Source organism: Sorex fumeus, unplaced genomic scaffold (assembly GCF_029834395.1).
Source record: "Sorex fumeus unplaced genomic scaffold, SorFum_2.1 ptg000086l, whole genome shotgun sequence".
Taxonomy (NCBI): domain Eukaryota; kingdom Metazoa; phylum Chordata; class Mammalia; order Eulipotyphla; family Soricidae; genus Sorex; species Sorex fumeus.
The window spans coordinates 981,069-1,053,157 of NW_026606143.1; positions in this window are offsets into that span (position 1 = coordinate 981,069).

Genomic DNA, 72,089 nt, shown 5'->3' on the forward strand with positions numbered 1-72,089 from the left:
CTCCAATAATTCTTATGTTAACCCTCTTGGCTTCATCACGATCTTCTCTTGCCATCTGTTCCCGAATTGTGAGTCTCTTTTCCATTTTCTGCTCTTTTCGGGAGAGTCTCTGAACTTCATCTTCGAGCTCACTGATTCTGTTCTCTGCCACTCTTACTCTGCTGCTGAGGCCTTCCACTGAGCTTTTCAATTCGCCTACGAGATTTTTCAGGTCTGACATTTCTGATTGCATTTTCCTCATTTCTGCCTTCAGATCCTCTTGTCTTCTATTGGCATTGTTTTCCATTGTTTCTTTTAATTCCCTAAGCATCCTAAGTAGCTCCCTTCTGAATTCCTTGTCAGAGAGGTTGTCTAACACTACAGTACTGTTGGTGTCATCTGGGCTAGACTCGTCAATATGAAAGTTTGATGGGCTTTTGCGTTGCTTTACCATTGTGAGAGGTGTGGTTTAGTCCTTCACGTTCACTGTTACTATTCTGCTTGATATGCAGTGTGAGTTAGGATAGGCTTATGAGTTATTGGCTACTGTGTTTCTAGTGGCTGAGCTAAAATAGAGAAGTTTCCATCTAAGAAGTTAGCTTATGGTTCCTATGGCATATGTAGTGGGAAAATATTTCGCGGCGGCGTTAGCCGCCGCGGCTCCGGAAACAGTCCCTGGCACTGGGCGAGGAATTGGGAAGGTCTCCTGTTTGGAATTGGAGCCGTTCAGCTTTGTTGCCTAGAGCTGAGCCTCTGTGCCCGTCCCACGCAGATCAGGGGTTGAAAACCGGCTGTCTAGGGGCTGTTTCTAGCTGCGCGTGCCCAGAAAGGAACCCAGGCCCTTGGGGGCGGGCTGTACCTGTTGGAATTGGAGCCGTTCAGCTTTGTTGCCCAGAGCTGGGCCTCTGTGCCCGTCCCACGCAGATCAGGGGCTGAAAACCGGCTGTCTAGGGGCTGTTTCTAGCTGCGCGTGCCCAGAAAGGGACCCAGGCCCTTGGGGGCGGGCTGTACCTGTTGGAATTGGAGCCGTTCAGCTTTGTTGCCCAGAGCTGGGCCTCTGTGCCCGTCCCACGCAGATCAGGGGTTGAAAACCGGCTGTCTAGGGGCTGTTTCTAGCTGCGCGTGCCCAGAAAGGGACCCAGGCCCTTGGGGGCGGGCTGTACCTGTTGGAATTGGAGCCGTTCAGCTTTGTTGCCCAGAGCTGGGCCTCTGTGCCCGTCCCACGCAGATCGGGGTTGAAAACCGGCTGTCTAGGGGCTGTTTCTAGCTGCGCGTGCCCAGAAAGGGACCCAGGCCCTTGGGGGCGGGCTGTACCTGTTCGCTCCGTGCCTTCTTGAATCAGGATAGGCACCTACCCCTACTTCCCTGTACTTAAGGAAGCCCCGGCAGTCAAGCGTACATCTGCCACCATGTAAACTCAGGAGTAAAAAACTTAGCTCCAGCTAGACTGACCAGTTAAAAACTGGATTTTCTGAAGCAATGTCTCCAAACTCTACAATGTTGATGATCCAATAGTAGCATACTGGATTGGATGAGAAGCCAACCATTCTCAATTAACAAAAAAATTAACACAGAAGCTTAACTTATAAAAACATTTTAGTAATTCCTCAGATAAGAACTTTATGTGCCCATGGTCAGATACAATTTCCACTAATTTTTTTCTAATTAAATATTTTTGAACATTCTTTTAGCCATTTCTGGGTAACAAGCAATATATATTTAAATATATAATATATAAACATATCATGCATAAATTATTGTGGGCCTAAACAGTATCTTGAATGCAAAAAAAGGCATTCTTTAATTGGCCTAAAGGGGATTACTGGGGGCTGGAGCAATAGCAGGTAGGGCATTTGCCTTGCACGCGGTCGACCCGAGTTCAATTCCCAGCATCCCACATGGTCTCCTGAGCACCGCCAGGAGTAATTCCTGAGTGCAGAGCCAGGAGTGACTCGTGTGCATCGCCGGGTGTGACCCAAAAAGCAAATAAATAAATGGGATTACTGAGAGAAAAACTCAACAAGTCCAACAGAATGAGACTTAAAAATGGGTTCTGTGAGGCTGGAGAGATGACACAGTGGAGAGATGGTATAATACAAGCACTCTTGTTGGTACTGTCAGTGCAATCCTTAGCACCCTGCATGGATTCCCCCGTGCCCTGCTAGGAATGATCCCTCAGTGCAGAGTCAGGAAAGAAGCACTGAGCACAGCCAAGAGTGGCCGACAAAGCAAATAAAAAAAAGCATTTGCTTTGCACATTGCTAACCTAAGTTCAATAACTAGCACTGCATAATGGTCCCCTGAGCATCACCAGGGGTGACCCTTAAGCACAGAACTAGAGGTCTGAGCACTGCCAGGTGTGACACAAAAACAAAAGAAATCCCCGAGGAAAGGGTAATGTAAGGACCTCTGATTATCAGAAAATATTAAAGAGGATCAGATAGATAGTATAATGTGTAGGACACTTGTCTTGCACATGGCTTTGGGGAAACAGCTCATTTTAACATATATCTGTTCAAGACAGTCCCTCTACTTAATTAAAATCTTTTTGGTTAGTTTTGTTTTCTGGGCCACACCTGGCGATGTGCAGGTGTTACTTCTATCTCTGCACTCTGGAAACACTTCTAGTGGTGCTTGGGGGACCACATAGGATGCTGCGGATAGAACCCAGGCCTTCTTTGTGCAAGGCGAGCCCCCTACCCACTATACTCTCTTGCTCCCAGTTACTCTGTTTTTTTTAGGAATGCAATTGTCCAGGGATTCAAGCCATTGAAAGCAATCTTTCACAGGGTATGAGAATGGACTTTGTGTACACAGATACAATAATTCACTTCAGATTGTTTTCTTACTTTTTTGGTGGTGGGGTGGGAGCTGCACCCAGCTTAATAGCTGGGCGTCTGGAAACTGGGCCTCCTGCGTGCAAAGCATATGCTCAAGCCTGTTGAGCTCTCTCCTTCTTTGACCCCAGAATGTTTTCTTATGAAAGGGAGTGGACAAGAATGTGAAATTTTTCTATTTCTTGGCTCTTGATGCTTTGTTTTTAGAGAATTTAATCTCTTCAAACCTTATGTTTTTCCTATTTTCTCTAAAACTGAGTAGTGCGAATAATGTTTTTTTTCTACATAAGCTTAGTCTTTTGGGGGCGGGGAGGTAACCACACCTAGAATGATGCTCAGGACTTAACTCCTGGTTTTGCACTCAGGAATTACTCCTGGTGGTGATTGGGGGACCCAGGGATCAGACCTGGGTCTGCCACATACAAGGCTAGGTGCTTTACCTGCTGCATTATTGCTCCAGCCCAATAGTTTTGATATATAAAGTTAGGGCTCCCTCACCACCACCAAGGTATTCTGACTCTCCACTGCAATTCTTATGTCACTTCCTACCTACCTCTTCCTCTTACCACATCTCCCTCTTGGTAACATTATTTTGTAGTCAGAGACCAAGTGTTTTTCATCATTTGATACTGCCTATTAATTTTACTGATACATTCAAAATATGAATTAAGCATATTACAAAAATATTATTTTTTAACATTTATATTTAGAGGATTAACTTCTAGAGCCCTGCAAGCTACCGAGAGTATCTTGCCCACACGGCAAAGGCTGGCAAGCTACCCATGACGTACTCGGTATGCCGAAAACAGTAGCAACAAGTCTCACAGTTTGTTGTGAGATGTTACTGGTACCCGCTTGAGCAAATCAATGAACAACGGGAGGAAAGTGCTACAGTGCTATTGTGGGCCTAACAAAGAGGAAGGCTTGAGGGATGATTGATAAAATGCAAACAGTGGTGGAGGGAAGATGACAGAGGTAGTGGGATTTCTGTTGGAATACTGAATTCCTGTAACTAATCATAATGAATAGCTTTGTAAAACACAGTTTAAATAAAATGTGGAAAAAATGTTTTTCATTACCAAGGCTGTCAGGGTTGGAGTGACAGTACAGCAGGTAGTGTAACATGTTTGCCTTGCACATGAATGACCCAGATTTGATCCCTGGGATACCATATGACCCCTTTAGCACAGTCTGGATTAATTCCTCAGTACAGGGCCATATGTAGTCTCGAAGCATCATCAGATGTGACCCAAAGCCAAAAAAAAATTCAAACATAAGAAGCTATTTGAACCACCGAAACCAGGCAATGATGGAAAAAGATGTGTCTTGTTGGTATTCAGCTTAGCATTTATTCTTCCTGAAAGATTTATTATATTTTAGAAAATTACAAAGATTAATAACACACTGACCTTACTTTCCTTTTCAATCATTTTCTTCATATGTAATCTTCCTAAGAAGCTCTAACATCAATGAATACTTGACAGGTATGTTTTGGCAATTAATTACAGGTAAATTATTTTCCTCCTAATTTTTGCTGGGGGCAAACATCAAAAATTTGCAGACTTCTGGAAGTTCCCTAAGAAAAGTAGCTTCTATGGCCTGAGATTTTCAGTTCTGGTAATGTTTCCACATTTGTTCTATTTATAGGGCTCTTATTTTCTGTCTTGGTGTTTATTAGAAAAGTTTTGTCTAACTAGCAAGGAAAAATTTACCCCCATGACGCCAAGCAATACTTTTGCATTTTTCTCCTTGCATAGATTTCATTTTGAAGTGCAAACTATATCCTTTCAAACACTATAAATATTTGAATCAATCCAAGGAACTCATAGCTCAAGACAGAGGAAATTATATCATATCTATAAGGGAATTTCATGCCAAACAATGCATCTCAAAGACTTCTATAGAATTAAATAAGCCTCATTTCCAATTTTTCATCAGGGTGAAGGAGAATCAGGATATGATGAGGTAGTAACAACTATGCTGGAGAAAAGAAGCAGAAAGAATGGTGTGTGTGTGTTCATGTGCATGCATACACATGCACATGTGCACTATTGATGCTTGTGCTGTTGGGTGATCGGTGCTCAACTGGTATAAATTATTTATTTCATTATTCTCTTAATTATTGCTTAGTTATCGATATGCTGTATGAAACACACGTTTCTTCTGAAAAAAAAAATAGAACAAAACTGAAAGCCTTAAATTACATCCAGGGTAATACTGGCCCTATTCACTGCTAGGTTAAGTCTTTAATCCACCTCTATGTTCTAATAGCTATCTGCCAAAATAAGGGGAACATATGTGGGCAAATATGTAAGTATTCTCTATGGCAGCTGAGGACATCTGGGTGCAAATCAATTTCATCTCAAAGTCATGGAGTTTGACCTGGAAACAGAAAAATGGAAAGTTTGTATTAGATGAATAATTGTATACTTGCTTTTTAAAAGTTTCAGATTTAACGGTAAATTGTTGCAAACCTAATCTAATACTTGGACTCTATTTGTTCCTTGTGCAAGACAAATATGTTTTAAGTAATATGTTTTTAATGTTCTATCATCACAAAAGGAAACTCACAAACTACTTATGTATTGCCCTTCAAGCTACAGTGAATTCACATTTGAGGATGTTGGGTGTATGAGGCTAATTTTCTCTTCCATTAACAAAAAGCTAAGTGGAGCTCAGGAGAGAGTGCCCTGGAGTTGTGCTTCCAGCCTGGGCAGCACAGGCACTTGCAATTGGCAGATGATCTCATCTGTGCATCTGGATAGGAGAAAAATATTTTAAGGCTAAATTCGACTATAAAACTGATTTTACAGTCAGTTTTACATGCATTTTTAAATCTTTCTTTTCCATATTTATAATGGATTATGCTATTTTGTTCCTACTTTAACACTACTTAAATTATACAGCAGTTGAGCTATGAATAAAGCAATAAGATAAGCAATTCACTTTACCATAGTCAACTATTATCAAATTCTTACTTGAAAAGTAAGAATTGTAAAAATAAGAAGAAAGAGAAATGAAATTTTGTCTATATTGTTAATCATAATGAAGGCTTAATTAGATTTCACTTGTTCCAGTCCTCCATATTGCACACATTGACTATAGTGGTTCTCTTCAAAAATGTGATAATGACATTCCATTCTCAATTTAGCAGAGCTTGCCCCCATATTCCATGGATGCTCTTATATGAAAAGAATAGAGTCAATTAGACATAAAAATCTAGTCTGAAAATTTAAATATTCTTAGAGTCCCATGTATTTAGAGAGTCTGGGTTGTACTGAACTGAGCTATAACACATTACTATGTTTATCTTTATTCCTTTATTTTTATTAAAAAGTCATTAAACCATGTATTTGTAGATTAAATAACATACTTCCAAATAATGCATAGATCAAAGAAAAAATTAAAAAGAAATGCAAACATATTTTGAACTAAATGAAATTGAAATCAAAACTTGTCTGTATTTCTGGGCTGTAAAAAAAGGAAATGCCTTTTTTCCTAATATATGTACTGAAATTAAATCTAAAAGACCTAAACCCAGTTCTGTAGCCTTTTACCATTTGCTGCTCCCTTACTATGTTTCTTTATATACCACATTGTTTATCTGTCCCTATCCTAGTTTACTTCACTCAGTATGATATACTCTTAGTTAAATGAAGGGGCAAATTGCACGATTTTCTACTTTCTTATAGTTGAGTAGTATTTCACTGTTGGTGGAAATGCCAGTTGTTTTAACCTCTTTGGAATACAATAGGAACATTTGTCTAAAAACTTAGAATATGACTCAATAATTCCACTTCTTTCTGTTTGGTTTTTGTTTTGTTTGAGGGACACACCCAGCAATATTTTGGGTCACTCCTGGCTCTGAACTCAGTAATTACTCCTAGTAGTGCTTGGAGGACCATATGAAATGCCAGGGATCGAACCTGGGTCAGTTGCATGTAAGGCAAACACACTGCCCACTGTAAAATCTCTCCTGCCCAGTTTTAAAAATCTATACCAAGAGCCCAAAATCACTATTTTGAAAATAAATCTGTGCCCTTATTTTCATTGTGCACTATTCACAATAGCCAAGATCTGGAAACAACCCAAGAACTTAAGACTGTATAAAGAAACTGTGGTATGTGCATGCAATAGATTCTTTTTTTATTCAACACCAAAGGCATGATTCATGAAAAATAGTTGATGAGTTAGACTTCTTTAAAATTAAAAACAGTTGCTCTCATAAAAGGCAATGATAAGGACTCTAGTGATAACACAGAGATTAGAACCTTTGCCTTACATGTGGCCAATGCCAGTTAGATCCCTGACATTCCATGGTCTCCTGATAACATCCAGTAGTAATTCCTGAGTGAGGAGACAGGAGTAACCCCCTGAATTCCCAGGTGTGGCCCAAAATTCAAAAAAAGAGAGGAAGCTTGTTTTTTAAAAAAAGCCATAAACTGGGAGAACAGTATTTGAAAAAGACATAGCTAATTAAATCATCAAGCCACCAAGCTGCCAAATCATCCCAGGTAGATTGATCTCTGGGCTGAGAACTCCTGGGTTTTCTTTTTTCTTTTTTTGTTTTTACTTTTATTTTTATTTTTTTTTAATTTTTTATTAGTGAAACACCATGAGGTACAGTTATAGACTTATAAATTTTTGTGCTTGGGTTTCAGTTATACAATGATCAAGTACCCATCCCTCCACCAGTGCCCATCCTCCACCACCACGGGTCCCAGCATCCCTCCCACCCCCCATCCCCCCGTCCCACCCTGCTTCTGTGGCAGGGCATTCCCTCTTGTTCTCTCTCTCTTCTTTTGGGTACTGAGTTTTGCAAGAGAGGCATTGAGTGGCAATCATGTTTGGTCTATAGACTACTTTTAGCATGCTTTTCCCACCCTGGGACGGTCATCACAACATCCTTTATTTGGTGCTCTCTTCTCTATCTGAGCTTCCTTTTCACCTAGCACATGTGGCTGGCCTTCAAGTCATGGAGCAAAATTCCTGGTACTAATTTCAGCCATTCCTGGATGTTAGTCTCCCTTTTTGTTGCTTTACGTTCTCCTGGGTTTTCTTAAAATGGAAGTGGGCAGATTTGCCTCCCTCACAAATTTTCTTTTATTGACCTATTTTCTGACAATTGCATTTGCCATTTTGTTTATAAGCAGTATGATGTATAATTGTTTGTGCCTGCTAAGGAGGTTGACTTAAAGTGTAGGTGGGAAATTGGAGGAGGGAAAGTCACACTGGTGGTGTTATTAGTGTCAAAATATTGAATGCCTGAAACAACCTTATTATGAATTACTTTTTAAATCATCGTATTTCCATTTAAAAAAGATGTAGCTGATACAGAATTCTTTTCCAAATTATACAAATAATTCTTAAAACTAAACAACAACTTGATTCAAAAAGTTGACAAAAGATCCCAATAGACACCTCAACAAAGAAGATATTCAGATAGCAAATATGCCTATATTCAGATAGAAGGACCTAGAAAAGATCCTTTTGTAGACTGGAGAGATAATACAGTGGGTAGGGAATTTACCTTCAAGAGCATCAACAAGGATTCAATCCCCAGCCGGACACACATTCCTTCAAGCCATGCCATGAGTGATCCTTTAGCACAGAGTCAGGAGTAAGCCCACAGCACACTCAGGTGTGACCCAAGAAAAATGTAAAGATGTCCACATCCTATGTCATCATAGAAATGTAAATTAAAACAGCAATGTGATTACTAGATGTCTAAATTTTGAACATTGATAACATCCAATGCTTGTAACAATGTAGAACAGCAATCCTAATTCATTGCTGACGAGGACACAAAAACGGCATAACCACTTTCAAAACAGTTTAGTGTTTCTCTAAAAATTAAATATACTCTTACCATATCATAAAACAATTATACTGCTTAAAATTCACCCTCAGTGACATCATACGTTATTCATAACCGGCAATAGAAAATAAATTCTCTACTGTTGCCTTTTCAGCAGATATGAGTGTTGGGGTAAAATCCCACATAATATAGTGGGTCTGGTGTCAAAATATTGAATGTAATCAAAGTAGAGAGAGAGTAATGTGGAAATCATCTGCCCCACAGGTAGGGGGAGGGTGTGGGATGGGATATATTGGGGGTTTTGGGGGTGGAGAATGGGCACTGGTGAAGGTACAGGTGTATGACCGAGACTTAAACCCGAATGCTTTGTAACTGCTCTCATGATGATCCAATAAATATAATTATAAAAAATGGGAAAAAAGTAAGGTGGAATTCATGTCAAATTCAATCAGCTAATCAGTGGCTGAATAAATAGCAGTACTCCTACATAAAAAAAAAAATTCACCCCCGCCTCCCCCAGATGGAACCCCGGTGACCAGAAGCCTCTACAAGCACAGCTCGAGTATGCGGGAACTAGGACTTTTCCTCAAATATGCCGGGACTACAACTCCCAGGTAACCTCAGATTCCAGAAGTCACGCCCACAGCCCACCCCCCAGCGCCATCTTTAAAGCATTCAGCCAAAGAGAAGGACTACATGGAAGGCGGGATCCACAGATCCCGAAGGAAAAAAAAAAACAGGTTCCAAAAAGAGCCGAGATCATCGGGAAGTCCCAGATGGGGTAGGTACCGCATCCCGCCTCCCCCAGATGGAACCACGGTGACCAGAAGCCTCTACAAGCACAGCTCGAGTATGCGGGAACTAGGACTTTTCCTCAAAGATGCTGGGACTACAACTCCCAGGTAACCTCAGATTCCGGAAGTCACGCCCACAGCCCGCCCCCCAGCGCCATCTTTAAAGCATTCAGCCGAAGAGAAGGACTACATGGAGGGCGGGATCCACAGATCCCGAAGGGAAAAAAAAAAACAGGTTCCAAAAAGAGCCGAGATCATCGGGAAGTCCCAGATGGGGTAGGTACCGCATCCCGCCTCCCCCAGATGGAACCCTGGTGACCAGAAGCCTCTACAAGCACAGCTCGAGTATGCGGGAACTAGGACTTTTCCTCAAATATGCTGGGACTACAACTCCCAGGTAACCTCAGATTCCGGAAGTCACGCCCACAGCCCGCCCCCCAGCGCCATCTTTAAAGCATTCAGCTGAAGAGAAGGACTACATGGAGGGCGGGATCCACAGATCCCGAAGGGAAAAAAAAAAACAGGTTCCAAAAAGAGCCGAGATCATCGGGAAGTCCCAGATGGGGTAGGTACCGCATCCCGCCTCCCCCAGATGGAACCCTGGTGACCAGAAGCCTCTACAAGCACAGCTCGAGTATGCGGGAACTAGGACTTTTCCTCAAAACTTACGCGGCCGCGTGACATCTCTGTATATACAAAGTGAACCATGGGAAGTAAATCACCCAACGTTTCTCTCTGAAAATCATAGTTAAGTTTGGAGCACGGCCACAGCCCAGAAACACAAGGACTTAATGCATAACCCAGCAGCTTGGAGCAGAAAAGTGAACGGGCTATGTGTTAATCCAGGCCATCATGTCTGTCCGGAGGGGAAAGGGTGTTGCCCCATTCGCCCTCTCTTCTCTGGAAAGAAGGATGGCGGCCGCATGGGGGCCTTGTGGACAGCAGGTATGAGCCGGGGGTGTGGGGGCGACTAAAACCTCATGGGAAGGGGGGCGTTCCGGTCCGTCCTTCACGCCCTACCGAGGCCACCAGTTGCCCCCCACGAGTGGCTCTCCAGCACGGCCACAGCCCCAGAAGCACAAGGACTTAATGCAGAACCCAGCATCTTGGAGCAGAAAAGTGAAAGGACTATGCGTTAATCCAGGCCATCAAGTCTGCCAGAGGGGAAAGGGTGTTGCCCCATTCGCCCTCTCTTCTCTGGAAAGAAGGATGGCGGCCGCATGGGGGCCTTGTGGACAGCAGGTATGAGCCGGGGGAGTGGGGGCCACTAAAACCTCATGGGAAGGGGGGCGTTTCGGTCCGCCCTTCACACCCTACCGAGGCCACCAGTTGCCCCCCACGAGCGGCTCTCCAGCACGGCCACGACTCCAGAGCACAGAAACCAATTTCTTAACTATCTGACTTTCAGTAGAAGTACTTCCAGGGTCAATAAGTAAAATAGCAGAAATCCAAAACCAACATTTAATTCTTGAACGCAGCTGTAGAAAGCAAATCACTTCACAATGCTTTTTCAGCATGTCTGATTTGGGGGGGGGGGGGGTAAACTCTAAATAATAGTGGTGAATCTTTTATTGAAACAATGAATCTAATCAAAGCAGATAGAGTGTTAACTAGAATTCATCTGCCTCACAGGGACTGGGAGGGGTGGGGGGCGGGGTTTTATTGTGGTTCTTCATGGTAAAAAATAAATATTGGTAAAGGGAAATGTGTTTGATATTTGCATGACTGAGACCTAAACCTGAAAGCTTTGTAACCTTTCCCACGGTGATTCAATAAAAAAAAAAAATTCACCCCAAAAGGTGAAAACATAGCCACACGAAAACCTACATATGTACCTTTGTACTTGATTAACTCATACTTGCCAAAAATTTGACACAAATAACAAGTCTTTTAATATGTTAGTTCATATAGGAGGCCAAAGCAATAGTACGGTTGATAGCGTGTTTATCTTGCATGTGACCCACCTCTATTCAATCCCAGGCATCCCATATGGTTCCCAGTGCATCTCCAAAAGTAATTTCTGAGTGCAGAGCCAGAAGTTATCCCTAAGCACCACTAGGTGTAGCCCGAAAAACAAAAAAAAATGTGAGTTCATGTGTAATCTACACTATATCTAGACAATGGAATCTTATTCACTTGTGAAAAAATGAGTTGTCATGCCATGAAAAACATAGAGGAACACAAATTCATATAACTTTACGAAAGAAACAAATCTGGAAAAGTTATCTCAAAGTATTATTAGAGCACTAACGCGATGATGCTTTAGAAAATGATAATGGATTAATTTGCTGAATTTTTAAGAGCTTAGTCCAGTGTCATTTTCTAAAGTATCCTTGAGTTAGTGCTCTAAGAATATTTTGAGATGACGATTTTTAAATCTTCATGTGTGTTAAAATATACTTGGTCCTTTCTTTAATTTAATATAATTGAATCATATAGTATTCAGCTTTTCCAGACTAGAACAACTTAATTGTAAATGTATCTAACTTTAAAAATTTCAAACAATACAGAAGTGTTGCTTTTTCTGTGTACTAAATAGTGTTAGCCCCAAATTTATATGTTGAAGCCATCACTCCTAATGTATTGGTATTTGGAAGTGTGATAGACTGCTGCAAGCATAGACCTCTGAGAGCTTGTGTAGAATAATTACCAGTTCCCAAGGAAGCTCTCAGAGGTCAGCATTTAGTGTTAAATATTTATTGTTGTTTACTTAAGGAAGCAAGCATGACAGGAAGTAGGTTGCTGGCCTGAGGTTTTCCACAAATTAGCTTTGTCAGGTGGGTTTACACTTCACACACTACAAAGGCCAAAGAAATGGAAGCTGTGTGCAAACAGAGTATTCAGAAAGATCAGGGAGATGAATATTCGTGGAAATTTGCATCAACTCCTCCAATTATGTTTCTGATCTAACCCCCAGTAATAGTCTTTCCTTAAAAGGGGTCAGCTTTGGAATCCCACATTATTTTTCCACACAAAGACTTTGTTAGATAGTTAATTTCATGAAGGTAGGGACCTAATAATGGTATTAGGGCTTTTATAAGAAATTTTTAGTTCTCCCATACTACTATGTGATTTTATAAACGGCAATCATTACGAAAGTATTAATTTTTCTGCACCACATTTTAATTAATCTTTATAAATTTATATAATAGTATTCTTAAACTCAGCAGTATATAATAAAAACATTCATCAAATAAAATTCAGTCAACATTATTAGTCTAATTTTCAAAATAATTTAGCAAGACCCAATATCTAATGCTGGGGATGGCAATGTTTGTTCCCATCTTATCCTTGAAATCAAGGAATTTATTTAGCTATAAGGCAATTATCTCTTTGCCATTACTCCCCGTAAAGGAATTTTTAGTCTTCTCTGTTTCTTTAGTCTTCAGACTGTTGATGAAGGGATTTTGCATAGGGGTAACCACTGTGTACAATGTGTAGGCTATTGTAATAAAGTCTGAACTGAGGGAAGTAGCAGAGCTCACATATTATTATAGCTCAACAAGTCAGCTCTTCTTCTTGCTGAAGAGTAAATAAGGAGACAACTGAGAGGTGAGATGTACATGTAGAAAATGCTTTATACTTGCCCTGAGTTGATAAGATTCTTTTCTAAAAAAATTTAATTTCTTTTTTTGTTTACAATACTATTAATAATGCTTTATCATGGACATAGTTCCAACATATACCTATCACCAGTGTACTCATCTCCCTCCCAGGGAACCCAGCCCAGCCTAGTCTCAACCAAGCCACAACTCAATTGTGTGGGTCACTTCTCCTTTTATGTTGCCTTTGGATCTTTGATACTATGTTAATGTGTATCTTTAAGTCCCATATATGAGAGAGATCATTCTGTATCTGTCCCTTTCACTCTGACCGATTCACTCAGCTTATGTTCTAGTTCCATCTATATTGCATGATTGTTCTTTCTTTAAGCTGCATAGTATTCCATTGTGTATCACAACTTCATGAGTCATTCATTTGTAGTTGAAACATTTGGGATTTTTCCATATTGTGGCTATTTTAATAAGTGCAGTAATGAACATAGGTGTGTACATAGCACTGTCCTCCAGTTGTTCATCGATTTGGCCAAGCAGGCACCAGTAACGTCTCCTTTGTGAGAATTGTTGTTACTGTTTTTGGCATATCGAATATGCCACCGAGAGCTTGCCAGTCTCTGCTGTGTGGGCAGGATACTCTCGGTAGCTTGCTGGGCTCTCCAAGAGGGATGGGGGAATCGAGCCCAGGTCTGCCGCGTGCAAGGCAAACATCCTACTCGCTGTGCTATTGCTCTAGCCACATATCATTTCAAATTACTATTTTTCACTTTGGGGAATAGATGGGGAATAGATGGTATTGCTGGATCATATGAGAGTTCTATTCCTACTTTGGTGGAAATCTCTTAACTGCTTTCCATAGAGGCTGTACCAGACAACACATTTCCAATAGCAGTGGATGAAGGTTTATTTCTAACCACAACCCCACCAACACTGGCTATTCCAGCTCTTCTGATATGTGCAGTTCTCAACAGATGAGATAGTACTTCCTTGTTTTTTTATTTGCATTTCTCTATGAGTGATTATGAACACTTTTTCATGTGCTTGTTGGCCATGCATATGTCTTCTTGAGGAAATATCTGTTGATCTCCTCACTTTATTTATGAATGGCGTTATTGGAATTTTTGTTTTGCTTTGTCTTGTTTGAGGGTTATACGTGAAGATGCTCAGGGGTTACTCCTGGCTCTGCAGTCAGGAACTGCTTCTGGAGATGCTGGGGGTGGGGGGTGGCATATGCAATGCCAGGGATTGAATCTAGGTTAGACGCATGCAAAGCAAGTGCACTACCTGATGAAATCTATCTAGTCCCTGGGACACTGGAGTTTTTGAAAAGTTGATAAGATTCTACATATGGATGAAATTATCTGAGAATAAAAATTACCAGCTGGGAGACCACCACCCAAAACAACTACCACCTACATCACCAAGTTATTAAGAAGGAAAGCAAGCAAGTTAACTGTCAGATAGAGTTCACAGAAAAAAAGAAACAAAAAGCATGTGGGATTTCTAAGTTTTCCCTATAGGACAATGATAATACCATGAAAATTTCTAACAAGGAATGTAAGGCACTGATGATTCAGCAAACTACCATAAGCGGTTCACACAATTCATGATAACTGCATTATGCAGGTAGTAGCAGATCGCCACAAAGCATTCGTAGGCTACTACTGTAAAGAAAAAAGTGTCCAGTCCTGCAAAATATGTGAAAAAATAAAACTGGATAGTACATCTCTCATTAATAAATGGATTGAGATCATGAGGGTGTAGATCTCATGATTATGTTAATGCATTTATAAGAAGGCAGTCACTAGCCCACTCACCCTGCTAGCTTTTTGAGCGCCCCCCACACACTACTGTGTGCACAGAAAGATAGTGACATCTGCAAGCCAAGTGAAGGGCCCTCATCTGAATCCGACTCTTCTCACACCTTGATTTTCAGTTTATAACCTCCATAAATGAGAAGGAAAAAATTAAGAAAATTTAAAAGTCATACAATAGGGCTGGAGAAATAGCTCAAAGCACTAGTGTACCTGCTTTACACACAGGAGCCTGGGTTCAGTTTTCAGTTCCACCACATGGTCTCCTGAGTATACTCAGGAACGAGTAATCCCCAAGCTGGGAGTATCCTTCAGCAACACCATATGTTGTCCTAAAATAAAAGACAAGAAGAAAATGAACAAGGAACCTTTTCGGGTTAGAGAGAGAGCTCATTAGGCTGCTTCATAGGTCTAGGTTCAACACAAAGCACTGCATGATTTCCCAAAGTGTTGCCTGGAGCACAGAGTCAGGAGAAGCCTTTGAGCACTGTCAATGTAACCCTAAAACTTCAAATACCCAAAACATGAAAGTTACCCAATCCATGGTGTTTGATTGTGATAAATCACATCTTCAATAACAGGTTTGACTTTCCTTGATGCCTGAGTCTCTTACCACATTTTCTACTCTCTGAGCCTGTCATCTTCTACCGTTAGATCATTTCCTGATTGCTTGTGACTATTTACTGTACTCTCAAGTTCTTTAAAACACATGAAGATTTATTATGTTTTGACTCATCTCATTCAATCATTTTTAGACAATTTATTGAGATCTTTTTTTATAGTCTGGACCTTATACTAGTGTTGACAGAGATAAATGAAATTTATGTGCTTCCTAATTTATGTCTCAGCCTCATTGGGAGACATTAAATTAATAAAGAAATAGTCATTAATCATGAAAGCAAGAAAAAAGAAACCAGGAATCCCTAATTGTTGTAGCAATTATTTTATATGATTTCTGGAGGAGGAGAATGAAGCATCTGTACAAATAATCAGAGGCAAACATAGAAACATAGCAACAAGTAAAATAAGTACATAAAAATCTAAAGGAGAAAGACCTTGATATACAGTGCAATTGGATTTTATCAAATGGCACCTAGATCCTGCCTCACTGAAAAATTTATTCTCTCATCTACTGGGAATGCAGACAATTTTCAGGGTCAGGGTCAGGTACCATACTGCCAAAGTCACATCTTTCCTAAGGTTGGCTAATGCAGTGATCAATTATTGTAGGGGAGAATGGGGCTTTGTCCTATTATTTCAAATTTCAACAATACTGAGGGCAATTTTCACCCTAGAACCCCATGTAGGATTATTCTCTTCTATCACAGCACCCGGCCCATACAAGGTCAGACCCGAACACCTGAAGAATCTGCCATCAGTACTCATCAATACGCTGGCTCGGCTCTTCACATGCTACTTGTCTGAATGCAAGGTTCCACCCCAGTGGAAAACCAACAGTACTGTTCTACTGTACAAGAAGGGAAACATCCACGACATTGGCAACTATCGTCTACAAGCTGTACACTCCATCATCCTGAATAGGATTAGCAGAACACTAGATGAAGGACAACCATGCGAGCAAGCCAGGTTCCGAAAAGGATTCAGCACGATTGACCATATCCACATGGTAAGTAAGCTCACTGAGGTTTCTTGGGAGTTCAAGATGCCGCTTTGTATAACATTCATCGATTTAAAGAAGGCCTTTGATACTGTTTAGATTGAAGTGGTCATCAAAGCCCTAGCCAAACATGGAGTTCAAACTCAATACATCACGATCCTCTGTGAGCTGTATTATGGATTCACTACCAGGAACTCACCATTCTACAAGGGAGTGATCATCGACGTCAAGAGATGGGTTCTGCAGAGTGATACCATTTCAACAAAGCTCTTCAGTGCCACCCTCGAGAACTTCATGCAATGACTGGAATGGGAAGAAATGGGGGTGAAGATAGACGGTCGGCAACTACACCACCTCTGCTTTGCTGATGACATCATTCTAATAACATCAAACATTGGCAAAGAGGCAAGAATGCTGGCCAACTTCGAACGTGAGTGTGGAAAGGGCGGACTGCAGCTGAATCTCACGAAGACAATGTTTATGAAAAACGAACTAGTTTGTGATGTTCAATTCACTCTCAACAGAAAGAACGTCTCTGAATGCATCAGTTATATGTACCTAGGTTGAGAACTCGACATAACGAATGACCTGGCACCTGAGTTGCGCAGGAGGAAGAGAGCGACATGGAACGCCTTCAAGAGTGTTGAAGAAATAGCTAAGAGGATGAAGAACCTCCAGCTCCAGGCACATCTCTTTGACTCTACCATTCTTCCTGCATTTAACATACACCTGAGAGGCCTGGGCCCTATGAAAACCGGATGAGAACGCTATTCAGGTCTCACAAAGAGGAATCGAAAGAGCTAACCTTGGAGTATCATGCTTCACTCAAGTGAGAGAAAGAATCCGGAGCTCCAACTGGATTCCACGGAACATCAAAAGATCTCCTGGCTGCCCACCTACAAGATAGTCAGACTTCTTCGCCAAAACCCTTAACAAATGGTTTAAGGCTCTTCATGTTCCTAGAGTGAGCAGACGCCATTGGGCTACACTAGCACGTGACAGGGATGAATTGAATGAAGATGTTATTGGTGCCCACTTGAGCAAATTGGTGAGTAACGGGATGTCAAGTGATCAAGTAATCACAGTACAAGCACTGCAGCTCAATTTCTCCACATTTCCAATTATCCTTTCCTCATCCCCTTTATAAAAGTTGTGCGGGGTATACCCTGGTAAAAAAACATCTTGAACTTTAAACTCCATCCCTGAACCTACTGCCTGATGAACTCAAACTGTACTATCTACTGTGGTCAGACTATAGTGACTCAGGGTGAATCAAGAACAATAAATTAAATGCCAAGTGATGGTACATTGGATGTATTCTGCAGAAAATTGAAGATCTTAGACAGCTTTTAAATAAAGGCTTATGTTTTGTTGATTCATTTATTTAAATTTTTATTTAATTTTTATAAAGTTGTTCACCTGCTATGAATAATCCACTAAAGATGATCCAAAAAAGTTTCCTTAGAGGAAAGTTGTGTGAATATTGTTTTATCACCATGGAGCCATTGACTCCTTGTATAGAGTATGAAATGTCACTCCAGAAATTCTAAGATTTTAAATAGGACGATATAGCAAGAATTAAATTTTTAACTGAGAGCCCAGCTCCCAGCAACAAAGCAGAAGGTCTCCGCGAACTCTCTCCCCTTCCATTCAGGTACAGCCCGCCCCCAAGGCCTGGGACTTTCTCTGGGCATGCACAGCTAGCTCGATCTCATAGGACAGCCGTTTTTTCCCCTTAATCTGCAAGGGACCAGCAAAGGGACCCTTTCCAGAGCCGTGGCCACATTATATTCTCCCACTACATATGCCCTAGGAACCATAAGCTAACTTCTTAGATGGAATGTTCTCTATTTTATCTCAGCCACTAGAAACTCAGTAGCCAATAACTCATAAGCCTATCTCAAACTCACACTGCATATCAAGCAGAATAGTAACAGTGAACGTAAAGGATTAAACCACACTTGTCACAATGATAAAGCAACGCAAAAGCCCACCAAACTTTCTTATTGAAGAAGCTAGCCCAGAAGACATCAACAGTACTGTAGTGTTAGACAACTTCTCTGACAAGGAATTCAGAAGGGAGCTACTTAGGATCCTTAGGGAACTAAAAGAAACAATGGAAAGCAATGCAAATAGAAGACAAGAGGATTGGAAGGCAGAAATGAGGAAAATGCAGTCAGAAATGTCAGACCTGAAAAACCTGGTAGGCGAATTGAAAAACTCAGTAGAAGGCCTCAGAAGCAGAGTAACAGCCGCTGAGAACAGAATCAGTGAGCTCGAAGATGAAGTTCAGAGACTCTCCAGGAAAGAGCAGAAAATGGAAAAGAGACTCACAATTTGGGAACAGATGGCAAGAGAAGATCGTGACGAAGCCAAGAGGGCTAAGGTAAGAATTATTGGAGTCCCAGAGGGACAGGAAAAAACCTTGATGAAGAAGAAACTGTCAAAGACATCATTGCTACAACGTTTCCAGACCTGAAGAAAACTTGTGACCACATTCAGGAGGCCCAAAGGGTACCAGTAGGAAGAAATCCAAATAAAAATACCCCAAGACACATTATGATCAAAATGACGAAAACCTTAGATAGAGACAGAATTCTGAAAGCAGCAAGATCGAAGAAAGAAATCTCTTAAAAAGGAGCATCCTTAAAATTCACAGCGCCCTAGACAGCCGGTTTTCAACCCCTGAGCTGCGCGGGACGGGCACGGAGGCCCAGCTCTGGGCAACACAGCAGAACGGCTCCAATTTCAAACAGGTACAGCCCGGCTCCAAGGGCCTGGGACCCTTTCTGGGCATGCGCACGTAGATCCAGCCCCTAGACAGCCGGTTTTCAACCCCTGAGCTGCGCGGGATGGGCACGGAGGCCCAGCTCTGGGCAACAAAGCAGAACGGCTCCAATTTCAAACAGGTACAGCCCGACTCCAAGGACCTGGGACCCTTTCTGGGCATGCGCATGTAGATCCAGCCCCTAGAAAGCCGGTTTTCAACCCCTGAGCTGCGCGGGACGGGCACTGAGGCCCAGCTCTGGGCAACAAAGCTGAACGGCTCCAATTCCAAACAGGAGACGTTCCCAACTCCTCGCCAGTGCCAGGGACTCTTTCCGAAGCAGCGGCCGCTAACGCGGCCGCGAAATATTTTCCCACTACGTATGCCTTAGGAACCATAAGCTACCTTCTTAGATGGAAACTTCTCTATTTTAGCTCAGCCACTAGAAACACAGTAGCCAATAACTCATAAGTCTATCTTAACTCACACTGCATATCAAGCAGAATAGTAACAGTGAACGTGAAGGACTAAACCACACCTCTCACAATGGTAAAGCAACGCAAAAGCCCACCAAACTTTCATACTGAAGAGTCTAGCCCAGATGACACCAACAGTACTGTAGTGTTAGACAACCTCTCTGACAAGGAATTCAGGAGGGCGCTACTTAGGATGCTTAGGGAATTAAAAGAAACAATGGAAAGCAATGCCAATAGAAGACAAGAGGATCTGAAGGCAGAAATGAGGAAAATGCAATCAGAAATATCAGACCTGAAAAATCTCGTAGGCGAATTGAAAAGCTCAGTGGAAGGCCTCAGCAGCAGAGTAACAGCTGCTGAGAACAGAATCAGTGAACTCGAAGATGAAGATCAGAGACTCTCCAGAAAAGAGCAGAAAATGGAATAGAGAATCACAATTCGGGAACAGATAGCAAGAGAAGATCATGATGAAGCCAAGAGGGGTAACATAAGAATTATTGGAGTCCCAGAGGTACAGGAAGAAAACCTCGATGAAGAAGAAACTGTCAAAGAAATCATTGCTACAACATTTCCAGAGCTGAAGAAAACTTGTGACCACATTCAGGAGGCCCGAAGGGTACCAGCTAGTAGAAATCCGAATAAAAATACCCCAAGACACATTCTGATCAAAATGACCAAAACCTTAGACAGAGACAAAATTCTGAAAGCAGCAAGATCGAAGAAAGAAATCTCTTACAAAGAAGCATCCTTAAAATTCACAGCTGATTTTTCTGATGAAACCCTCATGGACCGAAAACAGTGGTGTGACATAGTGAAAAAACTCAATGAAATAAATGCCTCTCCAAAAATACTTTACCCAGTGAGATTCTCATTCATAATAGAAGGAACAACACACAGTTTCACAGACAAACAACAGCTCAGGAACTTCATAGACTCAAAACCATGGTTACAAGAACAACTGAATGGGCTACTTTAAGGCACGAAAGGCCCCTCAAATACACCAAATTTTAACAGAACAATGGAACAACGAGTGGATTAGACAGGAAATCAAAGAGGAAATCAAAATATTCCTAGAAACGAATGAAAATGAGAACATGAGTTACCAAAACTTATGGGACACAGCAGAGGCTGTGTTAAGAGGAAGGTTTATAGCTCTACAAGCATTCCTCAGGAAGGAGCAGCGAACACACATTAGTAACCTAACCTCACAGCTTAAGAGCTTGGAGAAGGACCAAAAATAGGAGCACAACCCGAACAGGAGAAAGGAAATAATAAAACTCAGAGCAGAGATTAATGAGATGGAAACCCAAAAAACAATCCGAAAGATCAATGAAACCAAAAGCTGGTTCTTTGAGAAAATTAACAAGATCGATAAGCCACTAGCAAAACTCACAAAGAAAGGGAGAGAGAAAACCCTAATAAACCGAATCAGAAATGAAAAGGGGGTCATTACAACAGAAACCACAGAAATTCAGAGGATCCTCAGGGAGTACCTTTAGAAGCTTTATGCCACGGAACATCAAAACCTCGAGGAAATGGATAAATTCCTAGACTCCTACAGACTCCCAAGGCTGAACCAAGAAGACCTGGAATACCTGAACAGACCTATCACCATCAAGGAAATTGAACTGGTAATAAAAAGTCTACCCAAGCACAAAAGTCCTGGCCCGGATGGATTCACTAGTAAATTCTTCCAAATCTTTAAAGAAGACTTACTCCCAATCCTCTTTAAGCTTTTCTACGAAATTGAAATATCAAAAACAATTCCGAGCAGTTTCTACGAAGCAAATATCACACTGATACCAAAAGCAGACAGAGATACCACAAAGAAAGAGAATTACAGGCCGATATCCCTGATGAAGACAGATGCAAAGATCCTCAACAAACTACTAGCAAATAGAATCCAACTACTCATCAAAAAGATCATACACCATGACCAAGTAGGTTTCATCCCAGGGATGCAAGGATGGTTTAACATTCGGAAATCAATCAACATAATCCATCATATCAACAAAAGAAAAGATAAAAAGCATATGATTATATCAATAGATGCAGAGAAAGCATTTGACAAGATCCAGCACCCCTTTATGATGAAAACCCTAGCCAAAATGGGTATAGAGGGGACCTTCCTCAACATAATTAAAGCCATCTAACACAAGCCTACAGCAAGCATCATCCTCAATGGGGAAAAACTGAGAGCCTTCCCTCTAAGATCAGGGACGAGACAGGGATGCGCACTCTCTCCACTTCTGTTCAATATAGTACTGGAAGTACTTGCAATAGCGATTAGGCAAGAAAAAGATATTAAGGGCATTCAGGTAGGAAAGGAAGAAATCAAGCTCTCACTATTCGCAGATGATATGATACTCTACTTAGAGAACCCAATAACCTCAACAAAAAACTCCTAGAAACAATAGACTCGTATAGTAAAGTTGCAGGTTATAAAATCAATACCCAAAAGTCCATGGCTTTCCTATACGCAAACAGTGAGAGAGAAGAAAGCAACATGAAAAAAACAATCCCGTTCACAATTGGCCCCAGAAAATCAAGTACCTAGGAATCAGCTTAACTAAGGAAGTAAAGGACCTGTACAAAGAAAACTACAAAACGCTACTTCAGGAAATAAAAGAGGACATGAGGAAATGGAAAGATATCCCCTGCTCATGGGTCGGGAGACTTAACATTGTCAAAATGGCAATACTACCGAAAGCATTGTATAAATTCAATGCAATCCCTATGAGGATACCCATGACATTCTTCAAAGAAATGGAGCAAACACTCCTGAAATTTATATGGAACAATAAGCCCCCACGAATAGCTAAAGCAATTCTTTGGAAAAAGAAAATGGGAGGAATCAACCTCCCTAACTTCAAACTGTACTAAAAAGCAGTCATAATTAAAACAGCATGGTACTGGAACAAAGGCAGAACTGCAGACCAATGGAACAGGGTTGAATACACTGACATCTCCCCTCAATCATATGATCATCTAATCTTTGATAAAGGTGCAAGTAATGCGAGGTGGAGTAAGGAAAGCCTCTTTAATAAATTATGTTGGCATCATTGGACGGCTACATGCAAAAAAATAGGCTCAGAACTCTGCCTAACACCATGTACAAAAGTAAGATCAAAATGGATTAAAGAACTCAAAATCAGACCGGAAACTATAAGGTACATTGAAAATAAAGTTGGCAAAACCCTCCATGATATTGAAGCTAATGGTATCTTCAAAGATGCCACGCCACTGGCCAAGCAAGTGAAAACAGAAATAGATAAATGGGACTATCTTAAACTAAGAAGGTTCTGCACCTCCGAAGAAACAGTGACCAAAATACAAAGACAGTCTACAGAATGGGAAAGGATATTCGCCGAATACACATCTGACAAGGGGTTGATATCCAGGATATACAAAATACTGGTTAAACTCCACAAGTAGAAAACATCCAACCCCATCCAAAAATGGAGCAATGAAATGAACAGAAACTTTCTCAAAGAAGAAATTCGAATGGCAAAAAAGCACATGAGAAAATGCTCTACATCATTAATCATCAGAGAGATGCAGATCAAAACCACAATGAGATACCATCTCACACCTCAGAGACTGGCCCACATTCAAAAGAACAAAAGCAACCAATGCTGGCGTGGATGTGGCGAGAAAGGGACACTCCTTCACTGTTGGTGGGAATGTCCACTGGTTCAGCCCTTCTGGACAACAGTATGGACGATTCTCAAAAAATTAGAAATTGAGCTCCCATTTGACCCAGCAATACCACTCCTGGGAATATATCCCAGAGAAGCAAAAATGTATAGTCGAAGTGACATCTGCACTTGTTTGTTCATTGCAGCACTCTTTACAATAGCCAGAAACTGGAAGAAACCTGAATGCCCAAGAACAGATGACTGGTTAAAGAAACTTTGGTACATCTACACAATGGAGTACTATGTAGCTGTTAGAAAAGATGAAGTCATGAAATTTACATACAAGTGGTACAATATGGAAAGTATCATGCTAAGCGAAATGAGTCAGAAAGAAAGGGATAGACATAGGAAGATTGCATTCATCTGGGGGATATAAAGTAACAAAGTATGAGATTAATACCCAAGAATAGCTGAGATCAGCACCAGGAGGATTACTCCATAACTTAGAGGCCAGCCGGGTATCCTAGAGGAAAGGGAAGTTCAGATAGAGAAGGGAGCACCAAATAAAGGATGTTTGGAGGATCCTCCCAGGAGGGGAGATGCATGTCGAAAGTAGAATATGGACTGAACATGTTTGCCACTCAATGCCTCTTTTGCAGACCACAATACCGAAACGGAGAGAGAGAACACAGGGGATTGCCCTGCCACAGAGGCAGGGGTAGATGGGGGGATGGGGGTGGGAGGGATATTATCCATGGTGGTGAAAAACGGGCACTGGTGGAGGGATGGGTATCTGATCATTGTATAATTGAAACCCAAGCATAAAAAAAATTGTAAATCTACAACTGTAAAAAAATAAATAAATAAAAATAAAAAAATTAAAAAAAAATTCACAGCTTATTTTTCTGATGAAACCCTCAGGGCCCGAAACAGTGGTGGGACATAGTGAAAAAACTCAATGAAATAAATGCCTCTCCAAAAATACTTTACCCAGCGAGACTCTCATTCATAATAGAAGGAACAACACACAGTTTCACAGACAAACAACAGCTCAGGAACTTCATAGACTCAAAACCATGGTTACAAGAACAACTAAATGGGCTACTTTAAGGCAAGAAAGGCCCCTCAAATACACCAAATTTCAACAGAACAAAGGGACAAAATCCCATAACAATAATCTCTCTCAATGTCAATGGGCTAAACGCACCAATTAAAAGACATAGAGTGGCAGGATGGATTAGAAAATTGAACCCAACATTCTGCTGCCTGCAAGAAACGCATCTCAATAGTCAAAGCAAACACAGACTCAGAGTCAAAGGCTGGAAAACAATCCTACAGGCAAACAGTTCCCATAAAAAAGCTGGGGTAGTCATCCTAATATCAGACCACATCGATTTCAGAGGGAAGAATGTCATAAGGACAGTGAAGGCCATTTCTTATTGATCCAAGGATCTATACAACAGGAAGAACTTTCAATAATAAATGTATATGTACCTAATGAGAGACCAGCAAAGTACTTAAAACAACTACTCATAGATTTGGAAAAAGACATCAATAGCAACACAATACTAGTGGGAGACTTCAACACTGCTGTGTCACCTCTTGATAGATCAACCAGACTCAAGCTTACCAAGGACATACTTCATCTGAGGGAAACAATGGAATAAATGGACTTAGTAGATATATACATGACACTTCATCCACAAAAAGCTGAATACACATTCTTCTCAAGCATACATGGAACATTCTCCAAGATAGACCACATGCTGAGCCACAAAACATGCCTCCATAAAATTAAGAAGATAGAGATTGTATCGACAATCTTCTCAGACCATAATGCGCTGAAATTAGAAGTAAATCACACACAAAAACAGAAATCTAAATCAAACACCTGGAAATTAAACAGTGCGCAATTGAACAACGAGTAGCTTAGACAGGAAATCAAAGAGGAAATCAAAAGATTCCTATAAATGAATGAAAATGAGAACACGAGTTACCAAAACTTATGGGACACAGCAAAGGCTGTGTTAAGAGGAAAGTTTATAGCTCTACAAGCATTCCTCAGGAAGGAGGAGCGAGCACACATAAGTAACCTAATCTCACAGCTTAAGAGCTTGGAGAAGGACCAAAAAAAGGAGCACAACCGAAACATGAGAAAGGAAATAATAAAACTCAGACCATAGATTAACGAGATGGAAACCCAAAAAACAATCCGACGGATCAATGAAACCAAGATCTGGTTCTTCGAGAAAATTAACAAGATCGATAAGCCTCTAGCAAAACTCACAAAGAAAGGGAGAGAGAAAACCCTAATAAACCGAATCAGAAACGAAAAGGTGGTCATTACAACAGAAAATACAGAAATTCAAAGGATCCTCAGGGAATACTTTGAGAAGCTTTATGGCATGGAAAATCAAAACCTCGAGGAAATGGAGAAATTCCTATACTCCTACAGACTCCCAAGGCTGAACCAAGAAGACCTGAATACCTGAACAGACCTATCACCATCAAGGAAATTGAAATGGTAATAAAAAGTCTCCCCAAGCACAAAAGTCCTGGCCCGGATGGATTCACTAGTGAATTCTTCCAAATCTTTAAAGAAGACTTACTCCCAATCCTCTTTAATCTTTTCCATGAAATTGAAATATCAAAAACACTTCCGAACAGTTTCTACGAAGCAAATATCATGCTGAAACCAAAAGTAGACAGAGATACCACAAAGAAAGAGAATTACAGACCGATATCCCTGATGAACACCGATGCGAAGATCCTCAACAAACTATTAGCAAATAGAATCCAACTACTCATCAAAAAGATCATACACCATGACCAAGTAGGATTCATCCTACGGATGCAAGGATGGTTTAATATTCGGAAATCAATAAACATAATCCATCATATCAACAAAAGAAAAGATAAAAAGCATATGATTATATCAATAGATGCAGAGAAAGCATTTGACAAGATCTAGCACCCCTTTATGATGAAAACCCTAGCCAAAATGGGTATAGAGGGGACCTTCCTCAACATAATTAAAGCCATCTACCACAAGCCTACAGCAAGCATCATCCTCAATTGGGAAAAACTGAGAGCCTTCTCTCTAAGATCAGGGATGAAACAAGGATGCCCACTATCTTCCACTGCTGTTCAATATAGTACTGGAAGTACTTGCAATAGCAATTACGCAATAAAAAGATATTAAGGCATTCAGGTAGGAAAGGAAGAAATCAAGCTCTCACTATTCGTATATGATATGATACTATACTTAGAGAACCCACTAACCTCCACCAAAAAACTCCTAGAAACAATAGACTCATATAGTAAAGTTGCACGCTATAAAATCAATACCCAATAGTCCATGGCTTTCCTATATGCAAACAGTGAGAGAGAAGAAAGCGACATGAAAAAAACAATCCCGTTCACAATTGTGCCCCAGAAAATCAAGTACCTAGGAATCAGCTTAACTAAGAAAGTAAAGGACCTATACAAAGAAAACTACAAAACGCTACTTCAGGAAATAAAATAGGACATGAGGAAATGGAAAGATATCCCCTGCTCATGGTTCAGGAGACTTAACATTGTCAAAATGGCAATACTACCAAAAGCATTGTATAAATTCAATGCAATCCCTATAAGGATAGTCATGACGTTCCTCAAAGAAATGGAGCAAACACTCCTGAAATTTATATGGAACAATAAGCTCCCACGAATAGCTAAAGCAATTCTTGGGGGAAAAAAATGGAGGAATCAACCTCCCTATCTTCAAACTGTACTACAAAGCAGTAATTATCAAAAAAGCATGGTACTGGAACAAATGCAGAACTGCAGACCAGTGGAATAGGGTTGAATACACTGACATCTCCCCTCAATCATATGATCATCTAATCTTTGATAAAGGTGCAAGTAATGTGAAATGGAGTAAGGAAAGCCTCTTTAACAAAGTGTGCTGGCAGAACTGGACAGCTACATGCAAAAAAGTGGGCTCAGAACTCTGCCTAACACCATGTACAAAGGTAAGATCAAAATGGATTAAAGACCTCAACATCAGACCAGAAACCATAAGGTACATTGAAGACAAAGTTGGCAAAACCCTCCATGATATTGAAGCTAATGTTATCTTCAAAGATGCCACGCCACTGTCTAAGCAAGTGAAAACAGAGATAGATAAATGGGACTATCTTAAACTAAGAAGCTTCTGCACCTCCAAAGAAACAGTGACCAAAATACAAAGACAGTCTACAGAATGGGAAAGGATCTTCGCCGAATACACATCTGACAAGGGGTTGATATGTAGGATATACAAAATACTGGTTAAACTCCACAAGAAGAAAACATCCAACCCCATCAACAAATGGGGCAATGAAATGAACAGAAACTTTCTCAAAGAAGAAACCCAAATGGCAAAAAAGCACAAGAGAAAATGCCCTACATCATTAATCATCAGAGATGCAGATCAAAACCACAATGAGATACCATCTCACACCTCAGAGACTGGCCCACATCCAATAGATCAAAAGCAACCGATGCTGGCGCGGATGTGGCGAGAAAGGGACACTCATTCCCTGTTGGTGGGAATGTCGACTGGTTCAGCCCTTCTGGAAAACAGTATGGATGATGCTCAAAAAATTAGAAATTGAGCTCCCATTTGACCCAGCAATACCACTCCTGGGAATATATCCCCGAGAGGCAAAAATTCATAGTCAAAGTGACATCTGCACTTGTTTGTTCATTGCAGCACTCTTTACAATAGCCAGAAACTGGAAGAAACCTGAATGCCCAAGAACAGATGACTGGTTAAAGAAACTTTGGTACATCTACACAATGGAGTACTATGCAGCTCTTATAAAAGTTGAAGTCATGAAATTTATGTACAAGTGGTACAACATGGAAAGTATCATACTAAGCGAAATGAGTCAGAAAGAAAGGGATAGACATAGAAAGATTGCATTCATCTGGGGAATATAAAGTAACAAAATATGAGATTAATACCCAAGAATAGGGCTGGAGCGATAGCACAGCGGGTAGGGCGTTCGCCTTACAAGCGGCCAAAATGGCCGACCCGAGTTCGATTCCTCCGCCCCTCTCGGAGAGCCCGGCAAGCTACCGAGAGTATTCGATATGCCAGACACAGTAACAACAAAGTCTCCAATGGAGACGTTACTGGGCCCGCTCGAGCAAATCGACGATCAACGGGAGGGCCTTTACCTTTACCTTTACCTTACCCAAGAATAGCTGAGATCAGCACCAGGAGGATTACTCCATAGCTTAGAGGCCAGCCAGGCATTCTAGGGGAAAGGGCAGCTCAGATATAGAAGGGAGCACCAAATAAAGGATGTTTGGAGGATCCTCCCAGGAGGGAAGATGCATGTTGAAAGTAGACTATGGACTGAACATGTTTGCCACTCAAAGACTCTTTCGCAGACCACAACACCCAAAAGGAGAGAGAGAACACAAGGGATCGCCCTGCCACAGAGGCAGGGTGATATGGGAGGGATGAGGGTGGGAGGGATATTATCCATGGTGGTGGAAAATGGGCACTGGTGGAGGGATGGGTATTTGATCACTGTATAATCTAAACCCAAGCACAAAAAATTGTAAATCTACAACTGCACCTCATGATGTTTAAAAAAAATTCAGAATTTAAAAAATAAATTTTTAACTGAATGGTGGCTTTGGTGTCCAGCTGCATCTCTGCGGTGTGTTGCTCTCTTCCTCTTCCAAGGTTTATTTGGGAGTCTATGGATCATGGCCATTAATTAGCTTAAATGGTACCAGAGGCAGCTCATAGTCGTGACTGCCAGCTACAGAAAGCGCAGGGAGATCGAGGGAGGTCACCCATTGTAGAAATTCTACTCCTGGCAAGTGTGTAGATTTCAGTCACAAGTTTTTCAGCAGATTCACTCATAGATGAGGCTCATCAGAACCTGTGGAGATCAGCGGTGAGCCTGGTGGCTATTGAGTGGAGGGCTTTTTTGGTGGGGGTGTGAGGGTAAATAGTGGGATTACCTGCCCCCTCCTGTTTGCCGCAGTTGAGATAGCCTGGCTTGGGTTCCAGCGGTGTCTCTGCAGCGTGTTAAGATTTATTACAATCATTAGAATGCATCAGAAATACCTAAAAACATTAATTACTCTACAAGCACCCTTTTCAAAAGTATCAGGATCAAGTATCAGGATCAAAAAAGATAAGGAAAGAATGAACAACTTTTACAGATTAGAGGAAACTAAGAAAAACAGGCGGTTAAAAAGAATTCTGCCTCTTCGTCCCCAACGCTGTACTGGTCTCCTTTCCCACCCAGGTCAGTTTATCCGTTACAGTTTATCCGCCAGTATTCGAACCCGGGACTTGGCTTTCTCCGTGCAAGCGCCCCAGACGTCCTCTCGGAACCTGGGACAAAAGCAGCCCTGAGCCTCGGCCTCTTCCTCTTAGTCCCCAACGCTGTGCCCGTCTTCTTCCCCACCCAGCCTTTACCTCCCCACACACCAGGTTCCCGTGGGGGCGTGGCCTCTTCAGAAGTGGGCGTGGCTTCGGTAGAAGTGCGCGTGGCCTAATCTTAGGCGGGCAAATGCTCACGTGGCCACAGGAAATTTAGTCATAACAAGAAATCTAGTGTAACAACACAGTACCCATAACTACACACCAACATGAAAAAACAATGCAAATCCTCACCACGTAGGGAGGACGATGAAAAGAGTCCAGAAGCCCCGTAGGTGCTACTCACCTAAGGGACCTCTCTGACAAAGAATTCAGATATGAACTCATGAAACAGTCAGAGAGATATCCAGTAAATTGAAGGAGGACATGAAAGAAACAATGGATTAGACAGTCGAGAAAATCCAGGAAGAAATGAGAGCAGAAATTGAAAAGCTACACACAGAAATGTCACGAATTAAAGATTCCGTAGATGAAATAAAAAACTCAGTCTGTGCCCTCAACAGTAGAATGACCACAGCTGAAGACAGAATCAGTAAGCTGGAAGATCAGCTGCACCAAGCCAACAGACAACAACAAGCAATGGCAAAGAACCTCAGATATCTCGAGAGAAAATCAGAGTCCTAGAAGATGTTTCCGAAAGGAACAACATTAGAATCACTGGAGTACCAGAAGCTCAGGGAAAGAATCCAATGAAAAAGCCATGGTTAAACACTATGCACAATAGTCAGATCAAAACGGATTAAAGATATCAAGACCAGGCCAAAATCCATAAGGTACATTGAAGACAAGGTCAGCAAAACCCTCCACGATATTGAGGCTAATGGTATCTTCAAAGACGACACTCCACTGAACAACCAAGTGGAAACAGAGATAAACAAATGGGACTATCTTAAATTAAGAAGCTTCTGACCTCTAAAGATCGTGACCAGAATTCAAAGACAATATACAGAATGGGAAAGGATATTCACCCAATACCCATCTGATAAGGGGTTGATATCAATTATATACAAAGCACTGGTTGAACTCCACAAGAACCCCATTAAAAATGGGGTGATGAACAGAAACTTTCTCAAAGAAGAAATTCTAATGGCTAAAGGCACATGACAAAATGCTCTACATCACTAATCATCAGGGAGATGCAGATCAAAACAACAATGAGATATCATTTCACACAATAGAGACTGGCCCACATCCAAAAGAACAAAAGTAACCAGTGTTGGCACAGATGTGGATAGAAAGGGACTCTCCTGCACTGCTGGTGGGAATGCCATCTGGTTCAGCCCTTGTGGAAAACAGTATGGATGATTCTCAAAAAATTAGTAATTGATCTCCCATTTGACCCAGCAATACTACTCCTTGGAATATATCCAGGAGAGGCAAAAAAAAAAATGAGGAAATGACATCGGCACCTCTATGTTCATTGTGGCACTGTTCACAATAGCCAAAATCTGGAAAAAACCCAAGTCACTGAGAACAGAGGACTGGTTTAAGAAACTTTGGTATATCTACACAATGGAGCACTGTGCAACTGTTAGAAAAGATGAAGCCATGAAATTTACATACAAGTGGTACTACATGGAAAGTATCATGCTAAGCGAAATGAGTCCGAAAGAGAGAGACGGACAGAAATATTGCATTCATCTGCGGAACATAAAGTAACAAAATAGGAGACTAACATCCAAGAATAGTTGTTATAAGTACCAGGAACTTCACTCCATGGCTTGGAGGCCAGTTGCACATGCTTGAGGCAGCTCAGATAGAGAAGGAAGCACCAAGTGAAGGGTGTTGGGAGGATCCTCCCAAAATGTGAGATGCATGCTGAAAGTAGACTATAGGCCAAACTTTATTGCCAACCAATGCCTCTTTTGCAAACCACAGCCCCCAAAAGGAGAGAGAGAACAAAAGGGAATGCCCTGCAACAGAGGGTGGGTGGGATGGAAAGGATGGGGGGTGGGAGGAATGTTGGGATCATTGGCGGTGGAGAATGGGCACTGGTGTAGGGATGGGTACTCGATCATTGTATAACTGAAACCCAAGCACAAAAACTTATAAATCTACAACTGTACCTCATGGTGTTTCACTAATAAAAATTTTTTTAAAAAAATAAACAAATTTTAAAAAGAAGTATAGAAAACCAAATGATATTTCTTTGTTAAGTCTTGCTTTCATTGCTTAAATTTATAGAAATAAAAAATAGAAAGGTTTTCACAGACTCTGGCACAAATCTAGGACCATAATCAGATCTGTTGGTAATTTTTAAAAGGTTCACTTGAAGGAATAAACCATTACTTTTGTGTTTATTAATGTCTACAATGCAAAAGCATGCACTATCATCAAATTTAAGTTACCAGCATGACCTTCAACTGATTTATAAGATCCCTGAAATGAATAATAATCTCTGCCAACGTGGCACAAACCAGTTTCATTATGTTATTTTAAGTTGGTTAGAATATGTTTGTATGTTCATGAGTATATATTTATTACTAATTATTAGTTACTTTTATAATGCATCTCTTTACAATGTAAGCAAACACTGAATAATCAGAGATGCCAATTCTGGGTTAACAGTTGGGTTAAGGCAATGGCTCTTAATTTTTTGCAATGTAAAAAATTGCTTTTACAGGGTGCTTTCATGATTGTATGAAATGAAAAACATCAAAATAAATTCCATTATCTGAACTGTGGGAGCACATTCATACATTGAATAGCACTATTCAATCAGTACCAGAGATGTTATATTAAGGATTAATTTCAGAAGAATGGTTTTCTATACACTTTTCATGATCAACAGGAGATTTTCACTAAAGCAAGCTATTTGTAATGCCCCTGCCCAATTAGAGCCATGATGCTCTAATGAGTAAAAATCAGGTTCGCTGAAAATTTTAAAGATAAAATAATGATGTCCCAGCATGGACCTTTGCTTTTCAAAGACATTGTTTTAGGTCTGTATTTCTACCATTTAATTAGTGATTCTCTTGGTTATAATAGAGTAAGTAAGACAGAAAATGTAAATAAATGTACATAAATAAATAAATGTAACTAAGACAGAAAATGTAAATAAATGGTGCTTAAATCAGAGATAAATGCCAGGGTTAAGACTGTACTAAGGAACCTAGGTCCCTGTTCCTTGCAATCAAGTTCCAATGATTACCGGTTCACTTAGAAGTTCTCTGGGGACCTTCTTCATCTCCATAATTTAAGTAGCAGTGGAGGGGCTGGAGCAATAGCACAGCGGGTAGGGTGTTTGCTTTGCATGAGGCCGACCCGGATTTGAATCCCAGCATCCCATATGGTCCCCTGAGCACCGCCAGGAGTAATTCCTGAGTGCAGAGCCAGGAGTAACCTCTGAGCATCGCCGGGAGTGACCAGAAAACAAAAACAAAAAGCAAACAAAAAAATAGCAGTGGAACAGGAGGTCTTGGATTCCAATCTGCTTTTACAATTTTCTAATCAACTAATAACAGGTAAATCATAGATGCTCTCAGACCTGAGTTTAATTCATCTGCAAAGATCAGTTAAGAGAATAAATGTGAAAACTTGTGTCACTTAGGATTCTCCATATAAATGCAACTATAAATGTCTCAGAGTATATAGGTCTCTATGTAAGTGATCTGGCTACTGTCTCTTAAAACAGTTCCTATACAAATAACCACTCACACTCTGCTTTATATTTCATCTGAGCACTGCCCGTTCATACTTGATTACATATATACCAACACTAAAATATAAGTTCTATAAATGTAAGAATATTATATTATTTATTGCTGCATACTTAGATCTTATAATTTACATAACATAACTCTCAAACCCTATTAAATGAAGGACTGAATATGATAGCATCATATTAACTGGCTGTTCATAAAGCAATTATCAAAAATACTTCCGTAAAAGAAAATCTGTTATGTCTCACCACGAAGTTAAGTCTTTGAGGCTAGTCGAGCCTTCTGTGTTATTGTTTTTTGTTGGTTGAATTAGTTGGCTTCTTTATTACGTTCTCATCTAAATTGTTGTGGCCCTACTGGAATTCAGTAGTGTGGCATTTGAAGGTGTCACACACCATCATATGCTCCATAAACTTCAGGATCTGTATGTAGATACAGACTACAGGCTGTTGGCGTGGGGGGGCATCAGTGCCATGTGGAGTACTGTTAGGGCAGGGACATGGCCTGACTTCTTTCCAGCGTGCGTCCTGGAGATTTCAGTGTTGTGGGATGTAGGAGAGAGGGCAGTGCGAGAGGACTGGTGTGTCCATGAATTTCAGCTGCTTGGCTTGCATCTCCTTGAAGATTTAGGTGGTGAGTCTGAAGAGCGAGGCTGGTGGCTGAGTCGACATGGTGGCAGTTATGGGAAGTCTCCACTCATTTTTTTTCCAAATAAATTTCATTAAGTAAAAACTTACTTCAATTTTTAAAAAAGAAGTGGATAGAAAGCTTTGAGTTTGTGCCATTCATGATTTTAACTGTCGACTGTCCTATTATTTTGGAAGGTATTTAAGGTTTAACTTTTGCTTTCTTTTCTTTGTTTTTGGGCAATACCCAATGGTGCTCAGGACTTATTTCTGGATATGCAATCAGGAATTACTCCTGGAGAGGTGGGGAACTATATGGGGTTCTAAGGATCAATCCTGGGTTTGCTGCATGCAAGGCAGACAGCATAAACACAGTACTATCTCACTGTCCTTACATCTTAAGTTTTTCATGAAGAGCGTTGGTTGGAAGCTACCTGATCCTATCTTCTTTTAGTTACTGTACACTAATATTTCCTAAATAACTATTTAATAATATAACATCATATCCGACTTTTCAGAAAGCTACCTGCAATCTCTGTCTTGGCCTCCTTTTGTTCTGGGGTTGTTTTCTTTCAAATATTCCCTTTATACTAAACATTTTACCTTACTCACCAAAAGATGGCAGTGTGACTTGACCATATACTGACCTTTCTCTCCAAATCATGTCCTTAGGGGTTAACTACAGTATACACATTTATGTGCATTCTAAATTCCAGAATGTGAGACCACCAGTTTCAGCCTATCACTTGTACACAAATTAAGTAGGTTAAAGCACTCCCAAACCTAATGGGTTAAAACAATTACTACTTTATGTTTTATATTATGTTTTGCAGTGAAGAAGTTTTTAAATTTGACATAGACCCAGTTATTTCTGGTTTCTTTTTTTTGCCATGGGGTCCTATCATTGAAGACTTTCCTGAGGTCAAGAAATGGAGAGTCCTATGTTTTCTTCATTGTTTATTTTAGAAACAAGATTAATATCAAAGTATTCAATCCATTTAGAATTTTCCTTTGTGAATGATGTGAGGTAGGTGTCTAATTAGGGTTTTTTAATGTGGCTATAGAGTTTTCCCAGAACGATTTCTTAAAGAGGTTCACATTGCTCTACTTCATGCACCTAACCACGATACTATAAATTAACTTCATGGCTCCATCTTTACAGCATTCAGCCGAACAGAAGGACTACATGGACGGCGGGATCCACAGATCCTGAAGGAAAAAAAAAAACAGGTTCCAAAAAGAGCCGAGATCATCGGGAAGTCGAGATGGGGTAGGTACCACATCCAGCCTCCCCCAGAAGGAACCCCGGTGACCAGAAGCCTCTACAAGCACAGCTCGAGTATGCGGGAACTAGGACTTTTCCTCAAATCTGCCGGGATTACAACTCCCAAATAAGCTCAGATTCCGGAAGTCAGGCCCAGAGCCCGCCTTCCAGCGGCATCGATACAGAGTCAGCCGAAGAGAAGGACTACATGGAGGGCGGGATCCACAGATCCCAAAGGAAAAAAAAAAGGTTCCAAAAAGAGCCGAGATCATCGGGAAGTCCCAACTGGGGTAGGTACCGCATCCCGCCTCCCCCAGATGGAACACCGGTGATCAGAAGCCTCTACAAGCACAGCTCGAGTGTGCGGGAACTAGGACTTTTCCTCAAATCTGCTGGGACTACAACTCGCAGATAACCTCAGATTCCGGAAGTCACGCCAAGAGCCCGCCCCCCAGCGCCATCTTTACAGCATTCACTCGAAGAGAAGGACTATATGGAGGGCGGGATCCACAGATCCTGAAGGAAAAAAAAAGAAACAGGTTCCAAAAAGAGCCGAGATCATCGGGAAGTCCCAGATGGGGTAGGTACCGCATCCCGCCTCCCCCAGATGGAACCCCGGTGACCAGAAGCCTCTACAAGCACAGCTCGAGTATGCAGTAACTAGGACTTTTCCTCAAATCTGCTGGGACTACAACTCCCAAATAAGCTCAGATTCTGGAAGTCAGGCCCAGAGCCCGCCTTCCAGCGGCATCTATACAGAGTCAGCCGAAGAGAAGGACTACATGGAGGGCGGGATCCACAGATCCCAAAGGAAAAAAAAAAACAGGTTCCAAAAAGAGCCGAGATCATCGGGAAGTCCCAAATGGGGTAGGTACCGCATCCCGCCTCCCCCAGATGGAACACCGGTGATCAGAAGCCTCTACAAACACAGCTCAAGAATGCGGGAACTAGGACTTTTCCTCAAATCTGCCGGGACTACAACTCCCAGATAACCGCAGATTCCGGAAGTCACGCCCACAGCCCGCCCCCCAGCGCCATCTTTACAGCATTCACTCGAAGAGAAGGACCATACGGAGGGCGGGATCCACAGATCCTGAAGGAAAAAAAAAGAAACAGGTTCCAAAAAGAGCCGAGATCAACGGGAAGTCCCAGATGGGGTAGGTACCGCATCCCGCCTCCCCCAGATGGAACCCCGGTGACCAGAAGCCTCTACAAGCACAGATCGTGTATGCGGGAACTAGGACTTTTCCTCAACTCTGCCGGGAATACAACTCCCAGGTAACCTCAGATTCCGGAAGTCACGCCCAAAGCCCTCCCCCAGCGCCATCTTTACCGCATTCAGCCGAAGAGAAGGACTATATGGATGGCGGGATCAACAGATCCCGAAGAAAATAAACAGGTTCCAAAAAGAGCTCAGATCATCGGGAAGTCCCAGATGGGGTAGGTACCGCATGCCGCCTCCCCCAGGTGGAACCCCGGTGATCAGAAGCCTCTACAAGCACAGCTCTTGTATGCGGGAACTATGACTTTTCCTCAAATCTGCCGGGACTACAACTCCCAGGTTGCCACGCCGGTAACGGCGTCGCCCACGTAGCAACATGCTGCAAAGGGGCTCAGGCAAGGGCCTGGCTCCCTGGGAAGGGAAGGTTCGTGACCTACGGGTTTATGCCTCCGGCAGCCCCCTTTCACTGTTTTCTCGGCGCCTCTGACATGCAGTCTTCACTTGCCATTCTGTGGGAATAGGAGCCTGCTTGTTAAATATCTTGATTTAACTTTTGGCCTTGGAAAGATGCTTGCTAGTAGAGTTAATATTAGTTTTTGCAAAATTCTGATTTTTATATGCCTGCTAGTAAAGTAGAGTTAATATTAGCTCTTAAAGACCTGATATTTTCTTTAGTTTATGGGTAGGCGTTTTTAGGGAAATAAAAACTTAATATCAGTAAAAGTAGACAATTAAGGAATTATAAGGAACATAATATTTCACTCACATATTTTATTGGAAAAAGTGGATCTTTTGCCCTAATCTTAAAACAGAACGTGTACGTGCCCCCTGTTGTCTTGGAAACATGACCCATGGTCTGATGTAATGTGTGCTTTGCCACGTTGTTTCTGTAACTGTATAAAAAGAAGAACTCTGGATGCAATAAACCGCAGCAGCACTCAACCTCTCTTGTGTTGATGTCTGTCTGTCCAACGCGCCGAATCTCCTGCTTTCCTGTGCACCTTCACCTGGTCTCCCCTCAGTCTGGTGGTCTTCCACCGAGCAAGTCTGCGGCAGGTGGCACCCGAACAGGGACCAGAAGGACAGGTAATCCCCCCTCTTTCTTTCTTTTCTCTCTCCAAAGCAGGGATCGGCTCCTGCCAGGATTCCGCGTATCCGCCGGTAAAGGCTCACCGGTTAAGTGCAGGTAATCATGGTGTACAGATGTCAAAAGACGACAAGCTCTTTGCAGCTGTCGTGTGGCGCATGTTATTAGAAAAAGGTTTAAAAGTTACTGATTCAGCTCTGTCAGAATTTTTGCGTGTGGTCAAGCATTTGTCCTTGGTTCCCAGGAGATGGTAGTCTAACGCTGTCTGAATGGCGGAAAGTGGGTAAAGCTCTGCATAAGTATGGCAAGGAGGAGGGAGAAGAGAAACTGCCTCCTTGTTCTTATCCATTATGGTTACAAATTAAGGAGTTACTAACACAAACGTCTGATTTAGAAGGTCTAGAGGAGGAAACCGCCTCTTCCCTTATTTATGCAGAAGTAGCACCAGATGAGGGTCCAGTGGGGCCCTCTGCTCCCCTATTAGAGGAGGAGGATGATGAGGACGAGTGGGGTGATTGGGAAATAGCTAGCGAAATGGCAAAACGAGATTGGGAAGATGAATTTCGCGACCATCACCCCCCTGCCCTTAAGGCATTCCCCGTTGTCAGGGCTAGAAGAGTAAAAAGGCCAGCTCCAGCCCGCAGATTGTATCCACTACTTGTGGGCTTCCGCGGCACCATGACTGAGGCTCGGCGCCTCGGGGACACTTCGTTTGCCTTTCCTGTCACGGAGGCACTCGAAGGTGACCTGCGTTGGGAACCTATTCCTTTAAAAACTTTGCAGGAGTTACGGGCAGCGGTCCAGTCCTCAGGAGCTTCTGCTCCTTATACTTTACAAGTTGTAGACATGCTGGCAGCCTCTCGGATGACACCATATGATCGGCATCAGGTCTCGAAAGCAACTTTATCCCCCGGAGACTATGTGCTCTGGCGGACTGAATATGAAGACAAATGTAAAGATACAATAAATGATATGGCAAATAAACGGGGTGCTAAGCCAACTATGGATATGTTAATGGGAACAGGGGACCACGCAACCACTAGGGCTCAGATACAGATACCCGGGGAATTTTTAGAGATTGTCACCAGGAATGCCGTAGCGGCATGGGCAAAATTGCCCCCTCCCGGGGTAAAAGGCACCACATTATCCAGGGCAATGAGGAGACCTATCAAAACTTCATCTCCCGTTTCGAAGAGGCCATGCACAGAATGCTCCCTCCTTCGGAAGGGACAGAGATGCTTATTAAGCAACTCGCCTGGGAAAATGCCAACACTCTGTGCAAAGACTTATTAAGGCCCATTAGGAAGACAGGGACTATTCAGGATTATATTAAGGCCTGTGTTGATGCCTCCCCGGCTGTTGTTCAAGGCATTGCTTATGCTGCCGCCATGAAGGGACGGTCCTTTGGGACCTATGTAAAGAAAAGACTTGATGGCCGTGTGGATGCGGGGCCGCGGTGCTACAACTGTGGAAAACAGGGGCATATGCAGAGAGAATGTACAGAGAAGAAGGACCGGGGCTCTTGCCCGCCCGGTCTGTGTCCTAAATGTAGGAAAGGCAGACATTGGAAGAATGAATGTAGGTCTAAATTTACCAAGGATGGAGTGCTACTGACAGGGAATAAAAATAAGGAACAGTCAAAAAACTAGATGAGGGGCGTCCCCTTAGCCCAACACAAAAAGAGGGGAACGGAGCAGCGGAAAAGGCGGCTCCGTTAAAAACAGATGCTCCTACAATCCACTCCCTACCCAGAGGAACACCCGAGAGTGCTGGTCTGGACTTGGCCTGTCCTGTTGATATTATATTATCTAAATGGGATGGCATTACAGTAATTCCAACAGGTACCAAGGGCACACTGCCCCCCGGCACCATGGGGCTTGTCATTGGCAGAAGCTCCAACATTAATAAACATCTGGAAATTATGCCCGGGGTGGTTGATTCAGATACTGAATCAGACATAAAAGTAATGGTAAAACCTTTGAAAGAAACTGTACAGCTGCATAAAGGCCAAAGAATTGCGCAGCTGTTAGTGTTGCCCTATATTCCCTTGCCGACACCTGTTCTTACAGGAAGCAGAGGCTAGGGACAGTTCGGGTCCACAGACGTAGCTGTTACGACTGAGGTTCCAGCCGACGTCGCTGCCTGGGTTAAAGAGATGGATTTCGCACCATTCAAAGTTATTTACATTAATGGAAAGCCGATTAGAGGAGTGCTCGATACCGGCTGATAAGACCTGCATAGCCGGTAGGGACTGGCCTCCTTCATGACCCGTGCACACTACTGGAGCCACCCTTATGGGAGTTGGAGCTGTCATGGGAGCCACAGTAAGTTCCTCCATTTTAACCTGGAGGGCAGATGGGAAAGAAGGGACTATCCAGCCTTATGTTATTGCCTCCCTACCCTTTACGTTGTGGGGACGAGATCTGCTAAAGGCACTAGGCTGTGTCCTGACTGCTAAAGAACATGAGTCAGAACAAGAGCAAAGTTTTTTATAGGGGCCACTGCAGTTAACATCTTTGCAGATCCTATTATTTGGAAGAATGATCAGCCTGTGTGGGTGAGTCAGTGGCCCCTACCTGATGAAAAATTACAGGCTTTAGAAATATTAGTGCAGGAACAATTAGATAAAGGACATATAGAGGAATCTAATAGCCCTTGGAATACCCCTGTATTTGTAATAAAGAAGAAATCAGGAAAATGGAGACTGTTGCAGGATTTAAGAGCCATTAATGTAACTATGGAAGATATGGGGGCTTTGCAACCTGGGTTGCCATCACCGGTTGCCGTTCCTCAAAATTGGAAAATTATTGTTATTGATTTGCAGGATTGCTTTTTTACTATTAAGTTACAACCCCAGGATTGTCAAAGATTTGCTTTTAGTATCCCCTCAACCAATTATAAGCGGCCTTACAGACGTTATCAATGGAAGCTTCTGCCGCAAGGAATGAAAAATAGCCCTTCCCTATGTCAAAAATATGTTGATATGGCTCTTTCTCCAATTCTACAGCAATACCCAGAGGCCTATATCATTCATTATATGGATGATATTTTGCTAGCTCATCCAAAGGAGCATATGGCTCGGCAACTTCTGCATGATACCATTGAACAATTAACGGCTCAAGGGCTAGTCATTGCTCCTGATAAAGTCCAATGTGACAAACCCATATGATATCTGGGACAGTGGTTCCAAAATGACTTTATTGTCCCTCAAAAGGCCTCCATAAAAACTGATAAATTAAAAACCCTAAATGATTTTCAGAAATTGTTGGGTAATATTCACTGGATTAGAAATTATTTACATATTACCACAGGAGACTTGGATCCCCTATATGACATCTTAAAGGGGGACATTCACCCAACATCAAAAAGGGAATTAACACCTGCTGCTTTGAAAGGCATTCAGCTGGTGGAACAGGCATTGGAAAAGGCTAAGGTTAAACAGTTAGATTACAATCAACCATGGTATTTGCTCGTGTTCGCCACACCTTACTCTCCAACTGCCTGCCTGTGGCAGCAAGGTATCCTGGAATGGCTGCACTTGCCTCACCATCAGAAAAAGACAGTAGCCTCTTTGCCCTTTATGGTGTCTCAAATAATCTATAAAGGTAGAGTCAGATCTAGGGAATTGTTTGGGCAGGAGCCCCACATAATTGTTACTCCTTTTAATAAAGATCAAGTCGAAATGTTATATAAGGAGTCAGATGATTGGGTGTTGGCTGTAATGGGTTATACAGGACAAATTCTATATCACTATCCCCAGGATCCTTTACTAGAATTTATAAAGTCAGTAGATTTAATTTTTCCAAAAATATGTTCTCCTGTCCCGCTAGCATGAGGTATAGTTGTGTTTACAGATGGTTCCTCCAATGGCACCTCTGCTGTGTATATTGAAGGTCAAGACCCCATTGTAGAACACGGAGAGCAGACCTCTGCTCAGCAAGCAGAGATTAAAGCAGTAAACCTTGCCTTAGCCCATTTTCCTCAAACTTTGAATCTTTATACTGATTCCAAATATGTTGCTAATTTATTCCCACACATTGAGACTGCTTTGCTCTCAGGACCTACAACAATTCTCCCCTTACTTAAACATTTACAAGCCATCTTGCAAAACCGGACTAACCGGATCTATGTGGGACATATTAGAGGCCATACTAAGCTGCCCGGGGCTCTTTCTCAGGGCAATCACATGGCTAATTTATTAACTAGGAGTCACATACTGTCAGTGACAGAGGCTCAGGAGAGCCACGCACTACATCATCAAAACGCCAATGCTTTAAGACACATGTTTAAAATCACGAGAGAGCAGGCACGGCATATTGTCAAAGAATGTGCTCATTGTCCCCCTCCTTCAGGGGGGCCAAAAATGGGGGTAAACTCCCGAGGCCTACGACCTTTGAGCCTCTGGCAAACGGATGTAACCCATGTCCCCTCTTTTGGAAGGATGAAGTATGTTCATGTAACTATTGATACTTATTCTCATTTTATGTTTGCCTCTGCAAGAACAGGAGAGGCCTTGAAGGATGTGATTCAACACCTCTTACAATGCTTTATGATCATGGGAAGGCCATTACATATCAAAACAGATAATGGACCTGCTTATACCTCTAGGTCCTTTGCCTCTTTTCTCCAGCGATGGGGTATCTTACATACCACTGGCATTCCTTACAATCCTCAAGGGCAGGCTATTATTGAGCGAGCTCATAAAGTGTTAAAAATACAACTGCAGCGTCTACAAGACGCATAGCAGTATCACTCACCACATCATCTTTTGAGCCATGCCCTCTTTTGTGATCAATCACCTGAATGCCGACTCTGATGGGCAGACTCCTGCTCAAAGGCACTGGCAGATGCCTCCCATGGCACAAGCAAACGTGCTCTGGAAAGAACTCCTTACAGACCAATGGAAAGGGCCCGATCCTTTACTGGCCTCAGGCAGAGGCTATGCTTGTTTTTTTCCTCAGGATGCCGAGTCTCCCATCTGGATCCCGGACCACCTTGTCAGGCCGGCACCACAGGCGCAAAGAAAAAAGGAAGAAAAAGCAGACGGCAGCGTCCCTGGTCCTCCAGCCATAGGACCTATTGACTTGGACGCAATTCCGGAGACTGATGCAGCATGCCAAAGCCCTAGCGAGGAAGAAGATGCCTAAACCAACAGCTGAATGTGTTTTCCTAGCAACTATGTCCTTACTGTTAGTTGGACAGGCCTTGCCTTCTCCCCCTGCGGGTTCATCATCAAGACTTCTGCCTGGCAAAAAGTCCATCGTGATCTGTTTCGCCTTACAGCCGCCTATAACACGATTCTTCAGAAACGCCCTGGACAGGCCTCTTATACTGTACTGGCAGTGAGAAGTTGTGTATCCTATCCATATGCTTTATTGTTGGCAAATCATGATGATATGTATATTATTCCTTTTGGTTCCAATTCTTATCATGTGGCCTGTCGAAATTGTGAATTAACTAATTGTGTTTCTCCCAACCATGATCCTAATAAGGATATTATGTTGATTGTCCAGAGGCCATCTTTTGTCATGCTACCCGTACATTTGCCCAACATGACCTGGTATGATAATTCTGCTATCCAGGTCCTCAAGGAATTACATGCTTTAATTCGACCCAAACGGTTTGTGACTGCTTTGATTCTTGGCATTACGGCCTTATTATCTATCATCACCACCTTTGCTATTGCCACAGCTACCTTAGTTGAAGAAATTCATACTGCTCATTTTGTTAATGAATTGAATAAGAATGTTACATTTGCCTTATCTGAACAAGTAATTATTGACAAGAAATTAGAAGCAAAGGTTAATGTTTTGGAAGAAGTGGTCCTGGCTCTTGGTCAGGATCTTGAAAATCTTAAAAGAGTGATGCACACTCGTTGTCATGAACAATTTAGGGCCATCTGTGTCACTCCTTTGCCTTATAACACTTCTTCTGATTGGAACAAGGTTAAACATCACCTGCTGGGAGTCTGGCAGGATCAATCTATTACTCTGACCTAGAGAGCATACAGAGGGATATTGCAGCTATGAGCCAGGCTTATGATAAAACATCTGAATTAAGTGATCTAGCCTCTGGTCTGACTAAAAGCATCAAGGCCCTCAATCCATTTGATTGGATTCATTATATTATTTTTTGCCCTATTGGCTTTAATAATAGGAGCAGTTATTATTCTTCCCTGTTTTTTCTGAAGCATGCTTCGTTCTATTCAGAAGGTTCGCGTTGACATGTATGCCATGCGTCTGAAAAATAAAAAGGGAGGAATTGCCACGCCGGTAACGGCATCGACGTAGCATTCCGAAACATGCTTCGTCCTACGCAGAAGGTTCGGGTTGACATGAATGCCATGCGTCTAAAAAATAAAAAGGGAGGAATTGCCACGCCGGTAACGGGGTCGCCCACGTAGCAACATGCTGCAAAGGGGCTCAGGCAAGGGCCTGGCTCCCTGGGAAGGGAAGGTTCGTGACCTATGGGTTTATGCCTCAGGCAGCCCCCTTTCACTGTTTTCTAGGCGCCTCTGACATGCAGTCTTCACTTGCCGTTCTATGGGAATAGGAGCATGCCTCCGGCAACCCCCTTTCACTGTTTTCTAGGCGCCTCTGACATGCAGTCTTCACTTGCCATTCTGTGGGAATAGGAGCCTGCTTGTTAAATATCTTGATTTAACTTTTGGCCTTGGAAAGATGCTAGCTAGTAGAGTTAATATTAGTTTTTGCAAAATTCTGATTTTTACATGCCTGCTAGTAAAGTAGAGTTAATATTAGCTCTTAAAGACCTGATATTTTCTTTAGTTTATGGGTAGGCGTTTTTAGGGAAATAAAAACTTAATGTCAGTAAAAGTAGACAATTAAGGAATTATAAGGAATATAATATTTCACTCACATATTTTATTGGAAAAAGTGGATCTTTTGCCCTAATCTTAAAACAGAACGTGTACGTGCCCCCTGTTGTCTTGGAAACATGACCCATGGTCTGATGTAATGTGTGCTTTGCCACGTTGTTTCTGAAACTGTATAAAAAGAAGAACTCTGGATGCAATAAACCGCAGCAGCACTCAACCTCTCTTGTGTTGGTGTCTGTCTGTCCAACGCGCCGAATCTCCTGCTTTCCTGTGCACCTTCACCTGGTCTCCCCTCAGTCTGGTGGTCTTCCAACGAGCAAGTCTTCGGCACCAGGTAACCTCAGATTCGGGAAGTCACGCCCACAGCCCGAACCCCAGCGCCATCTTTACAGCATTCAGCCGAAGAGGAGGACTATATAGAGGGCAGGATCCACAGATCACGAAGGGAAAAAAAAAACAGGTTCCATAAAGAGGAAAGTTCATCGGGAAGTACCAGATGGGGTAGGTTCCGCATCCCGCCTCCCCCAGATGGAACCCCGGTGTCCAGAAGCCTCTACAAGCAAAGCTTGTGTATGCGGGAACTAAGACTTTTCATTAAATCTCCCGGGACTACAACTCCCAGGTAACCTCAGATTCTGGAAGTCAAACCCACAGCCCTCCCCAGAGCGCAATCTTTACAGCATTCAGCCAAAGAGAAGGACTATATGGAGGGCGGGATCCACAGATCCCGAAGGGAAAAAAAAAGGTTCCAAAAAGAGCCGAGATCAACGGGAAGTCCCAGATGTGGTAGGTACCGCATCCCACCTCCCCCAGATGGAACCACGGTGACCAGAAGCCTCTACAAGGACAGCTCGAGTATGCGGGAACTAGGACTTTTCCTCAAATCTGCCGGGACTGCAACTCCCAGGTAACCTCAGATTCCGGAAGTCACACCCACAGTCCGCCCCCTAGCGACATCTTTACGACATTCAGCCGAAGAGAAGGACTATATGGAGGGCAGGATCCACAGATCCCGAAGGAAAAAAAAAAACAGGTTCCAAAAAGAGCCGAGATCATCGGGAAGTCCCAGATGGGGTAGGTACCGGATCCCGCCTCCCCCAGATGGAACCCCGGTGACCAAAAGCCTCTACAAGCACAGATCAAGTATGCGGGAACTAGGAATTTTCCTCAAATCTGCCGGGACTACAACTCCCAGGTAACCTCAGATTCCGTAAATCACGCCCACAGCCCGCACCCCAGAGCCATCTTTACAGCTTTCACTCGAAGAGAAGGACTATATGGAGGGCGGGATCCACAGATCCCGAAGAAAAAAAACAGGTTCCAAAAAGAGCTCAGATCATCGGGAAGACCCAGATGGGGTAGGTACCGCATCCCACCACCCCCAGATGGAACCCCGGTGATCAGAAGACTCTAAAAGCACAGTTCTTGTATGCGGGAACTAGGACTTTTCCTCAAATCTGCCGGGACTACAACTCCCAGGTAACCTCAGATTCGGGAAGTCACGCCCACAGCCCGACCCACAGCGACATCTTTACAGCATTCAGCCGAAGAGAAGGACTATATAGAGGGCAGGATCCACAGATCCCGAAGGAAAAAAAATAGGTTCCATAAAGAGCCAAGATCATTGGGAAGTCCCAGATGGGGTAGGTTCCGCATCCCGCCTCCCCCAGTGTAACCCCGGTGTCCAGAAGCCTCTACAAGCAAAGCTTGTGTATGAGGGAACTAAGATTTTTCATCAAGTCTGCCGGGAATACAACTCCCAGGTAACCTCGGATTCTGGAAGTCACACCCACAGCCCTCCCCGCAGCGCCATCTTTACAGCATTCAGCCGAAGAGAAGGACTATATGGAGGGCGGGATCCACAGATCCCGAAGGAAAAAAAAAAGAAACAGGTTCCAAAAAGAGCCGAGATCATCGGGAAGTGCCAGATGGGGTAGGTACCGCATCCCGTCTCGCCCAGATGGAACCCCGGTGACCAGAAGCCTCTAAAAGCACACCTCGAGTATGTGGGAACTAGGATTTTTCCTCAAATCTGCCGGGACTAAAAATCTCAGGTAACCTCAGATTCCGGGAGTCACGCCCACAGCCCGCCCCCCAGTGCCATCTTTACAGCATTCAGCCGAAGAGAAGGACTATATGGAGAGTGGGTTCCACAGACCCTGAAGGAAAAAAAAACAGGTTCCAAAATTACCCGAGATCATCGGGAAGTCCCAGATGGTGTAGGTACAGCATCCCGCGTCCCCCAGATGGAACCCCGGTGACCAGAAGCCTCTAGAAGCACAGCCCGATTATGCGTTAACTAGGACTTTACCTCAAATCTGCCGATACTAAAACTCCCATGTAACCTCAGATTCCGGAAGTCACGCCTACAGCCTGCCCTCCAGAGCCATCTTTACAGCATTCAGCCTAAGAGAAGGACTATATGGAGGGCAGGATCCACAGATCCCGAAGGGAAAAAAAGGTTCCAAAAAGAGCCGAGATCATCGGGATGTCCCAGATGGGGTAGGTACCGCATCCCACCTCCCCCTGATGGAACCCCGGTGACCAGAAGCCTCTAAAATCACAGCTCGAGTATGCGGGAACTAGGACTTTATCTCAAATGTGCCGGGACTACAACTCCCAGGTAACCTCAGATTCCGGAAGTCACGTCCACAGCCCGCCCCCCAGCGACATCTTTACAGCATCCAGCCGAAGAGAAGGACTTTATGGAGGCGGGATTCACAGATCCCAAAGGGAAAAAAAAATTAAAGTTTCCAAAATGAGCCGAGATCATCGGGAAGTCCCAGATGGGGTAGGTAACGAATACCGCCTCCCCCAGATGGAAACCCCGTGATCAGAAGCTTCTACAAGCACAGACGAATATGCGGGACCTAGGACTTTTCCTCAAATCTGCCGGGACTATAAGTCCCAGATTACCTCAGATTCCGGAAGTAACGCCCACAGCCTGCCCACCAGCGATATCGTTACAGCATCCAGCCGAAGAGAAGCACTTTATGGAGGCGGGATCCACAGATCCCGAAGGGAAAAAAATGAAAGTTTCCAAAAGGAGCCGAGATCATCGGGAAGTCCCAGATGGGGTAGGTAACGAATCCCGCCTCCACCAGATGGAACCCGGTGACCAGAAGCCTCTACAAGAACAGCTCTAGTATGCGGGAACTAGGACTTTTCCTCAAACCTCCCGGGACTACAAATCCAAGGTAACCTGAGATTCCGGAAGTCACGCCCACAGCCCGCCCCCCAGCGCAATCTTTACAGCATTCAGCCGAAGAGAAAGACTATATGGAGGGCGGGATCCACAGATCCCGAAGGAAAAATAAAACAGGTTCCAAAAGGAGCCGATATTATCGGGAACTCTCAGATGGGGTAGGTACGCATCCCGCCTCCCCCAGATGGAACCCCGGTGATCAGAAGCTTCTACAAGCACGGCTCCAGTATGCGTGAACTAGGACTTTTCCTAAAATCTGCCGGGAATACAACTCCCAGGTAACCTCAGATTCCGGAAGTCACGCCCAGAGCCCGCCCCAGAGCGCCATCTTTACAGCATTCAGCCGAAGTGTAGGTCTTTATGGAGGGGGGATCCACAGATCCCGAAGGAAACAAAAAACAGGTTCCAAAAAGAGAAGAGATCATCGGGAAGTCCCAGATGGGGTCGGCACCGCATCCCGCCTCACCCAGATGGAACCCCGGTGATCAGAAGCTTCTACAAGCACAGCTCGAGTATGCGGGAATTAGGACTTTTCCTCAAATCTGCCGGGACTACAACTCCCAGGTAACCTCAGATTACGGAAGTCACGCCCACAGAACGCCCACCAGCGACATCGTTACAGCATTCAGCCGAAGAGAAGGACTATATGGAGGGCAGTATCCACAGATTCCGAAGGAAACAAAAAACAGGTTCCAAAAAAAGAAGAGATCATCGGGAAGTCCCAGATCGAGTAGGTACCGCATCCCGCCTCCCCCTGATGGAACCCCGGTGATCAGAAACTTCTACAAGCACAGCTCCAGTATGCCGGAACTAGGACTTTTCCTCAAATCTGCCTGGAATACAACTCACAGGTAACCTCAGATTCCGGAAGTCACGCCCTCAGCTCGCCCCACAGCGCCATCTTTAGCAGCATTCAGCCGAAGAGAAGGACTTTATGGAGGGGGGATCCTCAGATCCCGAAGGGAAAAAAAATAAAACAGTTTCCAAAACGAGCCGAGATCATCGGGAAATCCCAGATGGGGTAGGTACCGCATCCCGCCTCCCCCAGATGAAAAACTGGTGATCAGAAGCTTCTACAAGCACAGCTCGAGTATGCGGGAACTAGGATGTTTCCTCTAATCTCCCGGGTCTACAACTCCAAGGTAATCTCAGATTCCGGAAGTCACACCCACAGCCCGCCCCACAGCGCCATCTTTACAGCATTCAGCCGAAGAGAAGGACTTTATGGAGGAGGGATCCACAGATCCCAAAGAAAAAATAAAACAGGTTCCAAAAAGTGCCGATATCATCGGGAACTCCCAGATGGGGTAGGTACGCATCCCGCCTCCCCCAAAAGGAACCCCGTTGATCAGAAGCTTCGACAAGCACAGCTCCAGTATGCGGGAACTAGGACTTTTCCTAAAATCTGCCGGGAATACAACTCGCAGGTAACCTCAGATTCTGGAAGTCACGCCCACAGCACGCCCCACAGCGCCATCTTTACAGCATTCAGCTGAAGAGAAGGACTTTACGGAGGGGGGATCCATAGATCCCAAAGGAAAAATAAAACAAGTTCCAAAAAGAGCCGATATCATCGGGAACTCCCAGATTGGTTAGGTATACATCCCGCCTACCCCCGATGGAATCCCGGTGACCAGAAGTGTCTACAAGCACAGCTCGAGTATGCGGGAACTAGGACTTTTCCTAAAATCTGCCGGGTCTACAACTCCCAGGTAATCTCAGATTCCAGAAGTCACGAACACAGCCCGCCCCCCACCGCCATCTTTACAGCATTCAGCCGTAGAGAAGGACTATATGGAGGGCGGGATCCACAGATACTGAAGGAAAAAAAAAACATGTTCCAAAAAGAGACGAGATCATCGGGAAGTCCCAGATGGTGTAGGTACCGCATCTCGCCTCCCCCAGAAGAAACACCGGTGACCAGAAGCCTCTACAAGCAGAGCTCGAGTATGCAGGAACTAGACTTTTCCTCAAATCTGCCGGGACTACAACTCCCAGGTAACCTCAGATTCTGGAAGTCAAACCCACAGCCCTCCCAGCAGCGCCATCTTTACAGCATTCAGGAAGAGAGAAGGACTATATGGAGGGCGGGATCCATAGATTCCGAAGCAAAAAAAACGGAAACATGTTCCAAAAAGAGCCGAGATCATCGGGAAGTCCCAGATGGGGTGGGTACTGCATCCCGCCTCCCCCAGATGGAACCCTGGTGACCAGAAGCCTCTACAAGCAAAGCTTGAGTATGCGGGAACTAGGACTTTTCCTCTAATCTGCCTGGGTTACAACTCCCAGGTAACCTCAGATTCCGGAAGTCACGCCCACAGCCTGCCCCCCAGCGCCATCTTTACAGCATTCAGTCGAAGAGAGGGACTATATGGAGGGCGGGATCCACAGATTCCTAAGGAAAAAAAAAGGTTCCAAAAAGGATCAAGATCATCGGGAAGTCCCAGATGGGGTAGGAACCGCATTCTGCCTCCCCCAGATGGAACGCCGGTGACCAGAAGCCTATACAAGCACAGCTCGAGTTTGTGGGAACTAAGATTTTTCCTCGAATCTGCCAGGACTACAACTCCCAGGTAACCTCAGATTCGGGAAATCACGCCCACAGCCCGCCCCGCAGCGCCTTCTTTACAGCATTCAGGCGGAGAGAAGGACTATATGGAGGGCGGGGTCCACAGATCCCGAAGCAAAAAAAAAAAAAAAGAAACATGTTCCAAAAAGAGCCGAGATCATCGGGAAGTCCCAGATGGGGTGGGTACTGCATCCCGCCTTCCCCAGATGGAATCCCGGTGACCAGAAGCCTCTAAAAGCACAGCTCGAGTATGCGGGAACGAGGACTTTTCCTCAAATCTGCCGGGACTACATCTCCCAGCTAACCTCAGATTCCGAAAATAACGCCCACAGCCCGCCCCCCAGCACCATCTTTACAGCAATCACCAGAAGAGAAGGACTCTATGGAGGGCGGGATCCACAAATCCCGAAGGAAAAAAAATAAACAGGTTCCAAAAAGAGCCGAGATCATCGGGAAGTTCCAGATGGGGTAGGTACCGCATCCCGCCTCCCCCAGATGGAACCCCGGTGACCAGAAGCCTCTACAAGCACAGCTCGAGTTTGCGGGAACTAGGACTTTTACTCAAATCTGCCGGGACTACATCTCCCAGGTAAACTCAGATTCCGAAAATAACGCCCACAGCCCGCCCCCAAGCGCCATCTTTACAGCAATCACCCGAAGAGAAGGACACTATGGAGGGCGGGATCCACAGATCCCGAAGAAAAAAAATAAACAGGTTCCAAAGAGAGCCGAGATCATCGGAAAGTCCCAGATGGGGTAGGTATCAGTCCCGCCTCCCCCAGATGGAACCTCGGTGACCAGAAGCCTCTACAAGCACAGCTCGAGTTTGCGGGAACTAGGACTTTTCCTCAAATCTGTCGGGATTACATCTCCCAGGTAACCTCAGATTCCAAAAATAACGCCCACAGCCCGCCCCCCAGCGCCATCTTTACAGCAATCACCCGAAGAGAAGGACGGTATGGAGGGCGGGATCCACAGATCCCGAAGGAAAAAAATAAACAGGTTCCGGAAAGAGCCGAGATCATTGGGAATTTCCAGATGGGGTAGGTACCGCATCCCGTCTCCCCCAGATGGAACCCCGGTGACCAGAAGCCTCTACAAGCACAGCTCGAGTTTGCGGGAACTAGGACTTTTACTCAAATCTGCCGGGACTACATCTCCCAGGTAAACTCAGATTCCGAAAATAACGCCCACAGCCCGCCCCCAAGCGCCATCTTTACAGCAATCACCCGAAGAGAAGGACTCTATGGAGGGCGGGATCCACAGATCCCGAAGAAAAAAAATAAACAGGTTCCAAAGAGAGCCGAGATCATCGGGAAGTCCCAGATGGGGTAGGTATCAGTCCCTCCTCCCCCAGATGGAACCTCGGTGACCAGAAGCCTCTACAAGCACAGCTCGAGTTTGCGGGAACTAGGACTTTTCCTCAAATCTGTCGGGATTACATCTCCCAGGTAACCTCAGATTCCAAAAATAACGCCCACAGCCCGCCCCCCAGCGCCATCTTTACAGCAATCACCCGAAGGGAAGGACTCTATGGAGGGCGGGATCCACAGTTCACGAAGGAAAAAAAATAAAGAGTTTCCAAAAATAGCCGAGATCATCAGGAAGTTCCAGATGGGGTAGGTACCGCATCCCGCCTCCCCCAGATGGAACCCCGGTGACCAGAAGCCTCTACGAGCACAGCTCGAGTTTGCGGGAACTAGGACTTATCCTCAAATCTGCCGGGACTACATCTCCCAGGTAACCTCAGATTCCAAAAATAACGCCCATAGCCCGCCCCCCAGTGCCATCTTTACAGCAATCACCCGAAGAGAAGGACGGTATGGAGGGCGGGATCCACAGATCCCGAAGGAAAAAAATAAACAGGTTCCAGAAAGAGCCGAGATCATTGGGAATTTCCAGATGGGGTAGGTACCGCATCCCGTCTCCCCCAGATGGAACCCCGGTGACCAGAAGCCTCTAAAAGCACAGCTCGAGTATGCGGGAACTAGGACTTTTCCTCAAATCTGCGGGGGCACAACTCCCAGGTAACCTCAGATTCCGGAAGTCACGACCACAGCCCGCCCCCTAGCGCAATCTTTACAGCATTCAGCCGAAGAGAAGGACTATATGGAGTGCGGGATCCACAGATCCTGATGGAAAAAAAAAAACAGGTTCCAAAAAGATCGAGATCATCGGAACATCCCTGACGGTATAGGTTCCGCATCCCGCCTCCCCCAGATGGAAACCCGGTGACCAGAATCCTCTACAAGCACAGCTCGAGTATGCAGGAACTAGGACTTTTCCTCAAATCTTCAGGGACTATAAATCCCAGGTAACCTCAGATTCCGGAAGTCACGCCCACAGCTCGCGCCCCAGCACCATCTTCACAGCATTCAGCCGAAGAGAAGGACTATATGGAGGGCGGATCCACAGATCACGAAGGCAAAAAAAAAAAACAGGTTCCAAAGAGAGCGGAGATCATTGGGAAGTCCCAGATGGGGTAGGTACCGCATCCCGCCTCCCCCAGATGGAACCCCGGTGACCAGAATCCTCTAGATGCGCAGCTAGAGTATGGGGAACTAGGACTTTTCCTAAAATCTGCAGGGACTACAACTCCCAGGTAACCTCAGTTTCCGGAAGTCACGCCCAAAGCCCGCATCCCAGCGCCATCTTTACAGCATTCAGGCGAAGAGAAGGACTATATGGAGGGCTGGATCCACAGATCCGTTAGGAAAAAAAAAACAGGTTCCAAAAAGAGCCGAGATCATAGGGAAGTCCCAGATGGGGTAAGAACCGCATCCCGTCTCGACCAGATGGAACCCCGGTGACCAGAAGCCTCTACAAGCACAGCTCGAGTATGCGGGAACTAGGACTTTTCCTTTATTCTGCCGGGACTACAACTCCAATGTAACCTCAGGTTCCGGAACGCTCGCCCACAGCCCGACCCCCAGGGTCATCTTTACAGCACTCATTCGGAGAGAAGGGATATATGGAGGGCGGGATCCACAGATCCTGAAGGAAAAAAAAACAGGTTCCTAAAAGAGCCGAGATCATCGGGAAGTCCAAGATGGGGTAGGTACCGCATCCCTCCTTCCCCAGTTGGAACCCCGGTGAACAGAATCCTCTAAAGCACAGCGCGAGTATGCGGGAACTAGGACTTATCCTCAAATCTGCCAGGAATACAACTCCCAGGTAACCTCAGATTCCGGAAGTCACGCCCACAGCTCGCGCCCCAGCACCATCTTCACAGCATTCAGCCGAAGAGAAGGACTATATGGAGGGCCGGATCCACAGATCCCGAAGGAAAAAAAATCTGGATCCAAAAAGAGCCGAGATCATCGGGAAGTCCCAGATGTGGTAGGTACCGCATCCCGCCTCCCCCAGATGTAAACCTGGTGACCAGAAGCCTCTACAATCACAGCTCGAGTATGCGGGAACTAGGACTTTTCCTCAAATCTGCCGGGGCTACAAATCCCAGGTAACCTCAGATTCCGGAAGTCACGCCACAGCGGCCCCCAGCGCCATCTTTACAGCATTCAGCCGAAGAGAAGGACTATATGGAGGTCGGGGTACACAGATCCCGAAAGGAAAAAAAAAACAGTTCCAAAAAGAGCCGAGATCTTCGGGAAGTCCCAGATGGGATAAGTACCGCATCCCGCCACCCCCAGATGGAACCCCGGTGACCAGAAGCCTCTACAAGAGCAGCTCAAGTACGTGGGAACTAGGAATTTTCCTCAAATCTGCAGGGACCACAATTCCCAGGTAACCTCAGATTCCGAAATTCACAACCACAGCCCGCCCCCCAGAGCCATCTTTACAGCATTCAGCCGAAGAGAAGGACTATATGGAGGGCGGAGTCCACAGATACCGAAGGAAAAAAAAAAACAGGTTCCAAAAAGAGCCGAGATCAATGGGAAGTCCCAGATGGGGTAGGTACAGCATGCCGGCACCCCCAGACGGAACCCCGGTGACCAGAATCCTCTACAAGCTCAGCTCGAGTATGCAGGAACTAGGACTTTTCCTCAAATCTTCAGGGACTATAAATCCCAGGTAACCTCAGATTCCGGAAGTCACACCCACAGCCTGCCCACCAGAGCCATCTTTACAGGATTCAGCCGAAGAGAAGGACGATATTGAGGGCGGGATCCACAGATACCAAAGGAAAAAAAAACTGGATCCAAAAAGAGCCGAGATCATCGGGAAGTCCCAGATGTGGTAGGTGCCGCATCCCGCCTCCCCCAGATGTAAACCTGGTGACCAGAATCCTCTACAAGCACAGCTCTACTATGCGGGAACTAGGACTTTTCCTCAAATCTGCCGGGACTACAACTCCCAGGTAACCTCAGATTCCGGAAGTCACGCCCACAGCCCGCCCCCCCAACCCCATCTTTAGAGCATTCAGCCGAAGAGAAGGACTATATGGAGAGCCGGATCCACAGATCCCGAAGGTAAAAAAAAAAAAACACGTTCCAAAGAGAGCCAAGATCATCGGGAAGTCCAAGATAGGGTAAGTAGCGCATCCCGCCTCCCCAAGAGGGAAATCCTGTGTCCAGAATCGTCTACAAGCACAGCTCGAATATGCGGGAACTAGGACTTTTCCTCAAATCTGTCAGCACTACAACTCCCACGTAACCTCAGATTCCGGAAGTCACGCCCACAGCCCGCCCACCAACCCCATCTTCACAGCATTCAGCCGAAGAGAAGGACTATATGGAGGGCGGGATCCACAGATCTCAAAGGCAAAAAATAAAACAGGTTCCAAAGAGAGCCGAGATCATCATGAAGTCCCAGATGGGGTAGGTATCATTCCCGCCTCCCCCAGATGGAACCTCGGTGACCAGAAGCCTCTACAAGCACAGCTCGAATATGCAGGAACTAGGACTTTTCCTCAAATCTGCCGGGACTACAACTACCAGGTAACCTCAGATTCCGGAAGTCATGCCCAAAGCCCGCCCCCCAGTGCCATCTTCACAGCATTCAGCCGAAGAGAAGGACTATATGGAGGGCGGGATCCACAGATCTCGAAGGCAAAAAAAAAACAGGTTCCAAAGAGAGCCGAGATCATCATGAAGTCCCAGATGGGGTAGGTATCATTCCCGCCTCCCCCAGATGGAACCTCGGTGACCAGAAGCCTCTACAAGCACAGCTCGAATATGCAGGAACTAGGACTTTTCCTCAAATCTGCCGGGACTACAACTACCAGGTAACCTCAGATTCCGGAAGTCATGCCCAAAGCCCGCCCCCCAGTGCCATCTTCACAGCATTCAGCCGAAGAGAAGGATTATATGGACAGCGGGATCCACAGATCCGGAAGGAAAAGAAAACAGGTTCCAAAGAGAGCCGAGATCATCGGGAAGTCCAAGATGGGGTAGGGACCGCATCCCGCCTCCCCCAGATGGAATCCCGGTGACCAGAAGCCTCTACAAGCACACCTCGAGTATGCAGGAACTAGGACTTTTCTTCAAATCTGCCAGCACTACAAGTCCCAGGGAACCTCAGATTCCGGAAGTCACGCCCACAGCCCGCCCCCCAGCGACATCTTCACAGCATTCAGCCGAAGAGAAGGACTGTATGGAGGGCGGGATCCACAGATCTCGAAGGCAAAAAAAAAAAAACAGGTTCCAAAAAGAGCCGAGATCTTCGGGAAGTCCCAGATGGGGTAGGTACGGCATCCCTCCTCCCCCAGATAGAACCCCGGTGACCAGAAGCCTCTAAAAGCACAGCGCGAGTATGTGGGAAGTAACACTTTCCCTCAAATCTGCCGGGAGTACATCTCCCAGGTAACCTTAGATTCCGAAAATAACGCCCACAGCCCGCCCCCCCGCACCATCTTTACAGCAATCACCCGAAGAGAAGGACTCTATGGAGGGCGGGATACACAGATCCCGAAGGAAAAAAAAATAAACAGGTTCCAAAAAGAGCCGAGATCATCGGGAAGTTCCAGATGGGGTAGGTACCGCATCCCGCCTCCCCCAGATGGAACCCCGGTGACCAGAAGCCTCTACAAGCACAGCTCGAGTTTGCGGGATCTAGGACTTTCCTCAAAACTGCCGGGACTACATCTCCCAGGTAATCTCAGATTCTGAAAATAACGCCCACAGCCCGCCCCCCAGCGCCATCTTTACAGCAATCACCCGAAGAGAAGGACTCTATGGAGGGCGGGATCCACAGATCGCGAAAGGAAAAAAAAAAAACATGATTCAAAAAGAGCCGATATCATCGGGAACTCCCAGGTGGCGTAGGTACTGTGTCCTGCCTCCCCCCGATGGAACCACGGTAACCAGAAACCTCTACAAGCACAGCTCGTGTATGCGGAAATTAAAATTTTTCCTCAAATCTGCTGGGACAACAACTGCCAGGTAACCTCAGATTCCGGAAGTCACACCTACAGCCCGCCCCCCAGCACCATCTTTACAGCATTCAGCCGAAGAGAAGGACTATATGGAGGGCGGGATCCACAGATACCGAAGGAAAAAAAAACAGGTTCCAAAAAGAGCCGAGATCATCGGGAAATCCCAGATGGGGTAGGTACCACATCCCGCCTCCCCCAGATGGAACCCCGGTGACCAGAAGCCTCTACAAGCACAGCTCGAGTATGCGGGAACTAGGACTTTTCCTCAAATCTGCCGGGACTACAACTCCCAGGTAACCTCAGATTCCGGTAGTCACGCCCACAGCATGCCCCCCAGCGACATCTTCACAGCATTCAGCCGAAGAGAAGGACTATATGGAGGGCAGGGTACACAGATACCGAAAGGAAAAAAAACAGATTCCAAAAAGAGCCGAGATGAATGGGAAGTCCCAGATGGGGTAGGTACTGCATCCCCCCTCCCCCAGATGGAACCCCGGTGACCAGAAGCCTCTACAAGCACAGCTCGAGTATGCGGGAACTAGGACTTTTCCTCAAATCTGCCGGGACTACAACTCCCAGGTAACCTCAGATTCCGGAAGTCACGCCCACAGCCCGCCCCCCAACCCCATCTTTAGAGCATTCAGCCGAAGAGAAGGACTATATGGAGGGCCGGATCCACAGATCCCGAAGGTAAAAAAAAAAACACGTTCCAAAGAGAGCCAAGATCATCGGGAAGTCCAAGATAGGGTAAGTAGCGAATCCCGCCTCCCCAAGAGGGAAACCCGGTTCCAGAATCGTCTACATGCACAGCTCGAATATGCGGGAACTAGGACTTTTCCTCAAATCTGCCAGCACTACAACTCCCACGTAACCTCAGATTCCGGAAGTCACGCCCACAGCCCGCCCACCAACCCCATCTTCACAGCATTCAGCCGAAGAGAAGGACTATATGGAGGGCGGGATCCACAGATCTCGAAGGCAAAAAAAAAAACAGGTTCCAAAGAGAGCCGAGATCATCATGAAGTCCCAGATGGGGTAGGTATCATTCCCGCCTCCCCCAGATGGAACCTCGGTGACCAGAAGCCTCTACAAGCACAGCTCGAATATGCAGGAACTAGGACTTTTCCTCAAATCTGCCGGGACTACAACTACCAGGTAACCTCAGATTCCGGAAGTCATGCCCAAAGCCCGCCCCCCAGTGCCATCTTCACAGCATTCAGCCGAAGAGAAGGATTATATGGACAGCGGGATCCACAGATCCGGACGGAAAAAAAAACAGGTTCCAAAGAGAGCCGAGATCATCGGGAAGTCCAAGATGGGGTAGGGACCGCATCCCGCCTCCCCCAGATGGAATCCCGGTGACCAGAAGCCTCTACAAGCACACCTCGAGTATGCAGGAACTAGGACTTTTCTTCAAATCTGCCAGCACTACAAGTCCCAGGGAACCTCAGATTCCGGAAGTCACGCCCACAGCCCGCCCCCCAGCGACATCTTCACAGCATTCAGCCGAAGAGAAGGACTGTATGGAGGGCGGGATCCACAGATCCCGAAGGCAAAAAAAAACAGTTTCCAAAGAGAGCCGAGATCATCGCGAAGTCCCAGATGGGTTAGGTACCGCATCCTTCCTTCCCCAGATGGAACCCCGGTGAACAGAATCATCTACAAGCGCAGCTCGAGTATGCAGGAACTAGGACTTTTCTCAAATCTGGCGGGACTACAACTCCCAGGGAACCTCAGATTCCGGAATTCACGCCCACAGCACGCCCCCCAGCGCCATCTTCACAGCATTCAGCCGAAGAGAAGGACTATATGGAGGTCGGGATCCACACATCTCAAAGGCAAAAAAAAAAAACAGGTTCCAAAAAGAGCCGAGATCATCGGGAAGTCCCAGATGGGGTAGGGACCGCATCCCACCTCCCCCAGATGGAACTCCGGTGACCAGAGGCCTCTACAAGCAGAGCTCGAGTATGCGGGAACTAGGACTTTTCCTTCAATCTGCCAGGACTACAACTCCCAGGTAACCTCAGATTCCGGTAGTCACGCCCACGTCCCGCTCCCCAGCGCCATCTTCTCAGCATTCAGCGGAAGAGAAGGACAATTTGGAGGTCGGGATCCACAGATCTCGAAGGCAGAAAAAAAAAACAGGTTCCAAAAAGAGCCGAGATCATCGGGAAGTTCCAGATGGGGTAGGTACCGCATCCCGCCTCCCCCAGATGGAACCCCGGTGACCAGAAGCCTCTACAAGCACAGCTCAAGTATGCGGAAACTAGGACTTTTCCTTCAATCTGACGGTACTACAACTCCCAGGTAACCTCAGATTCCGGAAGGCTCGCCCAGAGCCCGCCCCCCCTGGGTCATCTTTACAGCATTCAGCCAAAGAGAACGACTATATGGAGGGCCGGATCCACATATCCCGAAGGTAAAAAAAAAAAGAAACACGTTCCAAAGAGAGCCGAGATCATCGGGAAGTCCAAGATAGGGTAAGTAGCGCATCCCGCCTCCCCCAGATGGAAACCCGGTGTCCAGAATCCTCTACAAGCACAGCTCGAATATGCGGGAACTAGGATTTTTCCTCAAATCTGCCGGCACTAAAACTCTCAGGTTACCTCAGATTCGGGAAGTCCCGCCCAGAGCCCGCCCCCCACCGCCATCTTCACAGCATTCAGCCGAAGAGAAGGACTATATGGAGGGCGGGATCCACAGATCCCGAAGGCAAAAAAAAAACAGGTTCCAAAGAGAGCCGAGATCATAAGGAAGTCCCAGATGGGGTAGGTACCGCATCCCGCCTCCCCCAGATTGAACCCCGGTGACCAGAATCCTCTACAAGCACAGCTCGAGTATACGGAAACTAGGACTTTTCCTCAAATCTGCCAGCACTACAACTCCCAGGGAACCTCAGATTCCGGAAGTCACGCCCACAGCCCGCCCCACAGCGACATCTTCACAGCATTCAGGCAAAGAGAAGGACTATATGGAGGGCGGGATCCACAGATCCCGAAGGAAAAAAAAAACAGGTCCCAAAAGAGACGAGATCATCGGGAAGTCCCAGATGGGATAAGTACCGAATCCCGCCTCCCCCAGAAGGAACCCCGGTGACCAGAAGCCTCTACAAGCACAGCTCGAGTATGCGGCAACTAGGACTTTTCCTTCAATCTGCCGGGACTACAACTCCCAGGTAACCTCAGATTCCGGAAGTCCCGCCCAGAGCCCGCCCCCCACCGCCATCTTCACAGCATTCAGCCGAAGAGAAGGACTATATGGAGGGCGGGATCCACAGATCACGAAGGCAAAAAAAAAACGGGTTCCAAAGAGAGCCGAGATCATCGGGAAGTCCCAGATGGGGTAGGTATCATTCCCGCCTCCCCCAGATGGAACCCCAGTGACCAGAAGCCTCTACAAGCACAGGTCGAATATGCGGGAACTAGGACTTTTCCTCAAATCTACCGGGACTACAAATACCAGGTAACCTCAGATTCCGGAAGTCACGCCCAAAGCCCGCCCCCCAGCGCCATCTTCACAGCATTCAACCGAAGAGAAGGACTATATGGACAGCGGGATCCACAGATCCGGAAGGAAAAAAAAACAGGTTCCAAAGAGAGCCGAGATCATCGGGAAGTCCAAGATGGGGTAGGGACCGCATCCCGCCTCCCCCAGATGGATCCCCGGTGACCAGAATCCTCTACAAGCGCAGCTCGAGTATGTGGGAACTAGGACTTTTCCTCAAATCTGCAGGGACTACAACTCCCAGGTAACCTCAGATTCCGGAAATCTCGCCAAAAGCTCGCCCCCCAGTGTCATCTTTACAGCATTCAGCCGAAGAGAAGGACTATATGGAGGGCGGGTTCACAGATACCAAAGGAAAAAAAAAACAGGGTTCCAAAAAGAGCCGAGATCAATGGGAAGTCACAGATGGGGTAGGTACCGCATGCCGGCTCCCCCAGATGTAAACCTGGTGACCAGAACCCTCTACAAGCACAGCTCGAATATGCGGGAACTAGGACTTTTCCTCAAATCTGCTGGGACTACAACTCCCAGGTAACCTCAGATTCCGGAAGTCACACCCACAGCCCGCCCCCCAGCACCATCTTTACACCGTTCAGCCAAAGAGAAGGACTATATGGAGGGCGGGATCCAGAGATCCCGAAGGAAAAAAAATATGTTCGAAAAAGAGCCGAGATCATCGGGAATTCCCAGATGGGGTAAGTAGCGCATCCCACCTCCCCCAGATGGAAGCCCGGTGTTCAGAATCCTCTACAAGCACAGCTCGAGTATGCGGGAACTAGGACTTTTCCTCAAATCTGCCAGCACTACAACTCCCAGGTAAACTCAGATTCCGGAAATCAGGCACACAGCCCGCCCCCCATCGCCATCTTTACAACATGCAGCCGAAGAGAAGGACTATATGGAGGGCGGGATCCACAGATCTCGAAGGCAAAAAAAAACAGGTTCCAAAAAGGGTCGAGATCATCGGGAAGTCCCAGATTGGGTAGGTATCATTCCCGCCTCCCCCAGATGGAACCCCGGTATCCAGATGCCTCTACAAGCACAGCTCGAATATGCGGGAACTAGGACTTTTCCTCAAATCTGCCCGGACTACAACTACCAGGTAACCTCAGATTCCGGAAGTCACGCCCAAAGCCCGCCCCCCAGCGCCATCTTTACAGCAATCAGCCGAAGAGAAGAACTATATGGAGGGAGGGATCCGCAGATCCCGAAGGATAAAAAAAAAACAGGTTCCAAAGAGAGCCGAGATCATCGGGTAGTCCCAGATGGGGTAGGTTCCGCATCCCGCCTCCCCCAGATGGAACCCCGGTGACCAGAATCCTCTACAAGCGCAGCTCGAGTATTCGGGAACTAGGACTTTTCCTCAAATCTGCAGTTACTACAACTCCCAGGTAACCTCAGATTCCAGAAGTCTCGCCAACAGCTCGACCCCCAGGGTCATCTTTACAGCATTCATCCGGAGAGAAGGGATATATGGAGGGCAGGATCCACAGATCCCGAAGGAAAAAAAAAACAGGTTCCAAAAAGAGCCGAGATCATTGGGAAGTAGCAGATGAGGTAGGGACCGCATCCCGCCTTCCCCAGATGGAAACCTGGTGTCCAGATGCCTCTACAAGCACAGCTCGAGTATGCGGGAACTAGGACTTTTCCTCAAATCTGCCAGGACTACAACTCCCAGGTAACCTAAGATTCCGGAAGTCAGGCCCACAGCCCGCCCCCCAGCGCCATCTTCACAGCATTCAGCGGAAGAGAAGGACTATATGGAGGTCGGGATCCACAGATCTCGAAGGCAAAAAAAAACAGGTTCCAAAAAGACCCGAGATCATCGTGAAGTGCCAGATGGGGTATGTACGGCATCCCGCCTCCCTCAGATGGAACCCCAGTGACAAGAAGCCTCTACAAGAACAGCTAGAGTATGTGGGAACTAGGATTTTTCCTCAAATCTGCCGGGACTAATACTTCCAGGTAACCTAAGATTCCGGAAGTCAGGCCCAGAGCACGCCCCCCAGCGCCATCTTTACAGCATTCAGGTGAAGAGAAGGACTATATGGAGGGCGCTGTCCACAGATACCGAAGGAAAAAAAACAGGTTCCAAAAAGAGCCGAAATCATCGGGAAGTCCAGATGGGGTAGGTACCGCATCCCGCCTCCCTCTAAGGGGACACCAGTGACCAGAAGCCTCTACAAGAACAGCTCGAGAATGTGGGAACTAGGATGTTTATTCAAATCTGCCGGGACTAATATTCCGAGGTAACCTAATATTCCTGAAGTCAGGCCCTCTGCCCGCCCCCCAGCGCCATCTTCACATCATTCTGCCGCATACTGTACTATATGGAGGGCGGCATCCACAGATCCCAAAGGCAAAAAAAAACATCTTCAAAAAAGAGCCGAGATCATCGGGAAGTCCCAGATGGGGTTGGTACCCCTATCCGCCTCCCCCAGATGGAAACCCGGTGACCAGAAGCCTCTACAAGCACAGCTCGAGTATGCGGGAACTTGGACTTTTCCTCAAATCTGCCGGGACTACAACTCCCAGGTAACCGCCCACAGCCCGCCCCCCAGCGCCATCATTACAGCATTCATCCGAACAGAAGGACTACATGGAGGGTGGGATTCACAAGTCGAGAAGGGAAAAAAAAAAAATAGGTTCCAAAAAGAGACAAGATCATCGGGAAGTCCTAGATGGGGTAGGTACCGCATGCCGCCTCCCCCAGATGGAACCCCGGTGAGGAGAAGCCTCTACAAGCACTGCTTGAATGTGTGGGAACTAGGACTTTTACTCAAATCTGCCGGGACCATAACTCCCAGGTAACCTCAGATTCCGGATGTCACACCCACAGCCCGCCCCCCAACGCCATCTTTACAGCATTCAGCTGAAGAGAAGGACTATATGGAGGGCGGGGTCGAAAGATACCGAAGGAAAAAAAACAGGTTCCAAAAAGAGCCGAGATCATCGGGAAGTCCCAGATGGGGTAAGTACCACATCCCGCCTCCCCCAGATGGAATCCCTGTGACCAGAAGCCTCTACAAGCGCAGCTCGAGTATGCGGGAACTAGATATTTTACTCAAATCTGCAGGGACTTCAACTCCCATGTAACATCAGATTCCGGAAGTCACGCCCACAGCCCGCCGCCCAGCGCCATCTTCACAGCATTCAGCCGAAGACAAGGACTATATGGAGGGCGGGATCCACAGATCCCGTAGGCAAAAAAAAAACAGGTTCAAAAAATAGCCGAGATCATCGGGAAGTCCCAGATGGGGTACGTAACGCATCCCGCCTCCCCCAGATGGAACCCTGGTGACCAGAAGCCTCTACAAGCACAGCTTTAGTATGCGGGATCTAGGACTTTTCCTCAAATCTGCCTGGACTACAACGTCCAGGTAACCTCAGATTCCAGAAGTCACGCCCACAGCCCGCCCCCCAGCGCCAGCTTTACAGCATTAAGCCTTAGAGAAGGACTACATGGAGGGCGGGATTCAGAAGTCCCGAAGGAAAAAAAGAAACAGGTTCCAAAAAGATCCGAGATCATTGGGAAGTCCCAGATGGGGTAGGTACCGGATCCCGCCTCCACCAGATGGAACCCCGGTGACCAGAAACCTCTACAAGCTTAGCTCGAGTATGCGGGAACTAGGACTTTTCCTCAAATCTGCTGGGACTACACTCCCAGGTAACCTCAGATTCCGGAAGTCACACCCACAGCCCGCCCCCAGCGCCATCTTTACAGCATTCAGGCGAAGAGAAGGACTATATGGAGTGCGGGATCCACAGATCCTGAAGGAAAAAAAAACAGGTCCCAAAAGAGCCGAGGTCATCGGGAAGTCCCAGATGGGATAAGTACCGAATCCCGCCTCCCCCAGAAGGAAGCCCGGTGACCAGAAGCCTCTACAAGCACAGCTCGAGTATGCGGGAACTAGGACTTTTCCTTCAATCTGCCGGGATTACAACTCCCAGGTAACCTCAGATTCCGGAAAGCTCGCCCAGAGCCCGCCCCCCAGGGTCATCTTTACAGCATTCATCCGGAGAGAAGGGATATATTGAGGGTGGGATCCAGAGATACCGAAGGAAAAAAAACAGGTTCCAAATGGAGCCGAGATCATCGGGAAGTCCCAGATGGGGTAGATACCCCATCCCGACTCCCCGAGATGGAACACCGGTGACCAGAAGCCTCTACAAGCACAGCTCGTGTATGCGGGAACAAGGACTTTTCATCAAATCTGCCGGGGCTACAACTCCCAGGTAACCTCAGATTCCGGAAGCCACGCCACAGCGACCCCCAGCGCCATCTTTACAGCATTCAGCCGAAGAGAAGGACTATATGGAGGGCGGGATCCACAGATCCCGAAGGAAAAAAAAATAGGTTCTAAAAAGAGCCGAGATCATTGGGAAGTCCCAGATGGGATAAGTACCGAATCCCGCCTCCCCCAGATGGAACCCCGGTGACTAGAAGCCTCTACAAGCACAGCTCGAGTATGCGGGAACTAGGACTTTTCCTTCAATCTGCCGGGACTACAACTCCCAGGTAACCTCAGATTCCGGAAGGCTCGCCCAGAGCCCGCCCCCCAGGGTCATCTTTACAGCATTCAGCCGAAGAGAAGGACTATATGGAGGGCCGGATCCACATATCCCGAAGGTAAAAAAAAAGAAACACGTTCCAAAGAGAGCCGACATCATCGGGAAGTCCAAGATAGGGTAAGTAGCGGATCCCGCTTCCCCCAGAGGGAAACCCGGTGTCCAGAATCCACTAGAAGCACAGCTCGAATATACGGGAACTAGGATTTTTCCTTAAATCTTTCGGCACTACAACTCCCAGATAACCTCAGATACGGGAAGTCACGCCCACAGCCCGCCCCCCACCGCCATCTTCACAGCATTCAGCCGAAGAGAAGGACTATATGGAAGGCGGGATACACAGATCCCGAAGGCAAAAAAAAAACAGGTGCCAAAGAGAGCCGAGATCATCGGGAAGTCCCAGATGGGGTAGGTATCATTCCCGCCTCCCCCAGATGGAACCCCAGTGACCAGAAGCCTCTACAAGCGCAGCTCGAGTATGCGGGAACTAGGACTTTTCCTCAAATCTGCAGGGACTACAACTCCCAGGTAACCTCAGATTCCGGAAATCTCGCCAAAAGCTCGACCCCCCAGGGTCATCTTTACAGCATTCATCCGGAGAGAAGGGATATATGGAGGGCAGGATCCACAGATCCCGAAGGAAAAAAAAAACAGGTTCGAAAAAGAGCTGAGGTCATCTGGAAGTAGCAGATGAGGTAGGGCCCGCATCCCGCCTCCCCCAGATGGAAACCTGGTGACCAGAAGCCTCTACAAGCACAGCTCGAGTATGCGGGAACTAGGACTTTTCTTCAAATCTGCCAGGACTACAACTCCCAGGTAACCTTAGATTCCGGAAGTCAGGCCCACAGCCCGCCCCCCCCGCGCCATATTTACAGCATTCAGGTGAGGAGAAGGACTATATGGAGGGCGGTGTCCACAGATACCGAAGGAAAAAATACAGGTTCCAAAAAGAGCCATGATCAACAGGAAGTCCAAGATGGGGTAGGGACCGCATCCCGCCTCCCCCAGATGGAACCCCTGTGACCAGAATCCTCTACAAGCACAGCTCGAGTACGCGGGAACTATGACTTTTCCTCAAATCTACAGGGACTACAACTCCCAGGTAACCTCAGATTCCGGAAGTAACACCCAAAGCCCGACCCCCAGCGCCATCTTTACAGCATTCATTCGGAGAGAAGGGATATATTGAGGTCGGGATCCACAGATACCGAAGGAAAAAAAACAGGTTCCAAAAAGAGCCGAGATCATCGGGAAGTCCCAGATGGGGTAGGTATCGCATTCCGCCTCTCCCAGATGGAAAACCGTTGACGAGAAACCTCTACAAGCACAGCTGGAATATGCGGGAACTAGGACTTTTCATCAAATCTGCCGGGACTACAACTCCCAGGTAATCTAAGATTCCGGAAGTCACGCCACAGCGGCCCCCAGCGCCATCTTTACAGCATTCAGCCGAAGAGAAGGACTATATGGAGGGCGTGGTACACAGATACAGAAAGGAAAAAAAAAACCTGTTCCAAAATGAGTCGAGATCTTCGGGCAGTCCCAGATGGGATAAGTACCGCATCCCGCCTCCCCCAGATGGAACCCCGGTGACCAGAAGCCTCTACAAGCGCAGGTCAAGTACGCGGGAACTAGGAATTTAACTCAAACACGCAGGGACTACAATTCCCAGGTAAACTCAGATTCCGGAATTCACAACCACAGCCCGCCCCCCAGCGCCATCTTTACAGCATTCAGCCGAAGAGAAGGACTATATGGAGGGCGGGGTCCACAGATACCGAAGGAAAAAAAAACAGGTTCCAAAAAGAGCCGAGATCAATGGGAAGTCCCAGATGGGGTAGGTACCGCATGCCGGCTCCCCCTGATGGAACCCCGGTGACCAGAATCCTCAACAAGCTCAGCTCGAGTATGCTGGAACTAGGACTTTTCCTCAAATATTAAGGGACTACAACTCCCAGGTAACCTCAGATTCCGGAAGTCACACACACAGCCCGCCCACCAGCGCCATCTTTACAGAATTCAGCCGAAGAGAAGGACGATATTGAGGGTAAGATCCACAGATCCTGAAGGAAAAAGAAAACAGGTTACAAAAAGAGCCGAGATCATCGGGAAGTCCCAGATGGGGTAGGTACCGCATCCCGCCTCCCCCAAATGTAAACCTGATGACCAGAAACCTCTACAAGCACAGCTCGAATATGCGGGAACTAGGACTTTTCCTCAAATCTGCCGGGACTACAACTCCCAGGTAACCTCAGATTCCGGAAGTCACGCCACAGCCCGCCCCCCAGCGCCATCTTTACAGCATTCAGCTGAAGAGAAGGACTATATGGCGAGCGGTGTCCACAGATACCGAAAAAAAAAACAGGTTCCAAAAAGAGCCGAGATCACCGGGAAGTCCAAGATGGTATAGGTACCGAATCTCGCCTCCCCCAGATGGAACCCCGGTGACCAGAATCCTCTACAAGCACAGCTCGAGTATGCGGGAACAAGGACTTTTCCTCAAATCTGCCAGGACTACAACTCCCAGGTAACCTAAGATTCCGTAAGTCAGGACCTCAGCCCGCCGCCCAGCGCCATCTTCACAGCATTCAGCGGAAGAGAAGGACTGTATGAAGGTCGGGATCCACAGGTCTCGAAGGCAAAAAAAAACAGGTTCCAAAAAGACCCGAGATCATCGTGAAGTCCCAGATGGGGTAAGTACGGCATCCCGCCTCCCTCAGATGGAACCCCAGTGACAAGAAGCCTCTACAAGAACAGCTAGTGTATTCGGGAACTAGGATTTTTCCTCAAATCTGCCGGGACTAATACTTCCAGGTAACCTAAGATTACGGAAGTCAGGCCCAGAGCACGCCCCCCAGCGCCATCTTTACAGCATTCAGGTGAAGAGAAGGACTATATGGAGGGCGCTGCCCACAGATACCGAAGGAAAAAAAACAGGTTCCAAAAAGAGCCGAGATCATCGGGAAGTCCAGATGGGGTAGGTACCGCATCCTGCCTCCCTCTAAGGGGACCCCAGTGACCAGAAGCCTCTACAAGAACAGCTCGAGAATGTGGGAACTAGGATGTTTATTCAAATCTGCCGGGACTAATACTCTGAGGTAACCTAATATTCCTGAAGTCAGGCCCTCTGCCCGCCCCCCAGCGCCATCTTCACATCATTCAGCTGAAGAGAAGTACTATATGGAGGGCGGCATCCACAGATCCCAAAGGCAAAAAAAAAACATGTTCCAAAAAGAGCCGAGACCATCGGGAAGTCCCAGATGGGGTTGGTACCGCTTCCCGCCTCCCCCAGATGGAAACCCGGTGACCAGAAGCCTCTACAAGCACAGCTCGAGTATGCGGGAACTAGGACTTTTCCTCAAATCTGCCGGGACTACAACTCCCAGGTAACCTCAGATTCCGGAAGTCTCGCCCACAGCCCGCCCCCCAGCGCCATCATTACAGCATTCATCCGATCAGAAGGACTACATGGAGGGTGGGATTCACAAGTCGAGAAGGGAAAAAAAAGAAATACGTTCCAAAAAGAGACAAGATCATCGGGAATTCCTAGATGGGGTAGGTACCGCATGCCGCCTCCCCCAGATGGAACCCCGGTGAGGAGAAGCCTCTACAAGCACTGCTTGAATGTGCGGGAACTAGGACTTTTACTCAAATCTTCAGGGACTTCAACTCCCATGTAACATCAGATTCCGGAAGTCACGCCCACAGCCCGCCGCCCAGCGCCATCTTCACAGCATTCAGCCGAAGACAAGGACTATATGGAGGGCGGGATCCACAGATCCCGTAGGCAAAAAAAAAAACAAGTTCCAAAAAATAGCCGAGATCATCGGGAAGTCCCAGATGGGGTAAGTACCACATCCCGCCTCCCCCAGATGGAACCCCGGTGACCAGAAGCCTCTACAAGCACAGCTTTAGTATTCGGGAACTAGGACTTTTCCTCAAATCTGCCTGGACTACAACGTCCAGGTAACCTCAGATTCCAGAAGTCACGCCCACAGCCCGCCCCCCAGCGCCATCTTCACAGCATTCAGCCAAACAGAAGGACTATATGGAGGGCGGGATTCACAAGTCCCGAAGGAAAAAAAAGAAACAGGTTCCAAAAAGAGCCAGGATCATCGGGAAGACCCAGATGGGGTAGGTACCGCATACCGCCTCCCCCAGATGGAACCCCGGTGAGCAGAAGCCTGCACAAGCACAGCTCGAATGTGTGGGAACTAGGACTTTTCCTCAATTCTGCCGGAATTACAACTCCCAGGTAACCGCAGATTCCGGAAGTCACGCCCACAGCCCGCCCCGCAACGCCATCTTTACAGCATTCACCTGAAGACAAGGACTATATGGAGGGCGGGGTCCACAGATACCGAAGGAAGAAAAAAACAGGTTCCAAAAAGAGCTGAGATCATCGGGAAGTCCCAGATGGTGTAAGTACGGCATCTCGCCTCCCCCAGATGGAACTCCGGTGAGCAGAAGCCTCTACAAGCGCAGCTCGAGTATGCGGGAACTAGGACTTTTACTCAAATATGCAGGGAATACAACTCCCAGGTAACATCAGATTCCGGAAGTCACGCCCACAACCCGCCCCCCAGCGCCATCTTTACAGCATTCAGCTGAAGAGAAGGACTATATGGAGGGCGGTGTCCAGAGATACCGAAGGAAAAAAAACAGGTTCCAAAAAGAGCCGAGATCATCGGGAAGTCCAGGATGGTGTAGGTACCGCATCCCGCCTCGCCCAGATGGAACCCCGGTGACCAGAAGCCTCTACAAGCACAGCTCGAGTATGCGGGAACTAGGAATTTTCCTCAAATCTGCCGGAACTACAACTCTCAGGTAACGTCAGATTCCGGAAGTCACGCCCACAGCCTGCCCCCCAGCTCCATCTTTACAGCATTAATTCGGAGAGAAGCGGTATATGGAGGGCGCGATCCACAGATCCCGAAGGAAAAAGAAAACAGGTTACAAAAAGAGCCAAGATCATCGGGAAGTCCAAGACGGTGTAGGTACTGCATCCCGCCTCCCCCAGATGGAACCCCGGTGACCAGAAGCCTCTTCAAGCACTGCTCAAGTATGCGGGAACTAGGACTTTTCCTCAAATCTGCCGGGACTACAACTCCCAGGTAACCTCAGATTCCGGAAGTCACGCCCACAGCCCGCCCCCTAGCGCCATCTTCACAGCATTCAGCCGAACAGAAGGACTACATGGAGGGCAGGATTCACAAGTCCCGAAGGAAAAAATAGCAATAGGTTCGTAAAAGAGCCAGGATCATCGGGTAGACCCAGATGGGGTAGGTACCGCATCCCGCCGCCCCCAGATGGAACCCCGGTGAGCAGAAGCCTGTACAAGCACAGCTCGAATGTGCGGGATCTAGGACTTTTCCTCAAATCTGCCGGGACTACAACTCCCAGGTAACCTCAGTTTCCGGAAGTCACGCCCGCAGCCCGCCACCCAACGCCATCTTTACAGCATTCAGCTGAAGAGAAGGACTATATGGAGGGCGGGGTCCACAGATACCGAAGGGAAAAAAAATAGGTTCCAAAAAGAGCCGAGATCATTGGGAAATCCAGGATGGGGTCGGCACCAGATCCCGCCTCCCCAAGATGGAAACCAGGTGATCAGAAGCTTCTACAAGCACAGCTCGAGTATGCGGGAACTAGGACTTTTCCTCAAATCTGCTGGGACTACAACTCCCAGGTAACCTCAGATTTCGGAAGTCACGTCCACAGCCCGGCCCCCAGCGCCATCTTTACAGCATTCAGCCGAAGAGAAGGACTATATGCAGGGCGGGAGACACAGATCCCAAAGGCAAAAAAAAAGGTTCCAAAAATAGCCGAGATCATCGGGAATTCCCACATGGGTTAGGTACCGCACCCCAACTCCCCCAGATGGAACCCCGGTGACCAGAAGCCTCTACAAGCACAGCTCGAATATGCGGTAACTAGGACTTTTCCTCAAATCTGCCGGCACTACAACTCCCAGGTAACCTCAGATTCTGGAAGTCACGCCACAGCCCGCCCCCCAGCAACATCTTTACAGCATTCAGCTGAAGAGAAGGACTATATGGACGTCGGTGTCCACAGATACCGAAGGAAAAAAAACAGGTTCCAAAAAGAGCCGAGATCATCGGGAAGCCCCAGATAGGGTAGGTACCGCTTCCCACCTCCCCCAGAAGGAACCTCGGTGACCAGAATCCTCTACAAGCACAGCTCGAGTATGCGGGAACTAGGACTTTTCCTCAAATCTGCCGGGACTACAACTCCCAGGTAACCTCAGATTCCGGAAGTCGCGCCACAGGCCGCCCCCCAGCGCCATCTTTACAGCATTCAGCTGAATAGAAGGACTATACGGAGGGCGGTGTCCACAGATACCGAAGGAAAAAAAAACTGGATCCAAAAAGAACCGAGATCATCAGGAAGTCCCAGATGGGGTTGGTACCGCATTCTGCCTCCCCCAGATGGAAACCCGGTGACCAGAAGCCTCTCCAAGCACAGCTCGAGTATGCGGGAACTAGGACGTTTCCTCAAATCTGCCGGGACTACAACTCCCAAGTAACCTCAGATTTCGGAATTCACCCCCACAGCCCGCTCCCCAGCGACATCTTTACAGCATTCAGCCGAAGAGAAGGACTATATGGAGGGCGGGATCCACAGATCCCGAAGGAAAAAAAAACAGTTTCCCAAAAGGGCCGAGATCATCTTGAAGTCCCAGATGGGGTAATTACCGCATCCCGCCTCCCCCAGACCGAACCCCGGTGACCAGGGTGCAGGAAACGCAGATCCCAGGGGGAAAAAAAAAAGAGGTTCCAAAAAGAGCCGAGATCACCGGCAAGTTCCAGATGGAGTAGGTGCCGCATCGCGCCTCCCCCAGATGGAACCCCGGTGACCAGAAGCCTCTACAAACACAGCTCGAGTATGTGGGAACTAGGACTTTTCCTCAAATCTGCTGTGACTACAACTACCAGGTAACCTAAGATTACGGAAGTCACGCCCACAGCCCGCCCCCTAGCGTATCTTTACAGCATTCATCCGGAGAGAAGGAGTATACGGAGGGCGGGATCCATAGGTCCCGAAGGAAAAGAAAACAGGTTCCAAAAGAGCCGAAATCATCGGGAAGTCCCAGATGGGGTAGGTACCGCATCCCGCCTCCCCCAGGTGGAACCCCGGTGACCAGAAGCCTGTACAAGCGCAGCTCGAGTATGCGGCAACTATGACTTTTCCTCAAATCTGCCGGGACTACAACTCCCAGATACCCTCAGATTCCGGAAGTCACGCCCACAGCCCGACTCCAATTGCCATCTTTACAGCATTCAGCCGAAGAGAAGGAATATATGAAGGGCAGGTCCACAGATCCCGGAGGAAAAAAAAAGAGGTTCCAAAAAGAGCCGAGATCATCAGGAATTGCCTGATGGTGTAGGTACCGCATCCCGCCTCCACCAGATGGAACCCCGGTGACCAGAAGCCTCTACAAACACAGTTCTAGTATG